A 72,089-nucleotide genomic window follows, 5' to 3' on the forward strand; every position below is an offset into this window, starting at 1 on the left:
CTTTCCTCTGCAACTTATAATTTTGCTTTCATGTTTTGTTATTTTTATGAGTGTATTAATGAGTTTTAAAAATATATTGTCAATTGTAAATCAATAGAGCCAAATGGTGGTTTTTATTGTGTGAATATAATTCAGAAAACTATCAATATATCTATTAAAATTAATATTATAAAAATGTCATATATGTTAACCTCAAGTTTACCAAGTACTTTCTAGGATATTAAAAAAATCACACTGCTTTATTATGTAATATATGAGATTCAGTTTCCTAAAACTACATTTACTCATAATTTTAAAAATTTCCCATGACTCCCCATTAACTACGGAATGAAGAAAAGAAAACTCCTTAGACTAAGATTAAAGGTCATTTGTAATCTGTAAATTTGTTTCATCTCCACCTGCTCCTCAATATCAATTGTTTTCCACCCACATCTGTGTATAATAATTCTCGCTTTCAAGATTTCTTCCATACTTTCTCTTGGGTATGTAGCCCTATCCTCTCCTTTACACTTTCCTATAGTTTTGCCTTAAGAATCTTGTCAAATCTTAAGTCTGAATAAAAGCTTTTTTTCTTACATTTACTGAATTTGAAGTGTTAATTTGTCTTCTGATTTGCTCTAGTATTCATATGTATTTACTATTAATTTGCGAAGTTTTAGTTGTAAATATGCATATTAATTTTGCAATTAGATTGTCATCTTGAGAAGAGATAGCATGACTGCTATATTTTATTGTATACCATGCCATTTTGTATCATATTTTACAGTCATATATTTTTATTTAGCCATAGAGCTTAAAAAATGCTAAGAATATAGAAGAATCTAAATGAAAATTTTATTGACTGATTGCCTGTCATATGAGTTAAGCACTTAAACATTTTGCAAATATAAAACTCATTGCTCAACTTTCTTGCTGTGTTCATAATGGAAAATTTTGGTGAAGAAGATAGTCAATGGTGTTAAAGAATATGAAGGGTCTGAAATTATACTATGTTTGTAAGCTAGCTAGTTAACCGGGCACAATTTCATGAATGCTGGCAGAAAACACAAGCCTTTAATACAGAACAACCAGAAGAAGCTTCATGATTGCATTCGTTCACCTTGTCCCAAATTGCACAAGAACATACAAAGGAGGCCAAGTGATACCTGTACATACAAAGAGTTGTGTTACAGGAAAAGAATCTTGAGTTCAGGATACCTATATCTTTTATAATGGGCAATAATCTTGCCTGTCCCAAACCCAGCAACAGACACAATTTTTGTCTTCCAAGGGCACAAGCAACCCTGCAATTTGCCATATAAACATACTTAAAAATAGAGACTTAAAAAGAAGAAATCATTGTCCCTACTTGCATGATGTGCAGAAATATGAGAGTCTCCTAAATAGGATTGGCCCAGAAGAGAAAAGGAGCCAGAATTCATTATAGGTTGCTATAGGTCATGCCAGCTAAAAAGTCACACAAGGTTATGGCTTCTTTCACCTTTCTTATTGTAAAAATGGAATAACCAGATTCCATCTTTGCATGAGTAGATACCCTACCATGTCTCCCCACTACCACGACCACCACCACCATCTCCTTTTTCCCCTCTCAAAGCTGTCAGAGTTAGTGATAAATTGACCAATTATTTGTTCTTGTAATTCTTTTCCACTATCACCCTTCCATTTTACTAAAGAACTAGGGACTATGTACCTGTATAACTTGAAAAACAGCTCTTTCACTCACTCATTACTCTTTCTTTTCTCATGCAGCTGGGCTTAGATATACTGTCATATGCCTCAAGCCAAATAAAGCTAGTTCTAGACTTGAGTCATTCAGGACAATAGTCACTAGTTATATGTAGCTATCTACAATTGAAATGTGTCTATTCATACGTGCTGTTGAACCACACATCACATTTTAAAGACTTAACATGGAAAAAATGCAAAATATTCCATGAACAAAATTAATTTTTTACTGAAATTATATTATTTGGGATATATTGGGTTGGATAAAATATATGCTTCTTTTTACTTTTTAATGTGTCTACTACAAAATTTAAAATTAAAAACATGGCTCACATGTGTGGCTCATTTTATAATTTATTTGTATAGCACTGTTCTAGAGATAGTGCACTGAAGATGTCTGGTCTAACATACTGTCTCTCTAAATACATAGTTGTTGGCATCAGGCTTCATTGGGCCTTTATGCTCAATTCTTTCAGAAAAAAATGGGTGATCTATACAGGATATCAAATTTATCTCCTCTGCCTTCCCCTCCATGCTAAAAATTAAACAGAGCTTAGCTTAAATTTTCATACACCTTTTGCATGCCTCTGTTATGCATCATTTGGTAAGAGGAGACTATTTGCAATGAGTATTCATTGGTTCCTCAGTGATTATTACAACATAATGTTGATGTTAGGGGCAGTAGAATAGACAGCGCTGTAGAGCTTTAGCATTTATGCACTTTAAAAGGACCCTTAGTTATTAACAAAGGGCTTAGTTGATTCTGAATTCTAAGTGAATTAATTAGCAGAAATGTTAGTCTAGTCTATAAGGGAGGTAATTAGTTACACACATTCAGAGTTCATTTTATTTTTTCCCTTCTGAATTCTTCGAAATTGTGTCTTTTTATTTTTGACAGGTAAAATGAGAGTTTAATTGTAGTTGTGGGAGTTTTTGTGCTTTATTTTACTTTGATTTTTATGTTTTTGGATTATTTGGATTGAAATGGAAGAGTTCACACAGGAATTGAGATATACATATATCTCTTAATAATAGGGAAAAGAAATATAATATCTTCTCAGTTCTCTTTTTAGCTAAATAAAAATGATTTAAATAAACTTCTTAAATAATAAAAGAGGGTATGTGGATTTAGATGATTCTTAGGATTTTGCTCTAAAACACAAAGCTTATCTAATATTTCATTATTCAGAATTAAGTCGTACAATTACGTCTGTAGTGATTTGATTTCAGTCTAATTCTGTCAAGCGTCTCTTAAAATGTGTTTATCTTATAAATTTTCTGTCGCTATATCTTAAACTTAAAATGTGAAGAAGACATGAAGATACCACCCCTAAAAATGGGAAGATTAAGACTCTTGACAGAAGTCTCATTTTCATCATGTATTTTCACTGAGATCCAGATGCTCTCCTAGGGTCTAAGAGCAGAGACATTGGCCTTTCTGCCCAGGTAATGCTACTGCTACTTCACTTCATATAATTTTTGTGGATCCCTTATCTATATTAAAGGAACTATGTACCATTTTCTATTGTCTACAGAAGAAGTTGACCCTAAACTGGGTGAGAAATAGATGTTAATGAAAAGGGTGGTAATTAGTTGTGGCCATCTAAAAAATGAACTTCATGTCTTATTTATCATGTAGTTTTGTTGATTATATTTCTTCTTGCAATATTATAGGAGTGATATTATACTTGTACTAAAATACTGTGTTTCTCAATTGTTTGACCATAGGAGAATACTTATATAAATCATTAGTAAAACAAAAAATGGGGAAGAGGAACATCTAACAGTAATAAAATTGAGAAGTAAAGAAATCTTGATACACCAAAGCTTATATTAAACATATATACTATCAAATTCCAGTTTATGCGAATAAAATGAATGTTCTCTAATCAGACTTTATGGATTGAGAATAAGCTTTATTTACTTTTAAATGTTTTTCTAATCAATGATTATCTTGATGTGATAAAAATTATAGGCAGAATTGAACTAACCTTTTCAGCAGGTGAATTTTCTCAAACATAAATTATGAAAGTAAATATTAGTAAGGATCAAATAATCAATTTCATATTAAAGTCAACACATTATTAGGAACCAGAATATTCTACTCTCATCACAGAAATGTGTATTTTTTTTTATTACAAAGATGTATTTTTATAGTGGAAAATCTAGAATAACCTTTCATTTGTTTACATCATCAAGTGAGAATTGGGCTTTTGAAGTATGACCACACCAGCTGGTTTATGAAAGACAGTTCCAGTTTATGCTATTGCCCTCTAGTGACTATCCATAATATCTTCTTTCATTCTCAAGAGATTTGAAATTATCAAAATCAAGTGGATTGAAATTATCTGGTTCTGCTGGTTTTGGGGGGATCAAATCTGTGTTATTTAAATAAAGTAATCTACTAAGAAGATTGAAAATCAAACCTTCATGGATTAGTCACAGGAGTATTATGACTCATTAAGAATTCAAGACATGTTTGGGGGAAAATCTATTTTACTTAAGCCAGTGAGCAAATGAATTTTAAAAATGGGACAGAGAGGGTAAGCAGGAGGTGGCAGAGAAAAATTCCAGAGGCATAGGGCAGACATCTTCCATGGTTTTAATTGAATTCTCAATGCAAATTTACATGGGCAAGCCAGGCTCATTTAAAGAATAAATAGAAAGAAGTAGCTCTTCTGGTCTTTGCTGTTCTTCTTCTCAACAAGTTACTTGACTTAAAAAACCAAAACTAAACTAATTTGGCAGCAGCTGAACAACATCTGGGGAATTTCATTTTGGCCACAATTTAAAGTAAACCAAAGGAAATATGTAAACATTATAAAAGCTATGCAGCATGATGCTCATATTGTCAGAAGAAATAATTTAATTGATCTCAAAAAAGTTTTAAACCCTGAAAACATATTTAAATTCTAAGCATGACAGTTTTAGAGGCACACTGACAAACCGACTGTGTTTTTTTGGGATTTCTAAATACAATGACAACGGCATTTTAAACCATAAATTTTAACAAAATGTATGCATTAAAATCATGTCATATTATTATGAATGAAATGTTTGTGTCTCCCTTAAATTTATATGTTCAAGTCCTAACCTCTAATGTGAAGCATTTGGAGATGGGACTTTTGGGAGGTAATTAGGGTTAGATGAGGTTATATGGGTGGTGCCCTAACCATGGGATTAGTGCCCTTATAAGAAGAGGAAAAACATGTGAACACACAACCAGAAGGGGGTGGTTTACAAGTCAGGGAGAGGACTCTCAACAGAAACCACTGCTTTCATCCTGATCTTTGACTTGTAGACTCTAGAACTGCAGTAAATAAATGTTCATTGTATAAGCCATACATCTTCTTATATATAATGACCTGCTGTCACGAACAAGTGTACCATGTGGTTACAGACAGCCAAATTTTAGGATAATTATGTGGTCATTTCATAATACCAGACTTCATTTCTTTAAAAACAAGATTTTTATCAGTGAAATCTACTGATAGTGGATTTCAACAGTTTATGAAACAACCACTTACTCATAAATTGAATATTTTAAATTAATATAGGAAGGCAATGTTATAGATGGAAATTCTAGGTAGAATGGAAGATTGATTAGACTAACGAATCATAGAATAGCATTCAATTAAATATGTTGCATGAGACTTTTCTTGGTTTTGTTTACATAAAATATTGCATTTCCATTTTAAGTGTGTTTATATCGATATCAAATTTACTCTTGAACTCTGCGTCATGTATATGCTTGAAGTCTGTATGCATATTCCATAAGATTATAACCATAGAATATTGGTCATTGGTATTAATATACAGTTATGGGGTATATATATATATATATATCCTTTGATTGGAACTTTGTAATATAGCACTGATTTATAATAAATAACATTCTTAGCTAACACAATAGGGTGATTCTTATATTATACTCCCTGCTTATAAGTATCAATACTTTCCACAATGTGAATGGAGGTTCACAGTCTGTGTATTGTGTATTCTAACATATATTACCAACTTCTTGTTGGATGATAACAATCTTCTTAAAGGCATCTGAATTCATAATTTTTAGTCTTTTTAATCATTTTTGTTTATAGTACTCCAACTGGGTTAAGAGCATGGGCCCTCTAAGTCATATACCTCTGTGGGTCTCTGCAATTCTGTTCTGTATTTGCACCAATAAAACCTTAATTCTGTATCTCTCATGAACCTTAAAATCAAGATGAATTATCACCGTTCCCTCTCACTTTGACTCTTCTCAATCATACTGATCTCAGGGGGCCTCCACCTGCAGAGGCTTCAAGCAGGGTTTCAGTTCCTGGCCAGTGACTGAGTTTGGGTCTCTATGGTGAGAACACTGAATCCTAGCCACTAGACCAGTGGTCAGTGACAAGGCCCTGGCCCTATGGCTTTGCAGAGAAAGAATTCACACAAAAATGGAAAGTAATGAAACAATAAAGTATTTATTAAGAGAAGAAAAGAGTATGTGTGGATAAACGCACGGGAGGGCTCAGAGACAGATCCACGCCCTCATGGCAGTTTTAGTCACTTTTATGGGGCATTTCTTCCAGGTTTCCTTTAGGCAATCATTTTGATTTGCCTCATTCAAAGTCCGTATTTGGTATAGCTCAGGATTTTCCCATGTATACGCACACATCTCTTAGCCAAGATGGATTCCAGAGAAGAGGCCTATGGGTAAGTGAGCATCAGTTGGCATCAGTTACCATCACTCCCCTTTTGACCTCCAAGGAGCCCTTCTGCGCATGTGTAGTCAGGGAGGTTTCCTGACTTCGAAAATGAAGAATATGTGGTCTCTTTTCTTCTATCTGGGCAGGGCCCAGCCTCCTCTCTCAATTGTCCTGTTATTCCTGTCTCGGAATATCAGTTCACAAGGAACGAACTCAAACCATTTACCCTGGGGGCCCATCTGTCTCCTGCCTCAATACCATTTCTTCACAAATATCTTTCCCAATTTTTTTTGGTAGAATAGAGGGACATCAGAAAATTGTATGGCTAGTGAATTATATATTTATACATTACATCTGAAGCCTTTGTGCCTCTGTTTTGGAGAAGGGAAGAAACTGACTTTTCTTTATGAACACTGCTCTTGCCAAATTTGATTATTCCTCTTCCTTCTCTAATTTCCCTCTAATGTCACCTGGGATGAGGGGGATGGGTGGGTGGTAGTGAAGACTATGCTGAAATTGTTTCTCTCAGCCAAACTGGAGATATTTGATGGTGTGATTCCTAGTGACTGAGGTTCTTAGCTGTTGATCTGACTTGACATTTTCATCACTAAATTCATACTGACATACAGTTACAATAACTTTCAAGTACTAATTTTATAAATCTGAATTTTTGATATTATAATAACTATAATTTTACTTAAATAACAATATTTTTCATAATAAATACATGGGATTATTGCATTTAACATAAGATTCTTTTTGATTTTGTGGTTTATACTTGTATAACTTAGGGTCCCAATGGGTAAGATATGTCACATTCAATTTAGGTAAATGAGGAGAGTCTAATAAAAGGATTATTTACAAACTTGTGGGCAGGATTTAGGAAAACAACAACAATAACAACAACAAAAGGATAGTGCATTACCCCAAGACTAGAAGCAGCAAGGAGCTATTACTAACACTAGGCCTAAAGGGATAAGGAAAGGGAGAAAACAATGAAGATAGCTTTTATAAGGAGAAATTTTGTGGTCTTTGTTAGGTATAGCAACAACACATGAAAGTTATCAGGGAAATTCAGGCAAATAAATAACCCTTCCTCACTCCCTTCCCACTTCCATATTTCCTGCCAGTGCCTCCCACTGGTCAATACACAATAACAAGACAGAGAAGTCAACTGTTGATGTGGTCCATACAGATCTTGAGAGATCTGAGAGGATCTTTCTGTATCCTCTCAGAAAATACAGGGAACAAAAAGAAAATATTCAGCATGATGAAGATATTTTTTTCCATTTGATTTTTTCTGTTTGCTTGAAATTCTTGAAAAAAAAATCCATGCCTTGAAAGGTACATCGATATGTGTACTTAGGATCATGATGGTGAGTGTGGCTTCTGAATGGCTAAATTTAATGTTGGATTTCATTCAAAAGAACAAATTCATTTATTTACATTGAAATTCTCTTTGCTTGTGGACCTTATTATACATCCCCAAATGGGAGATTTTCAAATGAGAATACTGTGGATATTTGACTTTGGACTTTAGTATCAATGACCAAAAATATTCCTTTATTGTTCGTTCTTTCATAATAGTTTACCAGATTGATCCTCAACTTAAATTCCTACAGTTCTGTTTGGTTATATCTGTTTAGTTAGTTCTTACCAATTTGCCAAGACCTAAGTAGGTTAGCCATATCTATCTTTTCTTCCTCATACTTTATCTCTCACTCTGTTTCCTTCAAGCATGTTCTTAACTACTTCCCAGATGCCTGGTGTCCTCATTCACCTTCTGACTACCTAGAATTGCTGACTGGTTGATTCTGCCACCACAGGCTCACTCATCCTAGTTAGTCCTATATACTTGCAAAATACTATTTCCAGAAGATAATAAACGTTCACTATGGTATCAGTATAAAAATGATTAACTAGACTTTAAATGGAAACCTTTTAAAACTATACTAATCCATAGAAATATTTCTTCATATATCAGCTTCTAATAAGAACATCACAACCTACTGTTTTTATTGAGAGAAAAGAGCCTAGTGTCAGTAATTTGTGCTTGGTATTTTACTATTATCCTTGCCTGTTTTCTTGATGGCATCCTCAACCTTCATGGACTTTAAATCTTTCTAATGTTTCGTTAAATGCAGCTAGATTTATAGAAAAATTTTGCTGAGTCTAAAGTTGCATTTTGATATAAGAAAATGCCTTTAGGTCATGTGTTTTGGGTATCAAATGCAAATGCTAGACAACAGCAGAATTTTTCTTCAAGATATTTTTTTTTTACATTTTATTTACTCTCTCATAATATTCCTATGTGTTTTCTTCAGAGAGCTCTGAGCATAGATGTATCATTTGTAACTAAGAAAAAAACTATATAAGCATCAACTGAAAAGTTAAGGTCTCAGTCAAGAGTAGGTCATATATTCTATGCAGACATCTCTTTGAAGTATTTCAAGTACAGGATAAATAAACTTAGCAATCCCAATTGGATCCTTCAGAGATAAGATACCTGTCTTCTTTCCTCTCTTTGATAGTTAGAAAACCTGAAAATTTGATGACAAAGGAAACACATCTAGTCAGGAGTCCTGCAAGGATTGGAGTCAATGTATTTTCTCCTTTAATGTATGAACAGGATCTAAAGCTGAGCATTTCATATTTTCACAGGAGAACACACTAGAATAGTGCACATTAACTTCTCAACTACAGTTTCCCTACTTTTCTTCTGTGTGTTTTGAGCTGTCAAATTAGTGACTTGGTTGTTTTCATCTCTCACTCTGGCCTTCCATTGCCTATCCCTTGATTTCCCCAATTTTTGGAATTTTTCTTCCCAATTTAATTTCCCATTCCCTCTAGAATCTATTACCTACTCCAGAAACAAACAAAAAAAATTGTCTCTCTTAGCGTATAAATCCACGTTAACTTAGTCACAATTATTTATGTCTCTCCAAGGCATTTAAATTTTCATAAAGAACTCCTTGGAGGGTGGCAGATATTTGAAAATCATTTAAAACAACAACTGTTGGGCTTCCCTGGTGGTGCAGTGGTTGAGAATCTGCCTGCTAATGCAGGGGACACAGGTTCGAGCCCTGGTCTGGGAAGATCCCATATGCCACGGAGTGGCTGGGCCCGTGAGCCACAACTACTGAGCCTGCGTGTCTGGAGCCTGTGCCCCGCAACGGGAGGGGCCGCGATAGTGAAAGGCCCGCACACCGCGATTAAGAGCGGTCCCCGCACCGCGATGAAGAGTGGCCCCCGCTTGCCGCAACTGGAGAAAGCCCTCACACGAACCGAAGACCCAACACAGCCAAAAATAAATAAATAAATAAATAAAGTAGCTATAAAACGCAGCTAAAAAAAAAAAACACAACAGCTGTTTTTGAGAAGATTATATTCAACTTTGAGTAACATCTAAAATAAGGTATAACCTAATTTGGCTAAATTATTTGTGGTAGAAAATATTTAGAGTTTTGATGAAAAATGGCCAGTGAAGAAACCACAGAGGTAGGAAAAGAACCATTATTATGAGGGAGGATTTGCTGTGAAATTTTTTAAAAAGCAAAAAGCCACAATAGCAGGAATGCAAACAAACATGTTTATTTGAAAAGATGCTAACTTTGAGTGCAAGACATTTATGTTGTGGAAAATAAGAAATAAGATTGAGAGTTTGGGTTAGAATATGAAAGACTTTAAATGCCAAGATCCAAAATTCTTTCTTGCTTTGCCAGGAAATAAGGAGTCATTGCAGGCTGTTTGTGGAGCAAATGTGATAATGAAAGTTGAGATTGTATTAAAGGTAGAGACAACTGGGGTCATAGATATTATTAAAGAAAATGTCAGTAGCTGTAGAACTCACATAAGATGTTGAGGAGGATATCCATATGAATGATAAATGTACAAATATTTTATGGGCAAATCAATAAGATTTGTTACTTCTCTAGGCTATAAGATTTGAAAAATAATAGCTATAATTTAACTCTGAAGTTGAAAAATTGGGGAAATTTTGAGAGATACAGAATTTTTCTGGGAGAAAAGGCAAAGAACAACAAATTTATTTTGAATAAGATAGTGACGCATAGTGATTTATACAATTCCTAGCATATTACTGCTGTACAAATATAAAATAAATAAATCTATAAAGGCATTTGCAGGAGAAAGAAATATGATTTTTGATATTATGTGAGAAGGCAGGCCTGGAGAAACATGGATTGGGAAATCATCCACATGAAGTTAATCAGAAGTATTAGTTAAGCCAAAGAATGATAAAACCCAGAAAATGTCTTTGGCATAGTGGACCTCGTGAAATATTTCTAATTAGTAGAAATTTCCAGTGCCACTCAAAAGATGTACAGCGTTTAAGTAATTTCATAATTTCATATTCTTTTTTACAAGTAAAGCTGATCTCAATATTATCTTCATAAAGTGGGTATAAAGATTTTTCTGTATTCTGTTATCTCTCCTTAAACTTTTTTATTTCATAAGGGTTTTAGATTTACTGAAAATTGGAAGGGTAATGCAGAGACTTCCCATAGTAGCATCTTATATTAGTATGGTACATTTGTCACGATTAATGAACCAATAATGATAGAGTGTTATTAACTAATGTCCATCTTTTATTTAGATGTCCTTAGTTTTTTAACCTAATGTCCATTTTCCTTGCCTAGGATCCCATTCAGGATATGATATTACATTTAGTCATCATGTCTCTTTAGACTCCTTTCATTGTGAGTTTCTCATACTTTCCTTGTTTGTGGTGATCTAGAGAGTTTTGAGGAGTTCTGGTCAAATGTTTTGTAGACTGTCCCTTTATTTGGAGTTTTCTAATGTTTCTGTTATGGTTAGACTTGGGTTATATGTTTTTGGGAGAAAGTACACAGAGGTAAATTTCATTTTTATCTCATCATATCAATCTGGCTTTATCATTGTTGTTAAACTTGACCACTTCGCTGTGGTAGTGTTTTGGGGTTTCTTTATTGTAAAGTTATTCTCATTTCCCCCTTCTCTATTTCTTCCTAATTTTCTAATTATTCATAGATATTACTTATCCAATTGTGATTTGGAAGGTAATATACTCAAAAGGATCCACAATTTCTTACCCACTTACCCTCCAAACAAAGGCACAAGGTATATAGATGCTTTAATAAACAAAATTTTAAAACTTACACTATGTGAGGTACAATGCTGGGAATATTGAAAAATGTGGGGATAAAATGATTAAGCACACACACATTTTTCTAAAAATATATTTATCCCTGAATCAGACTTAAGATTTAGGAAATAGTAAGATGTTTCTTAAATTTATCTGCACATTGATTAACCTGATGAGCATTAAAAACCACTGATGGCTGGGATCCACCCCAGGGATTTTTATTTTATTGATCTGAGATTTCTCCTGATCAGCATGGGATGAGGGGAACAAGTAAAAATCTTCCCTGGTTATTCAAATATACAATCAAGTTTGAGGTCCACTAGCCTGCAGCAATTAACTAATTAACCATGATCAATTTGCCTTATCAGCTGTGATAACAGTTAGCTACAGCCAAGAGGTAAGTAATTACAGGGGCAGGGAGGATTGCCTTATTTAGTTATTCTATTAACAACACTTTGGTTCAATCAAGCGTGGATATAGAAGACTCCTTAACATACACTTTAATAATTATGTGAAAGAAAGAAAGAAAGAAAAAGAAGAAAGAAAGAAAGAAAGAAGAAAGAAAGAAAGAAAGAAAGAAAGAAAGAAAGAAAGAAAGAAAGAAAGAAAGAAAGGCTTTAAAACCTTGCTTCTTTTACTAAAAAAGTGGGAAAACCATAAAACCACTGTTTTGAGAGAATTTGCAATACAGAACAATTGATAAAAAGTAACATGCCTCTTATTAAAAACAGAGATTTTGTGTACACATGAGAAAAAAACTGAAAATAATAATTAGAGAGGTAGGTGATGTCTCACTAATACCCATAAATGGTGTGACTTACTACATACATCCAAAAAACTTATGCAAAAATATAAATCATGCCAACTTTTGATACTTTTATTAACACAAGGTAATGTTATATGAATATTGTGTAGGAGAAGCTAATAAAATGTGACTTTATATACATTTTAATTATTTTTAGAGTGATATCAGAGGCTTTACAGTAGTACAATATATACCAAAGAATTCAAACACTCTTGGGAAAAAAATGTTGGCAGATATTGAAGATTTTATATTTTTTTACCAGGAAACTCTCTTCCTGTTCTTAATTGAATGGTAGGATTAGTATTTGAAAGTAGCACCCTATTTGTTGACAACAGTCATCAGTCTGAGCTAATTCAGCTTCATGGAATAGCAAAGCATCCTTAGACAACATGCCAATACAGGTCTTAATTGTAGTAGCAAGTGTTTCTACATCCATTACTTCTGACGGATAAGTGGATATCTTGGCAACCTTTGTTTCCCTATAGTTTTCAGACATTAGAGTTAGGAATGATTATTTTCCAAGCTTGCTCCTCTTTTTTTTTTTTTTTTTTTTTGGCTGCATCTGTCTTAGTTGCTGCTTGTGGGCTTTCTCTAGTTGTGTCGAGCGGGAGCTACTCTTCGCTGCGGTGCACTGGCTTCTCATTGCAGTGGCTTCTCTTGTTGTGGAGCATGGGCTCCAGGTGCATGGGCTTCAGTAGTTGTGGTGTGTGGGCTCAGTAGTTGTGGCACAAGGGCTTGGTGGCTCCGTGGCATGTGGGATCTTCCTGGACCAGGGCTGAAACCTTTCCTATGCATTAGCAGGCGGATTCTTAACTGCTGTGCCACTAGGGAAGTCCCAAGCTTACTCCTCTTATTTGCAAGAGCTATCAATGTAAAAACACACTGGAGATGAAACTAAAAATTGGAATGTATTTGTTTTTTATTATTATTTTCTGATTAAAAATTGAAATTTTAGAGCTAGTTTTACTAAAGCTATACAATTTAAAATATATAATGTTGCTTTCAGTCCAAGATTAGTGACACCACATCTATACACCCACATACCTATTTTCAAATGTATTTCTTAGGTTAATGAGAAAATAAATGATTTATGGATTATTTGGAAATAAACTACATTGAGAGCACTGCATAATAAAAACAGAATATTGGACTAAGAAATAATTTTGAAAATGAGGCATTTTAAAAAATTACTAGAGTACAAGAAAAAGTGAAAATAACAAGTAAGCTTAAGAAGCAAGAAGCGATCATAGCAATAAATATTCAGAAAAAAATTGAAGAAAGTAATTAATAAAGATGAGAATAATCAAAACAGAAATTAATAAAGTCTATGCTGGACTGGATAAAACATATATAAGTCTTCAGAAAAGGTAACATCAATCACTAAAATAACAACTTATAAAAGATAGAGAATTAGACAGGGGCATAACCACAGATGAATAGAAAACATTAAATTATAAATTTGGAAATCTTGATTACTATTTTTATTTGGGAGGAATCTTGGTTAATATTTTTATTTGGCAGGATCACATAGCATAAAGTTACTCAAGAATAGGCACAGAAACTCAGGGGACAATTTCATAAAATCAAAGATACTTTAAAGGCTATCAAAAATCTACCCCCCAAATAAGGAAAATGTATTATAATGCATTCTAACAAACTTTCAAAAATTATGTCCTACGATATATAAACTTTTTGAAATCATAACAAAAGATAACTTTTCAAGTCAGTCTCTGAGTGTAGGATATCACTAATTCCTACAATTGGACAGGATAAACATAAAACTAATCTGTAGCCAATGATACTACAAAGTATCATTTACTTTTAAATTAAAGCCTTAGCATGTAAAGTCTAATTACAATTGATTAAGCATAATGTATCATGAGCAAGTAGAGCTTGTCCTAGGAATGTGATAACCAATAGATCAACTAAATATTCTCATAATTAATTGAATGAACTGAATAACCCTATGAGTTCACAACTCAATTATTAAAAATAATTTTATAAACTATAACATTAATCTGAGATTAGAAAACAAATTAAGTACAAAAGACTATTGAATTCTCTACTCTGTCTTCTCTAACCTCAGTGAAAACTCTCAAATCTTTCCAATGGCTTTTTTGTGTGTGTGTGGTTCTCTTTTTTTTAATTACTGGTGTATAATTGCTTTACAATGTTGTGTTAGTTTCTGCTGTACAGTGAAGTGAATCAGCTATATGTATACATATATTCCCTCCCTCTTGGACCTCCTTCCCCTGCCCCATTCCACCCATCTAGGTCACCACAGAGCACCAAGCTGAGCTTCCTGTGATTTATAGCTGGTTCCCACTAGCTATCTATTTTCCACATGGTAGTGTATATACGTCAATCCCAATCTCCCAATTCATCCCATCCCCCTTCCAACCCCCCATGTCCACACATCCATTCTCTACATCTACATCTCTATTCATGCCCTGCAAATAGGTTCATCTGTACCTAGATTCCAATATGCCTTAATACACGATAGTTGTTTTTCTCTTTTTGACTTACTTCACTCTGTATGACAAACTCTAGGTCCATCCATGTCTCTACAAGTGATCCAGTTTTGATACTTTTTACAGCTGAGTAATATTCCATTGTATATATGTACCACATCTTCTTTATTCATTCATCTGTCCATGGACACTTATGTTGCTTCCACATCCTGGCTATTGTAAATAGTGCTGCAATGAACATTGGGGTGCATGTGTCTTTTTGAATTATGGTTTTCTCAGGGTGTATGAACCATAGTGGGATTCCTGGGTCATATGGTAGTTCTATTTTTAATTTTTTTAAGGAACCTCCATACTGTTCTCTATAGTGGTTGTATCAATTTACATTCCCACAAACAGTGCAAGAGGGTTCCCTTTTCTCCACATCCTCTCTAACATTTATTATTTGTAGATTTTTTGTGGATGGCCATTCTGACTGGTGTGCAGTGATAACTCATTGTAGTTTTGATTTGCATTTCTTTAATAATTAGTGACCTTGAGCATCTTTTCATGTGCTTCTTGATCATCTGTATGTTTTCTTTGGAGAAATGTCTATTTAAGTCTTCTGCCTATTTTTTGATTGGGTTTTTGGTTTTTTTTATATTGAGCTGCATGAGCTGTTTGTATATTTTGGAGATTAATCCCTTGTCAGCTGCTTCATTTGAAATAAAATAAATAAATAAATAAAAATCGTTCTTTAAAAAAAAAGAAAAATCATTCTTTAGTTCCAAAAAAAAAAAAAAAAGGAAAATACCAAACAAAATCAAAAAATCATCTCACAGAGGTAGAGAGACAGATAGAGGCAGAGACAGAGACAGGGAGAAACAGAAAGAGAAACATCCTAATATACTCACTTAAAAACCCATCAGGACCCCATTAGAGACATTCAAAGTCATTATCTCTTTTTTACTTTGAATTAATTTTGTGAATATTCATTATTCTAATGTATATGAGATTAAGTCTCTCCCTTCCCTGTGAATGAATGTAATGCAAATCCCCCCAAATGACTGAGGTGGTGTATCTTGGATTACATTTAATTATTTTTTTAAAAATCTGGGAAAACTTGAGGTATGACAGTACCCAGTTTCTTGCTGATTGCCAACTTGTTTTATTTCTAACTGAGAACATATCTTCACCTATTTAAAAAAAAGGTGGAGTCATATCAAAATTTGCAACATGAAGTGTTTTTATTTTTCCTAATAGGAAATAAATTTTACAATGCTATGGAACAGAGTCCAGGAACTTTAGTAAGCATAAATAGGAACATTGCCTTGTATATGAATTCATATACAATCACTTGTTAAAAAATAACTGCATTTAAGTCTTCTGGAATGATTGGCATTTTATATGAAAAAGATCCATAAATAATACTGCAATAATATATATTATAAATAAAATTTTATGTTACATTTTTGATAAATATATTAGTGACCTGAGATTTTAAAATTAGGCATTATATATAAAGACACAGAAAATTTAAAAATATAGAAAATGACACATTTCAACAATAAAAAGTAAAACAAAAGTACCTTTACATTCAAAATCAATATAATTTTTAATCAAGACATGACCTAGAAGAAAGTACTTGCAGGGACTTCCCTGGTGGTTCAGTGGTTGAGACTTCACCTTCCAATGCAAGGGGGTGCAGGTAAGATCCCTAGTTGGGGAGCTAATATCCCACATGCCTCGTGGCCAAAAAACCAAAACATAAAACAGAAACAATATTGTAACAAATTCAATAAAGACTTTAAAATTGGTCTACATCAAAAAATCTTTAAAAAAAAAGTACTTGCAATTTGTATTTTGAAAATGATAAATATCCATAACATATAGTAAGTTCCTTCACGTAACTTACAAAAGGGCAACTAAATAGAACTATATACATAGAGTATAACTCTGTATTTCAGAGAAGAACAAATGTAAAAGACTACTATGCTCTTGAAAATATGCTTAAACTTTTATAATGTTGAGAAAAATATACATTTTGAAAAAGAACTAGATACCATGTTTTTCACTGAATTTGAAAACATTTAAACCAGCAATAGTATCTTATCTTTAGGGCATGGCATAAGACAGGGTGTGTGGGGAGGAGAGAAGATGGCGGAAGAGTAAGATGCGGAGATCACCTTCCTTCCCACAGATAAAGTAGAAATACATCTACACGTGGAACTGCTCCTACAGAACACCCACTGAACGCTGGCAGAAAACGTCCGACCTCCAAAAAGGCAAGAAACTCCCCCCGTACTTGGGTAGGGCAAAAGATAAAAGAAATAACAGAGACAAAAGAATAGGGACGGGACCTGCACCAGTGGGAGGGAGCCGTGAAGGAGGAAAGATTTCCACACACTAGGAAGCACCTTCGCGGGTGGAGACTGCGGGTGGCAGAGGGGGGAAGCTTTGGAGCCACGGAGGAGAGCACAGCCACAGGGGTGCGGAGGGCAAAGCGGAGAGATTCCCGCACAGAGGCTCGGCTCCGAGCAGCACTCACCAGCCCGAGACGCTTGTCTGCTCACCCGCCAGGGCGGGCGGGGCTGGGAGCTGAGGCTCGGGCTTCAGTAGGATCGCAGGGAGAGGACTGGGGTTGGCGGCGTGAACACAGCCTGAAGGGGTTAGTGCACCACAGCTGGCTGGGAGGGAGACCGGGAAAAAGTCTGCAGCTGCCGAAGAGGCAAGAGACTTTTTCTTTCCTCTTTGTTTCCTGGTGCGCAAGGAGAGGGGATTCAGAGCGCCGCCTAAACGAACTCCAGAGACGGGTGCGAGCCGCGGCGATCAGCGCGGACCCCAGAGACGGGCGTGAAACGCTGGGGCTGCTGCTGCCGCCTCCAAAAAGCCTGTGTGTGAGCACAGGTCACTCTCCACACCACCCCTCCCGGGAGCCTGTGCAGCCCGCCACTGCCAGGGCCCCGTGATCCGGGGACAACTTCCCCAGGAGAACGCACTGCGCACCTCAGGCTGGTGCAACGTCACGCCGGCCTCGGCCGCCGCAGGCTCGCCCCGCCTCCTCTGTACCCCTCCCTCCCCGCGGCCTGAGTGATCCAGAGCCCCCGAAGCAGCTGCTCCTTTAACCCTGTCCTGTCTGGGTGGGGAATAGACGCCCTCAGGCGACCTACACGCAGAGGCGGGTCCAAATCCAAAGCTGAACCCCAGGAGCTGTGCGAAGAGAGAAGAGAAGGGGAAATCTCTCCCAGCAGCCTCAGAAGCAGCGGATTAAAACTCCACAAACAACTTGATGTGCCTGCATCTGTTGAATACCTGAATAGACAACGAATCATCCCAAATTCAGGAGGTGGACTTTGGGAGCAGGATATATTAATTTTTCCCCTTTTCCTTTTTTTTCTGAGTGTATATGTATATGCTTCTGGGTGAGATTTTGTCTGTATAGCTTTGCTTTATAATAACTTTATTTTACTTCACTATATTATAGCCTCTTTCTTTCTTTCTTTCTTTCTATTTTTTCTCCCTTTTAATCTGAGCCGTGTGGACGAAAGACTCTTGGTGCTCCAGCCAGGCATCAGGGCTGTGCCTCTGAGGTGGGAGAGCCAACTTCAGGACACTGGTCCACAAGAGACCTCCCAGCTCCACGTAATACCAAATGGCAAAAATCTCTCAGAGATCTCCATCTCAAAATCAAGACCCAGCTTCACTCAAAGACAAGCAAGCTACAGTGCTGGACACCCTATGCCAAACAACTAGCAAGACAGGAACACAGCTCCATCCATTAGCAGAGAGGCTGCCTAAAATCATAATAAGGCCACAGACACCCCAAAATACACGACCAGACGTGGACGTGCCCACCAGAAAGACAAGATCCAGCCTCATCCACCAGAGCTCTGGCACTAGTTCCCTCCACCAGGAAGCCTACACAACCCACTGAACCAACCTTAGCCACTGGGGACAGATACCAAAAACAACGGGAACTACGAACCTGCAGCCTGTGAAAAGGAGACCCCAAACACAGTAAGATAAGCAAAATGAGAAGACAGAAAAACACACAGCAGATGAAGGAGCAGGGTCAAAACACACCAGACCTAACAAATGAAGAGGAAATAGGTAGTCTACCTGAAAAAGAATTCAGAATAATGATAGTAAGGATGATCCAAAATCTTGGAAATAGAATAGACAAAATGCAAGAAACATTTAACAAGGACGTAGAAGAACTAAAGAGGAACCAAGCAATGATGAAAAACACAATAAATGAAATTAAAAATACTCTAGATGGGATCAATAGCAGAATAACTGAGGCAGAAGAAAGGATAAGTGACCTGGAAGATAAAATGGTGGAAATAACTACTGCAGAGAAGGATAAAGAAAAAAGAATGAAAAGAACTGAGGACAGTCTCAGAGACCTCTGGGACAACATTAAATGCACCAACATTCGAATTATAGGGGTCCCAGAAGAAGAAGAGAAAAAGAAAGGGACTGAGAAAATATTTGAAGAGATTATAGTTGAAAACTTCCCTAATATGGGAAAGGAAATAGTTAATCAAGTCCGGGAAGCACAGAGAGTCCCATACAGGATAAACCCAAGGAGAAACACGCCAAGACACATATTAATCAAACTGTCAAAAATTAAATATAAGGAAAACATATTAAAGGCAGCAAGGGAAAAACAGCAAATAACACACAAGGGAATCCCCATAAGGTTAACATCTGATCTTTCAGCAGAAACTCTGCAAGCCAGAAGGGAGTGGCAGGATATACTTAAAGTGATGAAGGAGAAAAACCTACAACCAAGATTACTCTACCCAGCAAGGATCTCATTCAGATTCGATGGAGAAATTAAAACCTTTACAGACAAGCAAAAGCTGAGAGAGTTCAGCACCACCAAACCAGCTTTACAACAAATGCTAAAGGAACTTCTCTAGGCAAGAAACACAAGAGAAGGAAAACACCTACAATAACAAACCCAAAACATTTAAGAAAATGGGAATAGGAACATACATATCGATAATTACCTTGAATGTAAATGGATTAAATGCTCCCACCAAAAGACACAGGCTGGCTGAATGGATACAAAAACAAGACCCATATATATGCTGTCTACAAGAGACCCACTTCAGACCTAGAGACACATATAGACTGAAAGTGAGGGGATGGAAAAAGATATTCCATGCAAATGGAAATCAAAAGAAAGCTGGAGTAGCAATTCTCATATCAGACAAAATAGACTTTAAAACAAAGACTATTACAAGAGACAAAGAAGGACACTATATAATGATCAAGGGATCGATCCAAGAGGAAGGTATAACAATTGTAAATATTTATGCACCCAACATAGGAGCACCTCAATACATAAGGCAAATACTAACAGCCATAAAAGGGGAAATCGACAGCAACACAATCATAGTAGGGGACTTTAACACCCCACTTTCACCAATGGACAGATCATCCAAAATGAAAATAAATAAGGAAACACAAGCTTTAAATGATACATTAAACAAGATGGACTTAATTGATATTTATAGGACATTCCACCCAAAAACAACAGAATACACATTTTTCTCAAGTGCTCATGGAACATTCTCCAGGATAGATCATATCTTGGGTCACAAATCAAGCCTTGGTAAATTTAAGAAAATTGAAATCGTATCAAGTATCTTTTCCGACCACAACGCTATGAGACTAGATATCAATTACAGGAAAAGATCTGTAAAAAATACAAACACATGGAGGCTACACAATACACTGCTTAATAACGAAGTGATCATTGAAGAAATCAAAGGGGAAATCAAAAAATACCTAGAAACAAATGACAATGGAGATACGACGAACCAAAACCTATGGGACTCAGCAAAAGCAATGCTAAGAGGGAAGTTTATAGCAATACAAGCCTACCTCAAGAAACAGGAAACATCTTGAATAAACAACCTAACCTTGCACCTAAAGCAATTAGAGAAAGAATAACAAAAAAACCCCAAAGCCAGCAGAAGGAAAGAAATTATAAAGATCAGGTCAGAAATAAATGAAAAAGAAATGAAGGAAACAATAGCAAAAATCAATGAAACTAAAAGCTGGTTCTTTGAGAAGATAAACAAAATTGATAAACCATTAGCCAGACTCATCAAGAGAAAAAGGGAGAAGACTCAAATCAATAGAATTAGAAATGAAAAAGGAGAAGTAACCACTGACACTGCAGAAATACAAACGATCATGAGAGATTACTACAAGCAACTCTATGCCAATAAAATGGAGAACCTGGAAGAAATGGACAGATTCTTAGAAATGCACAACCTGCCAAGACTGAACCAGGAAGAAATAGAAAATATAAACCGACCAATCACAAGCACTGAAATTGAAACTGTGATGAAAAGCCTTCCAACAAACAAAAGCCCAGGACCAGATGGCTTCACAGGTGAATTCTATCAAACATTTAGAGAAGAGCTAACACCTATCCTTCTCAAACTCTTCCAAAATATTGCAGAGGGAGGAACACTCCCAAACTCATTCTATGAGGCCACCATCACCCTGATACCAAAACCAGACAAAGATTGTCACAAAGAAAGAAAACTACAGGCCAATAGCACTGATGAACATAGATGCAAAAATCCTCAACAAAATACTAGCAAACAGAATCCAACAGCACATTAAAAGTATCATACACCATGATCAAGTGGGGTTTATCCCAGGAATGCAAGGATTCTTCAATATACGCAAATCAATCAATGATATACACGATATTAACAAATTGAAGGAGAAAAACCATATGATCATCTCAATAGATGCAGAGAAAGCTTTCGACAAAATTCAACACCCATTTATGATAAAAGCCCTGCAGAAAGTAGGCATAGAGGGAACTTTCCTCAACATAATAAAGGCCATATATGACAAACCCACAGCCAACATTGTCCTCAATGGTCAAAAACTGAAACCATTTCCACTAAGATCAGGAACAAGACAAGGCTGCCCACTCTCACCACTATTATTCAACATAGTTTTGGAAGTGTTAGCCACAGCAATCAGAGAAGACAAAGAAATAAAAGGAATCCAATTCGGAAAAGAAGAAGTAAAGCTGTCACTATTTGCAGATGACATGATACTATACATAGAGAATCCTAAAGATGCTACCAGAAAACTCCTAGAGCTAATCAATGAATTTGGTAAAGTAGCAGGATACAAAATTAATGCACGGAAATTGCTTGCATTTCTATACACTAACGACGAAAAATCTGAAAGTGAAATTAAGAAAACACTCCCGTTTACCATTGCAACAAAAAGAACAAAATATCTAGGAATAAACCTACCTAAGGAGACAAAAGACCTGTATGCAGAAAATTATAAGACACTGATGAAAGAAATTAAAGATGATACAAATAGATGGAGAGATATACCATGTTCTTGGATTGGAAGAATCAACATTGTGAAAATGACTCTAGTACCCAAAGCAATCTACAGATTCAATGCAATCCCTATCAAACTACCACTGGCATTTTTCACAGAACCAGAACAAAAAATTTCACAATTTGTATGAAAACACAAAAGACCCCGAATAGCCAAAGCAAACTTGAGAACGAAAAATGGAGCTGGGGGAATCAGGCTCCCTGACTTCAGACTATACTACAAAGCTACAGTAATCAAGACAGTTTGGTACTGGCACAAAAACAGAAATATAGATCAATGGAACAGGATAGAAAGCCCAGAGATAAACCCACACACATATGATCACCTTATCTTTGATAAAGGAGGCAAGCATATACAGTGGTGGAAAGACAGCCTCTTCAATAAGTGGTGCTGGGAAAATTGGACAGATACATGTAAAAGTATGAAATTAGAACACTCCCTGACACCATGCACAAAAATAAACTCAAAATGAATTAAAGACCTAAGTGTAAGGCCAAACACTATCAAACTCTTAGAGGAAAACATAGGCAGAACACTCTATGACATACATCACAGCAAGATTCTTTTTGACCCAGCTCCCAGAGAAATGGAAATAAGAACACAAATAAACAAATGGGACCTAATGAAACTTAAAAGCTTTTGCACAGCAAAGGAAACCATAAACAAGACCAAAAGACAACCATCAGAATGGGAGAAAATATTTGCAAATGAAGCAACTGACAAAGGATTTATCTCCAAGATTTACAAGCAGCTCATGCAGCTCAATAACAAAAAAACGATCAACCCAATCCAAAAATGGGCAGAAGACCTAAATAGACATTTCTCCAAAGAAGATATACAGATTGCCAACAGACACATGAAAGAATGCTCAACATCATTAATCATTAGAGAAATGCAAATCAAAACTACAATGAGATATCATCTCACACTGATTAGAATGGCCATCATCAAAAAATCTAGAAACAATAAATGCTGGAGAGGGTGTGGAGGAAAGGGAACACTCTTGCACTTTTGGTGGGAATGGAAATTGATACAGCCACTATGGAGAACAGTATGGAGGTTCCTTAAAAAGCTACAAATAGAACTACCATACGACCCAGCAATCCCACTACTGGGCATATACCCTGAGAAAACCATAGTTCAAAAAGAGTCATGTACCAAAATGTTCATTGCAGCTCTATTTACAATAGCCAGGACATGGAAGCAACCTAAATGTCCATCGACAGATGAATGGATAAAGAAGATGTGGCACATATATACAATGGAATATTACTCAGCCATAAAAAGAAATGAAATGGAGGTATTTGTAATGAGGTGGATGGAGTTAGAGTCTGTCATACAGAGTGAAGTAAGTCAAAAAGAGAAAAACAAATACAGTATGCTAACACATATATACCGAATCTAAGGGAAAAAAAAAAAAAAGGCCATGAGGAACCTAGTGGCAAGACGGGAATAAAGACACAGACCTACTAGAGAATGGAGTTGAGGATATGGGGAGGGGGTGGGGTGAGATGTGACCGGGTAAGAGAGTGTCATGGACATATATACACTACCAAATGTAAAATAGCTAGTGGGAAGCAGCCACATAGCACAGGAAGATCATCTCGGTGCTTCGTGACCACCTAGAGGGGTGGGATGGGGAGGGTGGGAAGGAGGGAGATGCAAGAGGGAAGAGATATGGGAACATATTGTTTGTGTATAACTGATTCACTTTGTTATAAAGCAGAAGCTAACACACCATTGTAAGGCAATTATACTTCAATAAAGATGTTTAAAAAAAATAAATAAATAAAGACTTGTGAAGTTAAAAATAAAAAAAAGACAGGGTGTGTGTGTGTGTGTGTGTGTGTGTGTGTATTTAGGTAAGAGTTTACATGTAATTCATTTTCTAAAAAAAGATCTAAAATATTATAAATCAATTTGATAACAATTATCTATGAGTTCTATGAGTCAGGGGGGATTTTGAGGATAAAAGTTGTTTATTTCCTTTATTTGTTCAGTGCAATTTTTAAAAGCATGTAAGCATGCAATATATTTTAATTAAATATTTAAAGTAAATATATCAGAAAACAACTTCTTGATTTGTCGAAGTGTAGTTTTCAAAATATAAGAACCTGATTCTCATAAGAATATGTAACAAACGTGTCAAAGATTTTATTCAACTCACTAATCAAAGAGTGAACAAGTAAAATTGTAATGCTGATTCCAAGAGCATTTTAGAAACAAAAGTTTATCAGCCCATCAGTAAATGCAATAGAAAAAAAGAGTATTAGAAAAAGATTGCTGTTAGATATAATTGGTTAATGTCTTCCATTACAATAAAACCAAAACCCTTGCGGTTATCATTCCTATCAGACATAAATCTACAATTTAACAGGATTCTTGATAGTATCTGATCTCTACTAAAATAGTAAATATCAAAGACAAACATTATTCTCCAACAATTAAATAATTCTTTAGCAAGTTTATAAGTAATGTCCCAGTATGAAGTCAAAAGAACTTGATACACACTCTGATTTATTTCCAAGTTTGTAACTATATTCTTCTTAACCACATTTAGAAGCATTTGTAGTGGAATTAATATCAATTGATTCTCTAGACTATTTTATGCCTGATAAGATTCATCCTTATACAGTTAGAGATCCCAAATGAAGCTTTTATGTTCTCTGTGAAGTTGTGATGTTGGAATCAGAGAGGCATATTATATCAGAGAAGGACAGATTTTAAGATCTCTATTAGCTTAAAGTTGTTAAGTCTTTGACCAAGTTTTCCATAGCAGAATCATTGATGTAGCAATAGGAATTACTTCTACTTCCATCAAGAATCCATAGAGGAAATGAAAAGAAAAAAAACTGCTGAAATAGCTATGAACATGCTCCCAATGGGAGGAGTCAAAAGCTGCAAAGTATCTATTCACTGATTAGAACATAAAGACATTTTATAAAAATGGAAAAATTGTTTATTTTCTTTCTTACTAGCATTGATATTAACTTTAATTAATATAGCTCTATTTTTTATTTTACTAAAAATCAAAATCAAATATAAGAAAATACGCTTTAAAATATTAAATCTAAATTTAATGAGAAATGATAATAATATTGATTTAACATAACTTGTTTAGAGTCCTTTTTCTTTGATTTGATCATCTCTGAATCATCCTGGAATTATTTATTAAATATATTTGCAATATAAAATGTAGAGTGGTTTTTTTCAAGTGTTAAAATTTATATTAGTAAAGATACATTTATTTTAGGGAAAAATCCTTATTTGTAACTGCTTTGCACTGTATAATTTTTAATACGGCTTTTCTAAAATTATGAAGTGAGTTCATTCTTTCCCTTCCCCCTACAGTTCACCTTATTACCTAGGGAAAAATAACTGAACAAAACAAAACCTCTAATACCTGGACAAAGGAAACTTGCAGCAATTATGAACCACTTTTCACTTCCTTTTTCTCCGTGACAAATTTTATAAGATGGCAACTATCACAATATTTTATCTTTTCCAGCCCCAGGTATGCAAGCTATAAATAGTATTATAGGCCATGATTAGTCTCAGAAAGAACTTGATGGTTTGTTCCCTAGGTTACTTATTCTTTAGCATTTTACTTTTGTCTTACCAGAAATATTTTCATTTTTTGAGTATTCTAGAAAAAAATTAACAGTATTAAAGAAGGCTTTCCGGGCTTCCCTGGTGGTGCAGTGGTTGAGAATCTGCCTGCCAATGCAGGGGACACGGGTTCGAGCCCTCGTCTGGGAAGATCCCACATGCCGCGGAGCAACTGGGCCCGGAAGCCACAACTACTGAGCCTGCGCGTCTGGAGCCTGTGCCCTGCAACAAGAGAGGCCGCGACAGTGAAAGGCCCGCGCACCGCAATGAAGAGTGGCCCCCGCTCGCCACAACTAGAGAAAGCCCTCGCACAGAAACGAAGACCCAACACAGCCAAAAATAAATAAATAAATAAAAATAAAATTTATTAAAAAAAATAAATAAATAAAGAAGGCTTTCCATTATTCTCCAATTAATAAAAATGGTCAGATGAAAAGACTAATAGAGTGGTAAAATCTTTGGTGAGGACATAAACAGAGACAGTGACAATTACACAATAAAGCCATTAAATAAGTTCTGTTAGACTTGATGAAAATGGCACTAGATTGAATGAGTCAAAGCTCAGACCATAAATTCATTATATTTATAGTATAAATGCAATAAAAATGTACAAAAGTATATATACCAAAATTATAACATTCACTTTTTGGGTGGTGGTAATATAAATATTTAGAGTTAGGGAGAGAAATAGTTTCTATAATTTCCTGCGAGAAAATGTCTTTTTTTTTGTAATTGAAAGATATTATTCTAAATCTTTTGTTATTAGGGAATTGCAAATTAAAAGAGTGCAATACCAGTACCAACCTATTCCAATGACTAAAATTCTCTCTTTTAAAAACTACCAAATGCTGTTGAGGATGCAGAGCAAAAGAGACTCTCAATCATCATTGATGGATATAAAAATATTGCAGCCACTTTAAAGACAGCTTGAGAATTTCTTACAAAGCTAAATGTAGTGTTTACCTTAGGACCCAGTAATCACATAATAGGTACTTACTCAATTGATTTGAAAGTTATGTTAACATAAACTTTGCATGTGAATGTTTATAACAGCTTTTATCACAATTGCCAAAAATTGGAAGCAACCAAGATGCCCTTCAATACGTGAATGGTTAAACTGTGGTACATCCATATAATGAAATTTATTCAATAAGAGTACATGAAAAATAAAAAGAGGAAATGAGCTATCAAGCTGTAAAAATGCATCAGTAAAACTTAAGTGCATATACCCAAATATGCACTTCTTTCCAAAAGAAGACAGTCTATTATGGTTACATACTGTGTAATTCTAATTATATGCCATTCTGAAAAGGAAAATCCCTAGAGACTGAAAAGATCAGTGGTCACCTTGGGCTCATGTGGAGGGAGGGGGTTAAATAGGTGAAGCACAGATGATTTTGAGTGGTAAAAATATTCTATATGATACTAACAGTAAATACAAGAAATTATGCATTTGTCAAAAGCCATAAACTTTACAGCAAAAAGAGTGGAACTAATGTATACAAATTAAAATTAAATCATTTAGCAGATGGGAATTCCTAAGAAGGAATGCAGACTGTTAAAAAGAATCTAACTGAATTACAAATGGATGAAACTACCTCGGTAAAGAGGATGGGGAAAAGGTACTGAGGTAAGTAAATTTGTATGTGAGGGGATTCTACAAGACTGAGGACAAAAGGAACTACGCATAAGTAGTGTACTCTAGTTAATAAAGTTGTTTCCCTTTGGATACAGGAACAATTCTACTACTGATAGTGATTCATAAATGAATAGCAGATGGTGGGAGTGAGAATTTTTGCAGATAAGCAAGGAGAGGAGACTAGAATAATCTAGGTGGTAATAGATTAGAGTTGGAGACATCAGTATGAACTCATGTTTAACTTAATATTGATATAGATGGTTACAAATAGAATTTTTATATATATGTGTGTATGTACATGGGTTAGTCCACACATATATCTTTTCTTGCTCTTTTCTCTGAGCAGGGCAACAATAAACAACATACCATTTGTTGAACAAATCTAATATCCAGATCTTGGTTTCTTATCCCATTCTCCAATAGAAGGCACTTGAGTTTCTTGGAGAAATGGTTGAATATAGGACTGGGGAAGAAAATAATACTAGGTGAGCCTGGAACATCTTGCAGTACTAAACAGTTAGAAAACACTAAAAAAAAAAACAAATGATGAAGTTATGTAAAAGTGACACAAGAGGTGACTGAAGGAATTCCAAATGGGCAAACCTGGAACAATTTGAGCATCAAAATAAATAATATTGTATTGCATTATAAACTTTAGGATAAATAAATATTCAGGAGTCATACTGATATAAATAAATGGTTGAATAAGTCAGTAAATTGAGGAAAAGGGACAAATCTTTTACTCAGAAAAATTCCAAATAATTTTTCCAGGGACAAATTTCCAGGGACAAATCATGTTGATAGTATGTACCCAAGATATGATGTGATGAAATTATACTTTATCTCTTCAGTCTTTCTCTCCAAAACATAAAACCCAAGGTAATGATAAAGAAAAGAATATAAGACTAATTCCAATAGGAGGACATCCTATAAAAGATTTCAACAATACTCATCAAAAATGTCAAATTCAAAAAAAAAACAAAGAAAATTTGGAGTAACGGTCAGGCCAAGAGGATCCTAAGAAGTCATTACAGATATGATCCTGGAACAGAAAAAAATATATTAGGTAAAATCTAAGGAAATCTGAATAAAATGAACTTTATTTAATAATAACATATCAATATTGGTTCATTAATTGTGACAAAGATATCATACTACTATATGATATTAATAATAGGGAAAACTAGTGAAGGAGTGTATGGGAACTCTCTACAATCTTCTCAATTTTTTCTGTCATTATAAAGCTCTTCTAAAAATATAACATTTTAAAAAATCAATAGGACATATTTCTCTATATCCACAAACAGAAAAATCTGAAAAAGTATTAGCCAAGTTTAATGATGAATACATGAATTTTGAAAGAAATTTTAATCATTCTAATGTTTAGAATTATTTTCTTAAACTAAATATGGATTTCTTTTATTAAATAAAGCAACAGAAATTTAAAAACCTTTTATTTTTCAATAATCAATTGAAGAGTAAACCCATGGCACCCTCATTGTATGGATTTCATTACTGTCCACTTACATTATGAATAGGATTTCAATAACAAGATCTCAAATGCAATGAAGATGCCTCCAGTGCTTTCTTCTGAGGATGATGGGTAGGGTGGATACTCAAGCAGCTCTCAGGGGTACAAAAAATGATCTCAGGAACAAACTTCAAATTCTGGCAAATAAGTGGATTTAATTTGGTGGAAAGCGTCTATGATGTTGCTTAGAACAATAATTTCAAGTAATGTGGTCTTTACTGGGTAATGCTGGTAAATTGAATAAATAAAATACCAACCACAAAGTCCTCACTAAATAAACCATGGATTCAGTGAAGCTTAGGGAGCTGTGAACTGAGCATTCCTAATTATCTCAGCTGGAGTTTGCCCCTTGGGAAAATGAATAATTTCTTCGCAAACACAGGGTTGGCTATTGAGGAGCTTAGAGGTACCTCTTAGCATTTTTATCTTGTGAAATGGATCAGAGGAATTAAAAATTCAGTTACTAAATAATTGATTCTTTAAATTCTATGATAAGAAATAGGTTCAATTACATAAAAAGTGAAGTAAACTTAAAATATCACCTTAATAAAACTTTTACATATGTAGACTTATTTAAGTATCACCTTTGACACAGCCCACTAAAATGCTGTTTGGTAAAAGTTATTATTGATATCATATATTGAAGGAAAATAAGGTTCAGAGAGGTTAAATACATTACCACAGTTCATGTTGCTTGCAGTGACAAGATCTGGACTTGACTTAGGCATTATGAATCTATGACTAGGTATTTTTGTTTTCAGAAAATATTGTCCTCTCCCAAACCCTGAATTAGGTATACTCTTAGCAGAAGAACACACAGCCATTGATTGAATTCATCCTAAAACATATTTTATATCATATATTGGGTGATTAAGCAAGTATAATATTAAGTTGCTTAGAGGATCCTGGTAGAATTTGAACACTCAAATTAATTTATTAACTTTAATAAACTATACACTTAATATTTTATCCTCAACAACATCCAAATCATTGTTCTAACTATGATTAACTTTGATTTTAGGGTAAAGCCCAAAGGTTATTCACTACTTTCAAAACCAAGTTATAGGCCTCATAAGAACACAATGTTAAATATATAAAAGCCTAATACTTTTCTGCCATATGTCCTAAGCAACAAACTATAAAGACTGAGCATATGTGTATAGAATTTATTGTTGGAATAAAACAAATCCTTTAGCAATAGTAAAATGATACATATTCAGTGATGACAAACATCAAATTGTATGTTTGGACAGAATTTTGGAGCATATGTGAATAAAGTACCTAGCTGCTTGTATTTAAATTTCATCTGTGATATTCCTGCCAAACTATGTCAACACTTTGTCCAGCATATTTTATCTGTGTATTTTTTGTGTGTGTGCTTTTTCAAAAAAAATGCCAATGATAATTCTTCCACTATACACTATATTTCAAAACTCTAAAATGCTTTATTGAACAGCTTTGTTAGAAGATGTCTATTCATAGTTATCTGCCAACTCTTTTTTATAACTTGTACATATTAGAAGTTTTAATCCTGGCATCAGAGAAGCCATCTTTCACTGCATGGTGAACAAATAGTTGCTGAGAATTTGCTAAGAACCAACAGCTTCCATAGTCAAACCCTGGGGTCACCACTATGTATGAAATATAGTATCTGCTATCAGGATATTTGATCTCAATGAGGAAATCCCTACAGAGCTTTGAGAAAGCAAGTTATGATACAAAAATTCTATAACCTGTCCAATTTATGTTGTCATATGAAGGCAACAGGAAAAAAATCTCAAACATATCAAAAATAAGCAAGCCAAATGACATTAATGGCTAACATAGATGGGCTATTAACACTTCCATATGTTTCTGAAATGACACGTTGCCCAACTGTGTTATTTTAAATATTTCTACAATGTATTTTTGATAAAATACAATTTTATAGACGTTAATTTTTTTGCAGTCACACTAAAAACACACAAATTATCATAAATAAGATTAATATTACTAATGAAATATTACAACATTGGTAGGAAAGGTAAGGAGATAGCTTACCAATATTGGATGGTACTAGATAAGCATTCAGAAGTCAGTGACATTGTTATTTACTAGTAATAATTAATTAGTAATCATTAACCTAAAACCATAATGAAAAAGAGATTATATTCACAATCATCAAAAAACTAAATACTTTATAAAAAATTGTCCACTAATTAAAACAAAGTCTTCTTGAACCCAGAAATTTCTCCACAGAAGTAGCAGAAAAAAAAAAAAAAATCCTTATTATTGAAGAATGTGATACAGTCATAGCTGATACTACCCACTGCAAACACATTCTCAAAATAAACAATAACTGGTCCTCTAGTAAGAGGACCTGACAGCCTCACATAGATTATCCTAACTCTACCTGGTAATTGGGATGCCTATCTGTGTTAGCTAATTGGACTTACCTAGAGAAAAAAAACAAACTTCTCATATCTGTATGGCAAGAGGTAGTTTTACAAATTACAGTAAGGAACCCACTGAAGTTGGAATCCTTCAGTCCCACAGAAACAGGGAGATAGGGGTGCCATCTCCCTTGATGTTTACATTTCGAAGAGATGGCTCCCAGGTCCTTGGGAAAGATAGTCCTAGGTTAAAAAGCTGACAAAATGCCTATCTAGCCTTCAAAAGGATTTATATGCATTTCAAAGAAAGGAAAAAGGACTTATAATTACAAGTTTTCTAAGTGCTCTGAGCAAAAAGGAGAGGGAGAAATTCCTTCCCTTATTTTAACAGGGAGAATTAAGCCTCTTGCTTTTAATTTATATTTGTCCTTACTTTCCTCAGACTTCAACTATGAAAGCAATGGAAAGAATAAAAAGAAATTATAGACAAAGAAAAAAAAGTATTTAGCACTAAGAACAACTAAATTAAGATGAACTAGGAAATGGCATAATAAGGAAAAACTGTCAATATATATAAGAAATTTACAATTTATTATATATAAAATACTGTACAATCTTATAAAAACAATCAATTTTTAAATGTGTATTATTCAATGCAATAAGAAATCCAAAAACTTTTTAAAACTGAAAGGCTATTCAACCTTTCCTTTACTAAATGAAGTTAGTCAACATTAAATAAAGTAGTATCTTTTTTCAATTTTTATTTTATTTTATTTTTATTGGTTTATAACATTATATGTTTTACATGTATAATATTATATTTTGACATCTGTGTACACTACAGTGTGCTCACCATCAAAGACTTAGTTTCCATCCATCACATACAGTTGATCCTCTTTACACATTTTTGCCTCCCCTCCACCCCTCTACCCACCCTGGTAACCACTACTCTGTTCTCTGTATCAATGTGTTTGTTTTTGTTTGGCTTGGTTTGTTCATTTATTTGGTTTTGGGTTTGTTTTTTGGTTTGGGGGTTTTTTGTTTGTTTTTATATTCCACATATGAGTGAAATCATATGGCATTTGTTTGTCTCTTTCTAACTTGTTTCACTTAGCATAATACCTTCAGGGTCCAACAATGCTGCAAATGGCAAAATTTCATCTTTTTTTATGGCTCAGTTGTATTACAGTGTATATATACTACATCTTCTTTATCCATTTATCCATTAATAGGCATTTAGAACTACCATATGCTCCAACTATTCCATTTTTTGGTATTTATCCAAAGAATACAGACACATTAATTCAAAAAGTAGTACATTTTATTTTATTATTTTTCTTTATTGGAGTAAAATTGCTTTACAATGTTGTGTTAGTTTCTGCTGTACAATGAAGTGAATCGGCTATATGTATACCTATATCCCCTAGGTATACCTATATGTATACCTATATCCCCTCCCTCCCACCCCCCAGCCTACCCATCTAGGTCGTCACAGAGCACCAAGCTGCTCTCCCTGTGCTACACAGCAGGTTCCCACTAGCTAGCTATTTTACATATGGGAGTGTATTTATGTCAAACCTAATCTCCCAATTCGTCCCACCCTTCCCTTCCCTCCCTGTATCCACATATCCGTTCTCTACATTTACGTCTCTATTCCTGCTCTACAAATAGGTTCATCTGTATCATTTTTCTAGATTCTGCATATATGCGTTAATATACGGTGTTTGTTTTTCTCTTTCTGGCTTACTTCACTCTGTATGACAGACTCTAGGTCCATCCACATCTCTACAAATGACCCAATTTCATTCCTTTTTATGGCTGAGTAATATTCCATTGTATACATGTGCCACATCTTCTTTATCCATTCATCTCTCATTGGACATTTAGGTTGTTTCCATGTCCTGGCTATTGTAAATAGTGCTGCAATGAACATTGGGGTGCATGTTTCTTTTTGAATTATGGTTTTCTCAGGGTATATGCCCAGTAGTGGGAACCCTTTTGCACTGTTGTGAATGTAAATTGATATGGCCACTATGGAGTATGGCGTTTCCTTAAAAATCTAAAAATAGAAATACCATATGACCCAGCAAAGAGTAGTACATTTTAGCTAAGAGAAACCACTTGGGGAGGGGCAGGAAATCCATTCCCATCCAAGGCATCCAAAGCAATAGGCACCGTCCCTATTGGTGTCCACCACTGCTGTTCACCTGGAAATTCTTTCACTGAAGCAGAGCATTAAAAATATTTTTAAATCAGTAAATAAAATTAATAAGCTAAGTTCTGACTTAACCATTATGTCACACTTTTTATTTTAATCTTAAAATTTTGTTTCAGGTCAATCTAACGTTTAAAAATCAAGAGGCTAGGTCTGATAGCAGTTCATACTTAAGGTTTTATTATTGGAATGATTTTTATTTAATTCACAGGACAAGTTCAAATAGTTAATTTATACTTCACAGACTTTAATGAATCAAACAATAATGGTATGTTATAGACAGCTCAAAGGAAAAACCAAAGAACAGCCACAGTTTTTGAGCAGGAATATTGCTCGATATATATATATATATATATATATATATTTTCTTAGTGGAGGGGAAGGGGTAGACAGTGTTTTCCCTCTACAAGACAAAATTCACATACAGGTCCACAACTTACAGTGTTTCCCATAGCTCCCATAGAATCAGAATCAGACAATGTGGAAGAGTGTGCTCTAGACAATGAACTTTCTATCTCATTGAAGAACAAATATGTCCGTACAGTTTCCACTACATCAATGTAATTGAATACCAGATCCACTTTGATAAAAATAAAACATTTTTTCTTATTTTAAATATGCTCAGCATCCACCGTTATCTTTATACATTTTCTCTAATGAAGGAGTTGTAAACTACAGCCAGCTCACAAGCCAAATCCAGTCTGTAGCCTATTATTGTAGTGTCTTAAAACTAAGGTTTTTGTGTGTGTGTACATTTTGAAAAGGTAAAAAAGAACACAAAACATACTAGGCGATAGAACCCATACATGACCCACAAAGTCTGTTTGCTATCTGGCCATTGACAGAAAAAATGTGTCCATTCCTACTTTTAGTGAACTGGCTGTTGAGACGAGTTTACTTTTTCAAAGCTAAACTAACACATTGCTCACTCTAAAATTTCTTTGTTTTTCAATTCAAAAAACAGTTCCTTTTCCTCTAAATTTCTGCCTTCCTAACTTTCTGATTACTTTTTTTAAAATTAACTGCATACAGATATACTTTATTTCCTCTTACATACATGTATGTATATACACATGTGTATTAATATGCCTTCCCTATGGTAGGACTCATTAAATATGTGATGTTGATTTTTGTAGATATAAGAGAAAACATGTTAACTAAAAACGTCTTTCCATGTGGTAGCAAAACATTTAGTTTTAAAAAGCCAAGTGAGAAGTGTCCTAAAGGAATCACTTATAGAACCTATGGGTACCTAGAATGTAAAGATTGGTATGCCACTCTCCTGTGAGACATGTCCATTTAAGCAGCAGGTGTGTTGATCAGATTTGCAACTATCGGTGCTGAGTAAAGAAAAATAGCAAAGTCATGTTAGTCAAGCATCCTGCCTTCTAGCCAGTTGGCAGAACTATGCTGAATTCTTTCTAGTGAGTCAGTTGGACTCTATGGAGAATAGTTGTCCTAAATCGCTTACTAGAATTGAACATAAGAGGTGCTGCTGGAACAAATTCTCTCCTTCAGGGAACTGTGCACTTTGGAGAACTCCCAAAGGAAATCCAAATATCATGCACATATCCCCATAAAACAGTCTGTATTTAGAAACCAGTCACATAAAATTATCATTGGCATTTATCAGAAAGCCAACATGAAGCAACAGAAAGAGAATTCATGAGTCAACGAAATAGAGATCTTTTCCCCTCTTCCTCCTCCCAAACATAAGACGGCTACAGAACTATTGCATTGAAGAGGGGATTGGGAAGAAGGTAATCATGCTCCCACTTAATCCAAAGGAGAAACAAAAGCTACCCAACTGAGATACTCTATTTGGGGCAGTGATTACAAAGGGAAGGGGGGCGAACTTTAATTTTTAAATGAACATTGACTTTTAACTGGGCAGACTTTAAAAAAGAAAGTGGCTTGAAAATTATAATAGCTGAACAAAATATCCTTCAGAAATCTGACACTAGGTAGGAGAGATTGGCACAGTATGTTTGAAAGCAAAGATTGGACATGCAGTTGGATACGGTTGATACACAAATGAATTAAAACTATACAATATACAGGCTATCTTTATAATTAGGCTTGTTCATTCCATTGGAATATCCCTTCTTTAAACTTTAATTACTTAAAAATATATTATTTATATGCATGCAATCATTGGTTGATAATAAAACCTATCATATATCATTTCTTTAAGTTTGTATTATTCCACTATTTAAGTACACTCATACTGAATATTTTGTTTTTATTTGTATTTTTCTATTATTTTTTCTATTCAGATGCATTCTTACCTGAATTCATTTTTTTAAAAGGTCTTTCAGAAATTAGGTTTAATTTAGGGTATATCTTCTTTGGGGAGAATTAAATTTGTTGAACATAATTTGTGTATCTCATATTTGGAGAATAAAGGACTATGCCACCAAATTGAAAAATAATACATTTACTCCCTCATCAGACAGAGAGACAGATACTTGAGCATAATTATCAGACACTAATTTTCCATGACATAAAACTTGATTTTCTCACAATTGTAATGACTTCTGTATTCATTTGATTAACAACGAATGTCTTGTACCTTGTCTTGATTAAAACAGATTTCTCCTGACATTTGCAATAATTCAATCCCATAGAGAAAAAGGAGAAATAATGTCACCAGATAACTTTACGCTCATTGAACAACGAACTGAGCTTAAAGAAGTTCGTGCTTTTGTTTGGAGTTAATGGAAACTCAGGAGTTCCTCCCCACACTCAACAGTACAGAGTTCATCCTATTACACATCTCTCAAGGTCATTAAGATGTTCTCTTACTTCTGTAAGGCTCCTCATTCTTCCTCAAGTGAGTAAGGTGACAGATAACTGTTCTATGAATTTCACAGACAAAATGAACCTTGCCTAGGAAGAGCTAGACATCTAAGTCAGAATAAACTATGTCTGTGGGACTATGGAAATCCAAGTTATCTAATCGTGAGCCATAGAGCACAGTGAATTATGAGTTGTGGGAAGTGATGGGAATTGCTTTGAATGTTTTATATTAACACCTCCAAGTCTAATATATAATTAAGACACATTTTTGTTTCATCAGTATAAAGTTCAGAATCATGGATTCGGTATAGGGGAGAACTGTGTGCGTGTGTGTGTGTGTGTGTGAGTGTGTATGTGTGTGTAAGGGGGACAATGGCCACTAAGAGAAAAAAAAGGCTAATCAGCATGTCAGTAGGCTGCCTTTTTCCTCAAATATACAATTTTTGCTGCAAAACCATCCACTTAGTAGATTTCCTCTCTTTGTGTTATGGGGATATGTTTATTCCTTTTCATATTTGCTATTAACTAGATGGACATAATAATTGTGAGGGTGATGTGGAGCACTTCCCACAGTGGATGCTCATAAAGATTGTCACAAGTTACTGATAATTAATTGAAAATTTAGCTGTGATATTTAATCCTGGGTATATTTTTTTAACATCTTTATTGGAGTAAAATTGCTTTACAGTGGTGTGTTAGTTTCTGCTTTATAACAAAGTGAATCAGCTATACATATACATGTATCCCCATATCTCCTCTCTCTTGCATCTCCCTCCCACCCTCCCTATCTCAGCCCTCTAGGTGGTCACAAAGCAGGGAGCTGATCTCCCTGTGCTATGCAGCTGCTTCCCACTAGCTATCTATTTTACATTTGGTAGTATATATAAGTCCATGCCACTCTCTCAATTCGTCCCTTTGAGACACTTACCTTTCTCCCTCCCCGTGTCCTCAAGTCCATTCTCTACATCTGCTTCTTTAATCCTGTCCTGCCCCTAGGTTCTTCAGAACCATTTTTTTCTTTTTTTTAAGATTCCATATATATGTGTTAGCATACGGTATGTTTTTCTCTTTCTGACTTACTTCACTCTGTATGACAGTCTCTACGTCATCCACCTCACTACAAAAAACTCAATTTCGTTTCTTTTTATAGCTGAGTAATATTCCATTGTATATACGGGCCACATCTTCTTTATCCATTCATCTGTCAATGGACACTTTGTTGCTTCCATGTCCTGGGTATTGTAAATAGAGTTGCAGTGGACATTGTGGTACATGACTCGTTTTGAATTATTGTTTTCTCAGGGTATATGCCAGTAGTGGGATTGCTGGGTCTTATGGTAGTTCTATTTTTCATTTTTTAAGGAAACACCATACTATTCTCCATAGTGGCTGTATCAATTTACATTCCCACCAACAGTGCAAGAGGGTTCCCTCTTCTCCACACCCTCTCCAGCATTTATTGTTTGTAGATTTTTTGATGAAGGGCATTCTGACCAGTGTGAGGTGATACCTCATTGTAATTTTGATTTGTATTTCTCTAATGATTAGTGATTTTGAACATCCTTTCATGTGTTTGTTGTCACTCTGTATATCTTCTTTGGAGAAATGTCTATTGAGGTATTCTGCCCATTTTTGGATTGGGTTGTTTGTTTTTTTGATATTGAGCTGCTTGTAAATTTTGGAGATTAATCCTTTGTCAGTTGCTTCATTTGCAAATATTTTCTCCCATTCTGAGGGTTGTCTTTTCATCTTGTTTATGTTTTCCTTTGCTGTGCAAAAGCTTTTAAGTTTCATTAAGTCCCATTTGTTTATTTTTGTTTTTATTTCCATTACTCTAGGAGGTGGGTCAAAAAGTATCTTGCTGTGATATATGTCATAGAGTGTTCTGCCTATGTTTTCCTTTAAGAGTTTTACAATGTCTGGCCTTACATTTAGGTCTTTAATCTATTTTGAGTTTATTTTTGTGTATGGTGTTAGGGAGTGTTCTAATTTCATTCTTTTACATGTAGCTGTCCAGTTTTCCCAGCACCACTTATTGAAGAGGCTGTCTTTTCTCCATTGTATATTCTTGCCTCCTTTATCAAAGATAAGGTGACCATATGTGTGTGGGTTTATCTCTGGGCTTTCTATCCAGTTCCACTGATCTAAATTTCTGTTTTTGTGCCAGTACCATACTGTCTTGATTACTGTAGCTTTGTAGTATAGTCTGAAGTCAGGAAGCCTGAATCCTCCTGCTCCATTTTTCTTTCTCAAGATTGCTTTAATCCTGGGTATATTTAAATTTGTATATACCTGTGAGATTAACTCAGGAAATGTCAGAAATCATTCACATTCATTTTTTGGAATAACTTCGCTGGCCCTGGAGTCTCTTCAGTTTTGGACTCTTAGTGATGAGGCTGTCCATCAGGAAGCAGGGTCAGAGTAAATTTGACTGATATTCCCCAAACTCAGGCACAGATTGATCTGTAACAGAAAACAAATTGGAAACCTATGGGCTGCCAAGCTGACAGAGAAGTGGTCTGTGCTTTATTTTTCCTTGTAGAGAAGTTAAGCTGAGAAGCCAAATTCAGTCTAGAGCTTTTATTTTTTTTATTTTTTGAGAAATTTTATTACAGCATTTTTATTTTTTTATTTTTTTAACATCTTTATTGAAGTATAATTGCTAGATCTCTTTTTATGGAGAAGTAAGGAACAACACAGGGAAGAGCACAGCCTCTGGGTCTTTTCAATTCATGCGGGCACTATTTTCTTTAACAGTTTTGGAAGCCCATAGCCTTTATTTATTCTTATTCATTGCTAATTTTTTTAGATAATTCAAATGCCTACTTTTCAATAATTTTTATTTCAGCAGTATATCTTGAGGAATAATTTTTCTGTTTCTTTCACTGATGATAGCAGCTAACATTATAACATGATTGTTAACCACTAACCTACCCAGTAGCCTCAATACTCAGGTCAAATTTGATTTTCTCTCGGAAGCCTTCTCCATCCCACATCAATAGGGCTAGTGACCTCTGGTCTTTGATCATATAGCACCTTATTTATATTTTTATCAAATTATGCTGTTCAGCAATTACTGTATTAGGTTTCTTGCTTTCTCCTCTACTTAACAATAAAATTCTTTAGGATAGAAACTTTACATCCCATACAAATTTGCATATGTAGGTATTCTCTCATGACTTGGCACATAGTAGGTGCTAGATGTAAACTGTATTAAATGTACACACTTCAGCTTCTTATTATCTTCAGTCTCATACTATATGCTCCCACCTCCAGCAGATGGATTTACAAATCCTTGTCAAGTTGACATACTGGTTGCTGAAGATTAAGAATGTAGGTGATAGGTTTAGGAAGACCCTGCTAGAAATAATATTAACAAATCCTTTGAAATTTTGAAATATAAATATGGCAAAAATGTATTTCTGGCCAATAATTATATCTGTACAGACTGGGAGACTTATTTTCAAATTATAATTATCTCAGATGCTAATTTATCCTTCTCTTTTTATCCTTCAGAATCAATTTCAGACATTCACTAAAGGAGATAGAAATATTTTAGAGACTGCCAGCTCTCAGAATCACTGCTGAGACAAATCACTACTTAACAAATAAAACAGAGAAGGAAAATATGTGTGTGTGTATTTGGTATGTGCTCTGTGTGTGTATATCACATATTATACATTTGTTTGTTATACACATCTGCAAAACATATATATATATATATATATATATATATATATATATATATATATTCAAGTGACTTGACTTTTCCTATTGCTATTAATATTTTTGGTGATTGAAGAAAGAAAAGTAAAGTTTGGCATTAAGCCTTCTCCCCTTCTGCCTTCATCTTTATTTCACTCTCTTTGCTTTCTTGTTCACATTTCCTATTGTTTATTCTGCTTTGTCTCTTACATTTAGTCTGTTCCTCATTGGTGCAGAATAAGGAGGATGGACTTTGGGACCAGAGAGATTTGAGTTTGGTATTCCAGATCTTTTATTTAGTCTCTGAGAGGACTTAGCATGTTACTTAAACCCTCTGAAAGTCAAGGGTAAAGTGGAGACAGAGGGTGTCCTTCTAGAGCTAGTACATGGCAGGCACTACTAAATAACAAATAATAAAATTAAAACAGTAGCTTGAAGTCATGTCTTCCTGCCTTATACATGTAAGGTATTGATCATTTGCATCATCCATTTGCCAATTATCTGTTTATACCTTTTACTGCTAGTTCTTTTGTCAAGATCTGCACTCACAAGTAACATAGGTTTATTTCCTTCCACTTGCATCCTCTGCATTTCCACAGTTTCTATTCAAGTTCAGTCTCTCAAGATTTTAAGCACACTAATTAAAAAATATTTTAAACACGTTAATTAAACATCATCCCATCTACCCTCAGTTTCTCCTTGCAGAATCGTAGTATAGTCAATTTCACTCTCCTAAAAATTCTCTATCTCCTAAAAAATCTCTATTGATGTTCTTAGGGACATTTATTGAGCCTCTTCATTAGCATGTAAACTTGTACTTCCTGTACTGTTGCTTCTTGAGGAATAGGGCCACACTTCTAGTAGAAACCTCAAAATTAACATCTTATAAGCTCAGGCCATTTATCCATGCCATAAACAAAGGGTCCCCAGCCCTCGGGCTGTGGACCAACACTGGTCCGCGGCCTGTTAGGAACCAGGCCGCACAGCAGGAGGTGAGTGGCGGCGAGTGAGCGAAGTTTCATTTGCTGCTCCCCATCGCTCCCTATTGCTTGCATTACCACCTGAACCATCACCCATGCCTCCCCATGGAAAAATTGCCTTCCATGAAACCGGTCTCTCATGTCAAAAAGTTGGGTACCGCTACCATAAACTGCTCTTGCTGTCATTTCCCCAAACTTAGTTAGTGCTAGCAACTCTCCAGGCATACAAAAGCAGAAATCTGAACTTTTTTCTCAACTCCTACTTTTTCATTCGCAGAACTAATTAAGCCACCAAGTAATGTATATGATGAGATAAAATTTCTATTTTAAGGCAAGGCAAGAAAAACTACGTACAAGATTCTCTCTCTGTGTTTGTTTGAGCCTCCTCCCTCCTTCCCTACTGAGCAGTGTGCGTCTGCATTACATGTTAACCAAAACTCCTCAAAGATGGGAGTGCCTGTAAGATCAATATTTTTTCTTTCTTCTGATGTTAACAATGCAACTTCTTAAAATAATAGTGTTCCTTCCCAACTCTGTAGGGGGTCATGGTGACTTGTTGGTCACTTTGTAAGTGCTTGCCTGGACTAAGTATCCTTAGTGAACTTTATGTAAAATATCAGTATAACATTTTGATGTAATATCTTTTGTATCAAAAATGTACATGATTGTGCCTTTGACTTCTAACAGATGGAACAGTTCTCAGAGCTGTCTGAGAGTCTGTTTCCAGGTTACAAAACTCAGTTTGGCTCGATTAAAATTCCCCTTTTCCTTCTTGATTGCTAATTGAATTTTTGTTGACATATATTTGAGTTTCTAAATACCTCTCAACACAATCTCATCTCCACTTTCTTGTATTATTTCAGGATCTTACTATTCAGACCTTTTGAAGTCATGTTTTCACAGTTAAGAATTTATCCTGACAACTTCAGTCCATACCATCTTATAAAAATGGAACTCACATCTCTTAAAATAAACCCATTGGAAAGGCCCAGATGTGGCATGGAATGCCTTTCAAAATCAGGAGTCTTTTCTGCATCAGCTACTGCCATACTTCTCTTGTGCCAGAAATCTTCTCTCCCTGAAAAAGTAAACTTCTTTCAGTTCCTCAAATGACCATGGAATCTCACAATTCTACTTTCATTTGGTCTGAAATATATTTTCTCACCTTGATCCTATAGAAAATGTCTGCACAACTACTAACACAAGGCATAGTCACTTGGCCTTTTGGAACTAGACAACCCATTTAGTTCACTCATGTGGCTTCAATCCCCACCATATAACTCTTTTACAGCTCTCATCATTCTGAACTGCAGTTGTCTTGTGCATATTCTGAATTACTGAGGCTGACTCATTCTTACAAATGGTTGATGCAGTAAATGTTCCTCGTGCAAGTTAGATGAGAATACACTCTGCTCTCCATTATGGCTATTGTCTCCATACTGCCATTAACATGTGATGCTTACTTATTACACTTACCTCTTCTTCTGAGTTTTAATTTATATCTTTTTTTCCTTCTTCAACAGGTCCTCTTTTTCATTTTACAATATTTTTTTGGTAAACATTACTTCTATGAATTCTCATAACATCATTGTGATTTAAACATTTTATCTGCTTTAATGGTAAAATTAAATGAGACTTAGAATTAATGCCTGCCAGGCTCCGAGCCAATCTCCCTGTGCTATGTTGCTGCTTCCCACCAGCCAACTATTTTACATTCGGTAGTGTATATATGTCGCTGCTACTCTATGGCTGATACGCTTTGTGGTGCAACAGAAACTAACACGGTATTGTGAAGAAATTATAGTCCAATAAAGATCTATTAAAAAAATAGTAAAAAAAAAAAAAAAAATTAAAAAAAAAAAAAAGAATTAATGACTGCCAAAAAGTCTAACACTCAAAAACTAGCAGAACCAGGAAAGGAAAAAAGAACTGATACTAAAACTAATAGTATTCTTACTATATAATGTTATAACCCCATCTAAACTTTACATCTGAAAAATATCGCAATCACTCCCTTTGTTACTTTGCCTAATTAATCTAGGCTTAAAAGATCTGCTTCTCTTGTAGTTACCTATGTCAATTACTTTCTGAATCACAGATAACTGGATCATATGCTATTTTTTATAATCCTCTATTGATTTATGTTATCACATTCAGACTCCTAGTCTGAGATCCAAATTCTTCATTTGTAAAATGGAGATATTAATATAAATCTCATAAGATTAAAACAAATGTTAAATGTGTATAGCATTTAAGAAATGTAGCTCAAGGTCAGTACATATTAAGACCTCATCATATATTAATTGTTATTATTTATTTAAGGTAACCTAAAGGTTTGTAATATCAACAATTGTCTCTTTGCCACTGTATATTACACACCTCATTACATAGTATAATCACATACTAACTAATTGATAATGTAAGCTTTATGCTTTTCCTACTTATAATGATTTTTTAAGGTGTAGTATGAGGGTTTAAGCATCTTCATATATTATATAAAATATTTTCCTTATTGATTCATTAGGATGGAAAAATCTTTATCCTGGTTTTAGAAGTACAAATAAATTCATTGCAACAAGAAAAAGTAATCAAAGCATAAAAATTGGATAGCAAAAGGACTAAAGGAAATTACTGTTTTTGCAAAACATGATTAACCTCCCAAAGCTATTTGAAGAGCTAATTAGAGTGTTGAGATATTTGCTTACAAGTAAGAGAAATATTGAAAGCAAGATTTTGTATAAAAATGGTATGTAAATTATTATGTCATCTCCATTTAAAGGAATAAATTACCTGCATATATGCCCCAGAGATATAGCAGTATTTCTCAATTTATGTATAAGAATATAGAAATTAATAGATTTGAATTAAGGTGAACAAGTACAATAATCTACGAAGTACAATTTTTCTTTAGTTGTTAAGATGCAAATCTCGAGGATCACCCCCTACTTCTCTGTATTGTAGTCTCACAAGCAATACTTCAGCAAATGCTGTTTGCTGAAAATATCTCCAGAATTTTGCCATATTTTGCCACCTCCACTTTCACTCTTTCCAGATCACAAATATCTGTCATCTGGATGATTCTAATAGCCTCTTTCCTGGTCTACTTGCTTCCATTTTGTCCCCTAATTATACAATCCACATAGTTGCTATTTACTGTGCTCGTTTGAGGCATAAGTCAGAGTAGGTTCCTCTACTCTGTAGAATAATCAGATGGCCTCCACTTCTTACAGAGCAAAATCCAAATTCTTTTAAATGTCCTGCATAACCTGGCTCCACACTACTTTTCTGGTTTCTCCCTCCTAGCAGTCTCTTCCTCCTGTTCTTGACTCTGGCCAGATTATGGTCTTGCTGTTACTGAAACTAGCCAAACATACTTCAGATGCAAGGCTTTTGAACTTGCTTTTCCCTATTCATTGATCACTCTTTGTGATCCATAATGCAAATGACTTATTTCCTCACTGCCTTCAAGCATCTCTTCAAATGTTGCCTAATTAGACTATAGTCTCTTCCTTGACCTCTCTAGATAATATAGAAATTTTAGCCTTCCCCAAGACTCTTGTCCTTTCACTGTTTTTTGTCTTTCTATAGAGTTTCATAAAATCTATCTTACCTATTAAGAAATATAGGCTCCACGATGGCAAAGGAGCCATTTTATTCACTATGTTGTTCCCACATGTGGAACGTGACTTTCCATCTACAACACCCTCAGTCAATATCGAATAAATGCTGTGAAAAATGATTAGGAAGATTTGATTTGATTTGATTTGATTAGATTTCCCTAATCAGCTGCTACTTTAACCCCATCTTGTCCAGGCAGGAACAGACGCCCTCAGGCAACCTACACGCAGAGGTAGGGTCAATCCAAAGCTAACCCCAGCAGCTGGACAAACATAGACGAGAAAGAGAAATTTCTCCCAGCAGCCTCAGGGGCAGTGTATTAAATCTCCACAATCAACTTAGTGTACCCTGCATCTGTGGAATACCTGAATAGACAATGAATCATCCCAAAATTGAGGTGGTGGACTTTGGGATCAACTGTAGACTTGGGGTTTGCTGTATGTGACTGACTGTTTTCTGGTTTTATGTTTATCTGAGTTTAGTATTTAGAGTTTATTATCATTGGTAGATTTGTTTATTGATTTTCTTGCTCTCTTCCTTTTATTTATATATATATATATTTTTTTTTCCTTTTTCTACTTTTGTGAATGTGTATGTATATGCTTCTTTGTGTGATTTTGTCTCTATAGCATTGCTTTTACCATTTGTCTGATGGTTCTCTCTGTCCATTTTTGTTTTTTGTGGTTTTTTTCTTTTTTTAGTATAGTTTTTAGCGTTTGTTATCATTGGTGGATTTGTTATTTGGTTTCGTTCCCTCTTCCTTCTTTCTTTGTTTTATTACTATTTTATTTAATAACTTTATTTTATTTTATTTTATTTTATTTTGTTTATTCTTTCTTTCTTCTTTCTTTCTTTCTTCCTTTTTTTTTCTTTCTTTCTTTCTTTTCTTTCTTTCTTTCTTTCTTTCTTTCTTTTCATCCCTTTTCTTCTCAGCCATGTGGCTGACAGGGTCTTGGTATTCCAACCAAAGTGACAGGCCTGAGCCTCTGAGCTGGGAGAGCTGAGGTCAGAACATTGGTCCACTAGAGACCTCCCAGTCTCATGTAATATCAAATGGTAAAGGCTCTCCCAGAGATCTCCATCTCAACACTAAAAGCCAGCTCCACTCAATGACCAGCAAGTTACAGTGCTGGATACCCTATGCCAAACCACTAGCAAGAAAGGAACACAACCCCACCTATTAGCAGAGAGCCTGCGTAAATTCATACTAAGTTCACAGACACCCCAAAACACAACAGGATGTGGTACTGCCCAGCAGAAAGACAAGATCCAGCCTCATCCACAAGAACACAGCCACCAGTCACCTCCACCAGGAAGCCTACACACCCAATGAACCAACCTTACCCACTGGGGACAGACACCAAAAACAATGGGAACTACGAACCTGCAGCCTGTGAAAAGGAGACCTCAAAAACAGTAAGTTAAGTAAAATGAGAACACAGAGAAATACGCAGCAGATGAAGGAGCAAGGTAAAAACCAACCAGACCAAACAAATAAAGAGGAAATACGCAGTCTACCTGAAAAAGAATTCAGAATAATGATGGTAAAGATATCCAAAATCTGGAAATAGAAAGGAGAAAATACACAAAACGTTTAACAAAGACCTGGAGAACTAAAGAACAAAGAAACAATGGTTAACAGCACAATAAATGAAATTAAAAATTCTCTAGACAGAATCAGTAGCAGAATAACTGGGACAGAAGAACACATAAGTGACCTGGAAGATAAAGGGTGAAAAAAATACTGAAGAGCAAAATAAAGAAAAAAGAATGAAAAGAATTGAAGACAGTCTCAGAGACTTCTGGGACAACATTAAACACACCAACATTCGAATTATAGGGGTCCCAGAAGAAGAGAAAAAGAAAGGGACTGAGAAAATATTTGAAGAGATTATAGTTGAAAACTTCCCTAATAATAATCATGTCCAGGAAGCACAGAGAGTCACATACAGGACAAATCCAAGGAGAAACACGACAAGACACATTAATCAAACTATCAAAAATTAAACACAAAGAAAAAATATTAAAAGCAGTAAGGGAAAAACAGCAAATGATATACAAGGGAATCCCCACAAGGTTAACAGCTGATCTGTCAGCAGATACTCTGCAAGCCAGAAGGGAGTGGCAGGACATATTTAAAGTGATGAAAGGGAAAAATCTACAAACATGATTACTCTACATAGAAAGGATCTCATTCAGATTCCACAGAGAAATTAAAAGCTTTAAAGCCAAGCAAAAGCTAAGAGAATTCAGCACCACCCAACCAGCTTTACAACAAATGCTAAAGGAACTTCTCTAGGCAGAAAACACAAGAGAAGGAAAAAACCTACAATAACAAACCCAGAACAATTAAGAAAATTGTAATAGGAACATACTTATGGATAACTACCTTAAATGTAAATGGATTAAATGCTGCAACCAAAAGACATAGACTGGCTGAATGGATACAAAAACAAGACCCATATATGTGCTGCCTACAACAGACCCACTTCAGATCTAGGGACACATACAGACCAAAAGTGAGGGAATGGAAAAAGATATTCCATGCAAATCGAAATCAAAAGAAAGCTAGAGCAGCAATTCTCATATCAAACAAAATAAACTTTAAAATACAGATTATTACAAGAGACAAAGAAGGACACTACATAATGATCAAGGGATCAATCCAAGAAGAAGATATAACAATTGTAAATATTTATGCACCCAATATAGGAGCACCTCATTACATAAGGCAAACAATAACAGACATAAAGGGGGAAATCGAGAGTAACACAATCATAGTAGGGGACTTAACACCCCACTTTCACCAATAGAAATCATCCAAAATGAAAATAAATAAGGAAACACAGCTTTAAATGATACATTAAACAAGATGGACTTAATTGATATTTATAAGACATTACGTCCAAAAACAAAAGAATACACATTCTTCTCAAGTGCTCATGGAACATTCTCCAGGATAGACCATATCTTGGGTCACAGATCAAGCCTTGGTAAATTTAAGAAAATAGAAATCATATCAAGTAACTTTTCCAACCGCAACACTATGAGACTAGATATCAATTACAAGAAACCACCTGTAAAAAATAAAAACACCTGGGGGCTAAACAAAACACTACTTAATAACCAAGTGATCACTGAAGAAATCAAAGAGGAAATCAAAAAACACCTAGAAACAAATGACAATGGAGACACGATGACCCAAAACCTATGGGATGCAGCAAAAGCAGTTCTAAGAGGGAAGTTTATAGCAATACAATCCTACCTTAAGAAACAAGAAACATCTCAAATAAACAACCTAACCTTGCACCTAAAGCAATTAGAGAAAGAAGAACAAAAAAACCCAAAGTTAGCAGAAGGAAAGAAATCATAAAGGTCTGATCAGAAATAAATGAAAAAGAAATGAAAGAAATGATAGCAAAAATCAATAAAACTAAAAGCTGATTCTTTGATAAGATAAACAAAATTGATAAACTATTAGCCAGAGTCATCAAGAAAAAATGGGAGAAGACTCAAATCAATAGAATTAGAAATGAAAAAGTTGAAGTAACAACTGATATTACAGAAATACAAAGGATCATGAGAGATTACTACAAGCAACTCTATGCCAATAAAATGGACAACCTGGAAGAAATGGACAAATTCTTAGAAAAGCACAACCTGCCGAGACTGAACCAGGAAGAAATAGAAAATATGAACAGACCAATCACAAGCACTGAAATTGAATTTGTGAATAAATATCTTCCAACAAATAAAAGCCCAGGACCAGATGGCTTCACAGGCGAATTCTGTCAAACATTTAGAGAAGAGCTAACACCTATCCTTCTCAAACTCTTCCAAAATATTGCAGAGGGAGGAACACTCCCCAACTCATTCTACGAGGCCACCATCACCCTGATACCAAAACTAGACAAAGATGTCACAAAGAAAGAAAACTACAGGCCAATATCACTGATGAACATAGATGCAAAAATCTTCAACAAAATACTCGCAAACAGAATCCAACAGCACATTAAAAGGATCATACACCATGATCAAGTGGGGTTTATTCCAGTAATGCAAGGATTATTCAATATACACAAATCAATCAATGTGATACACAACAATAACAAATTGAAGAAGAAAAATCATATGATCATCTCAATCGATGCAGAGAAAGCTTTCGACAAAATTCAACACCCATTTATGATAAAAACCCTGCAGAAAGTAGGCATAGAGGGAACTTTCCTCAACATAATAAAGGCCATATATGAAAAGCCCACAGCCAACATCATCCTCAGTGATGAAAAACTGAAACCATTTCCACTAAGATCAGGAACAAGACAAGGTTGCCCACTCTCACCACTTTTATTCAACATAGTTTTGGAAGTTTTAGCCACAGCAATCAGAGAAGAAAAAGAAATAAAAGGAATCCAACTTGGAAAGGAAGAAGTAAAACTGTCACTGTTTGCAGATCACATGATACTATACATAGAGAATCCTAAAGGTGCTACCAGAAAACTACTGGAGCTAATCAATGAATTTGGTAAAGTAGCAGGATACAAAGTTAATGCACAGAAATCTCTGGCATTCCTATACACTAATGATGAAAAATCTGAAAGTGAAATTAAGAAAACGCTCCCGTTTACCATTGCAACAAAAAGAATAAAATATCTAGGAATAAACCTACCTAAGGAGACAAAAGACCTGTATGCAGAAAATTATAAGACACTGATGAAAGAAATTAAAGATGAGACAAATAAATGGAGAGATATACCATGTTCTTGGATTGGAAGAATGAACATTGTGAAAATGACTCTACTACACAAAGCAATCTACAGATTCAATGCAATCCCTATCAAACTACCACTGGCATTTTTCACAGAACTAGAACAAAAAGTTTCAGAATTTGTATGGAAACACAAAAGACACCGAATAGCCAAAGCAATCTTGAGAACGAAAAATGGAGCTGGAGAAATCAGGCTCCTTGACTTCAGACTATACTAGAAAGCTACAGTAATCAAGACAGTATAGTACTGGCACAAAAACAGAAATTTAGATCAATGGAACAGGATAGAAAGCCCAGAGATAAACGCACATATGGTCACCTTATCTTTGATAAAGGAGGCAAGCATATACAGTGGATAAAAGACAGCCTCTTCGATAAGTGGTGCTGGAAAAACTGGACAGGTACACCTAAAAGTATGAAATTAGAACACTCTCTAACCCCATACACAAAAATAAACTCAAAATGGATGAAAGACCTTAATGTAAGGCCAGACACTATCAAACTCATAGGCAGAACACTCTATGACATAAATCACAGCAAGATCATTTTTGACCCACCCCCTAGAGAAATGGAAATCAAAACAAAAATAAACCAATGGGACCTAATGAAACTTAAACATTTTGCACAGCAAAGGAAAACATAAACAAGACCAAAAGACAACCCTCAGTATGGGAGAAAATATTTGCAAATGAAGCAACTGACAAAGGATTAATCTCCAAAATTTACCAGCAGCTCATGCAGCTCAATATCAACAAAACAAAAAACCCAATCCAAAAATGAGCAGAAGACCTAAATAGACATTTATCCAAAGAAGATATACAGATTGCCAACAAACACATGAAAGAATGCTCAACATCATTAATCATTAGAGAAATGCAAATCAAAACTACAATGAGATATCATCTCACACTGGTTAGAATGGCCATCATCAAAAAATCTAGAAGCAGTAAATGCTGGAGAGGGTGTGGAGAAAAGGGAACCCTCTTGCACTGTTGGTGGGAATGTAAATTGATACAGCCACTATGGAGAACAGTATGGAGTTTCCTTAAAAAACTAAAAATAGAACTACCATATTACCCAGCAATCCCACTACTGGGCATATACCCTGAGAAAACCATAATTCAAAAAGAGTCATCTACCACAATGTTCATTGCAGCACTATTTACTATAGCCAGGACATGGAAGCAACCTAGGTGTCCATCAACAGATGAATGGATAAAGAAAATGTGGCACATATATACAATGGAATATTACTCAGCCATAAAAAGAAACGAAATTGAGTTATTTGTAGTGAGGTGGATGGACCTAGAGTCTGTCATACAGAGTGAAGTAAGTCAGAGAGAGAAAAATAAATACTGTATGCTAACACATATATATGGAATCAAAAAATTAAAAAAAGAAAGAAAGAAAATGGTCAGAAGAACTTAGGGGCAAGACAGAAATAAAGATGCAGACCTACTAGAGAATGGACTTGAGGATACGGGGAGGGGGAAGAGTATGCTGGGACAAAGTGAGAGAGTGGCATGGACATATATACACTACCAAACGTAAAATAGATAGCTAGTGGGAAGCAGCCGCATAGCACAGGGAGATTAGCTCGGCGCTTTGTGACCACCTAGAGGAGTGGGGGAGGAAGGGAGATGCCAGAGGGAAGAGATACGGGGACATATGTATATGTATAACTGATTCACTTTCTTATAAAGCAGAAACTGACACACCATTGTAAAGCAATTATACTCTAATAAAGATGTTAAAAAAAAGTTACATTAAAAAAAGTAGAAAAAATTAGTAATAAAATAAAATACAAGTGTTCTTTCAAAGATCATTCTTAAACAGTTTATATTTTTAATCTGTGCAAATAAATACTTTTCACAGATGTCCTAACAGGTTGGTCACGTATATATATTTGTTTTTAGTTTTTGTTTTAATTAAATTGTTCATTCAGTATTGGTTACCAAATCAAATTTATCAAACTCTATCAAGGGTAACACTTTAACAAACAAAAACATTGACATTGATCATTTTTTATAATTTCTTTGATTAAACTATTGTATGTTTTATTCAGGAATTCATATAATAAAGGCAGCAAAATATTATGATTTTATTTCATTACTAATGCTGTTTATAGTTTTTCACTCATCTGTCATCCTCAGAACAAGAACACTTCTTACTCAGGAACAGGCTTTATTTTTTCATTGAACTGAATTTTTAAATTTCTCTATAATACATAATTAATATAAATATCACTTACTAATACATTATTATGTTATTATTGGTTGATTATTTTATGTCATTAAGATATGCAATTTTGTTTATTAAATATTTGAATGCTGCTGATACAGTGGAAACTTTGTGTTATTAAATTCGGGATTGGCCACAGTTCTGAAATATTTTATTTTTAATAGATTTCATGTAATTTTTCTCATTCTTTCAGCCATAAAATCGTATAACCAACTGATACATACAACTTTGTGTCTTTTCCACTATACATTATTTATATTATTTCTGTCTATTTTTTTCCAAAATAAATTAGATAGGCAATATGAACAACTAAGAAGATGAGTAGACCATTTATTTTTTTCTTCCATTGACCCTGATGAATAGTCATGGGCAATGGATTTCTGTTCTGTATGTGCAGCAGGGAAGGAGAGAGGGGTAACATGATTATGCTTACAATTGTCAAGTGACCTTAACTTCAAGGGTGTGAAGATCTGGATTATTCATATATAGGAATTCTGGAGTAGGATCAAGAAGACCAAACAAACTGCAATCTATGTTAAAAATAGTGAGTTATTACAATACAAGATATGTCAGCACAGCTTTGAAAAAAGGACTTCATACTCCAGAAAGTTAGGCTTGACAAAATATTGAGTTATAAGTACTGACTTGAATTAAAAGTGGTAATGAATTCTGAGTTTGTGATGGCATAGGAAAGAAAATTTCAATGTTTTGTTTTTGCTGAAAAAAATGTGTTGCATTTAAACCAAAAGTTGAAGAAAACACCTGAGAAGGATTATATTGATACTTTGGGTAGCTCTCAACAACGTTCTTACTAAAACTAAACAAGCTAGATTAGGCAATGCTCTATTTTAGGAATAACTTTCAAAAGTCTGAATACTATTCATTTAAAATAAAATAAAGGAATAAGAGAATGTTGGGATTATACACTACAATTTTATGATAGAATTTTCATCAAAATGATGTAAGAAATTTTATAGAAGTTGTGAAAGGCAGATAAATACTTTAGGTTTTTTTAAAAAAGAAGCTTGAGAAAAGAGTCAATATGTATGCAGAAGTTGCATTTTATATATTATATAATATCATATAAAATATATTATACAAATGAAAAATAGTTTTCTTTATCATAGAGTTGAAATTCATTTTTGCTTACATACAGACTCCTCACTCTCCACAATACCACTGGACTTTCCACCCTTGATTTAATCTGCATTTGTATGTGTGTTTGCTTAGAAAATATATAGTCAGGTGGTATTTCTTCCATTAATATGATAAAGATTCTTCAGCTATATAAGAGAGAAAGGAAAGACATATACTCTAATTAATTACCATTTTATTAAAGAAAGAGTTTTGTGAAAAGTCCCTAGAGAATTGACTATTATATAAGAAATAGCATGGATTTGAAGAATCCTGATACATTATTAGCTGTGTGAGCTTAGGCAAGTTATTCAATTTCTCTTTGCCTGTTTGTGGAATAAAGATAATTATAATGCCTATCTCAAAATATTGTTATGATTAATTTAGATAACGTATTAAGCCATTAGAACACCAAGAAGCAAATAGTAAGTCCTCAGTATATTATTGGTTAGTTGTAATTAATCTGAATTACCTGCTGTGAGATAATAGAAAACATATATATTGGTCTCTACTGTCAGTTCCTGGCACAGGGCTCCTAAAATCCTTATAAATTTCTAATGATAAGAGCACTAGGAGAATATTTGTTTTAATGAGTTGATTTTGGGTGGGTTCCTGGATGGCTCTTGTATGGAGGCTGGTCACCAGAAAGACCAACCCAGAATTAGAAGCTTGGATTTTTTTTTTTTTTTTTTAATTCCTATTCTCCAGAGAAGGGAGAGGGGCTGGAATTGGAGGTAATAATTGGTTGTGCCTACAGGAGAAGGCCTCCATAAAATCCTAATAGTGTAAGTTTCAGAGAGCTTCCAGGCTGGCAAAAACAACACCTAGAAGGTGACACAGCCCAGCTACACAGGGACAGAAGCTCCTGTGCTGGAGACCCTCCCAGACCTTGCCTTATATATTATTTTTTCTGGCTATTCACCTCTATCATTTATCATATCTTTTAATAAACCGATAAACACAAATGTTTCCCTGAGTCCTTTGAAATGTTCTAACAAACTAACTGAACCCAAGGAGAGGGTCACTGGAACCTCCCATTTACAATTGGTTGATGAGAAGTGCAGGTAATAACCTGGGATTGTGACTGGCCTCTGAATTGCTGGGAGGTGCAGGGGGAAGCCTTGTGGGACTGAGCCCTTAGCCCGTGGGGGTCTGATGCTTTCTCAGGGTAGATAGTGTCAGAATTTAGTTAAATTTTAGGACACCCAGCTGGTATCACAGAAAATTGTTTGGTGTGGGGAAAAACCTCCACACATTTGGTGACCAGAAGTGTCAGAAGTGAAGTGTTTTGTGCGAGTAGTAAAGGAGACTCACAGTAGAGAAACACACAATAGGAGGAATTGGGTTTTTCTCTACATAGAAAGAAAAAAAACGTTTAGGTTTTCCCTTTACACTTGCCATTCCTAGTCTCTTAAGTGATGCATCTCTTATGCATCATCATTCTCTGGGAAACTTTTCCCAAGGTCCCAAACTGGGTTATATTTTCCTCTTTCAGTTTCAACAAACACACTCTTTTGCCTCTATGGTGTTCTTGTATTATATATTGATTTATCTGTCTCCCTCAGTAGTTCATGAGTTTCTTGGGAGCCAAACTATGTCCCATTCTTCTTTATATCATTTTAGACTTCCATCTCTGCCTCACACAAAGAAGCAATGCTTAAACTAGAAATTGGGTACAAAGATAATGTATTACATTTCAAAATAGAGTTTATTTTGTTTAAATCCTTCATATCTTCTTTCTACTGATATATAGAAATTTTCTCTTTGTCCTTAAGGTAAGATTTCCTTTCACTCTGCCACAATCAGATGGCATGTAGTGTGCTGCTTTCCCATTTAACTAGGAGGCAAGGTTGCCATGTCAGGCATATATGAAAACAATCAACCATCCAGAGGATTGCTAGTTCACTGGTGGCAACTTAAGGCTTCACAGTGTGAGTGGGGTTTACAGTTTATCAGAGAGGTCTGAATACTTCCCAGAATTGCTTTCCATTTTTTATGTAATGTTTTTCTATGTAGTACAGCCCAAGGACTCCTATTAATTGCAGGCCAAAGGTTGTTTCATTGAAGTTTTGTATAATCCTTACTCACCACTTTCTTCTCTTTTTAATTTCAAATGAAGATAAGGCTTCTGCCTTCAACTTCTTCTGCTTTAAGTGATAAACTTTGACTTCGAGCAGGCATAATTTAATCAACATATTTATGATGATATCTGCAGTTGCTGATAAGTATTGCATCACTCCTAACTAGATAATTGCTCAAACCTATACAGAAATGAGTCAGATGTAACATGTAAGAGAGAGGTGCAATTGGTCATCACCTAATTTTTAGATGAAGATAAAGTTCAGGAGAAGTAAGTTAACTGTGTCAGTGAGAGATGTAAGACTGAATTTCAGATCCCTTACTTAACATTGGCATTTGCTAATTGACACTTGAGGCAACAATAATAAATAAGGTCAGATTACTGTCTTGTGGAACCTATGATGTAAGAAGAAGTTAGAAGGATTACCAGGATCATGGGAACAGAAAATGAACTAATACTTATCCACAGTGAGTAAGATCTGGAAAGGTCTCATAGAAAAGGTGGAATTTCAGTTGTTCCTGGAAGGATGAGGAGTGGTTACTAGATGGTTAAAAAGAGGAATTCATTCTAGGTGGAGAGTAATATATTTGTCAACTCAAGATAGATCAACATTTATATTGAAATGTGAGGATTAGGTCTTGAGTTGCCTTAAAAAATGATGTCACCTTCTAAAAAAATATTGTGCTTTATTAAGTATGATGCTTTGGAAAATTTCTTGACATTCCCCCGCCTGAAGTTGAAGCTCACACACATTAAAGATTTCTCAAAATACTTTGCTGGAGAGTAGGCTTCTGAACTGTTCTTTGCCTAGATACTTTGAACATAGGGGGTTTCTCATTTTTTCTAGGGAACTGACATTCAGGAAATATGTTTTTTATTACCTGGTTGCTATCTGTATCTTTATCCTTATTTTATTCCTTTCAACTCTTATATTTTACATTTGACCCATGTTTCCACACACATTTATCTTATTTTTGAAATAATTTTCTTCATTCCATATTGACCAGCCTAAAACTCCACTTGCCCTTCTTCCACACTTAAAAACACACTCCTATCCTCATATCACTGGGCACAGAAGCAAGGTAGGGTTTAGGTCTTCTTTCCCCTTCCAAGTTCTAAATTAGAACTCTTCATTTCTTAATTATTTTATTAAGTTCAAGGTATATTGTATATAGATAAACTAGTCTTTAGTCTTTATTACCATTTTATTCATTATTCAAGGGCTTCCTCTATATATACTGAGGACTATTTCATCTAACCCAATGTTCCTCTTTTATTCTTTATTTTGTCATAATTCTGGGAGATGCACTAACCTTGCAGGTAACTCATCAAATAATCTACTCATCTATTTCCTAGATTTTTTAAGTTCAAATAATGTTCACATACCTTTCCTTTGATCAGGTGTTTTGAAAGGATTCTAGCCAGGAGGACCTAAATTGTTAGAAGTGCTTCTTCATTTCTTGGGATGGTGATGAGAAGGCTCAAGGATTGTTAATTATATCACAGAAAGCAGAGTTCCAGGCCATGTCATACATCCTGCTGATAGAGACATGGTCCTACCTTTGTGAAGTAGGACCTTGGAGGATGTGGAGTTCTTGGGATCTATATTAACTCTTACTGAATAGAATGTGGATGCCAGAGAAGAGGCGTTCTGATTTGGACAAGGAAAGTTCTGGTGTCTTTTTTTTGTCTTCAAATGGAAGTGAGAAGTGTACATAAGGCTGGTTTTAACTGAAAGGTGTAGAGTACTTGGTTTTTATTTTAATTCCTACAAATGGAGATTTATGGGAAATGAATGTAATCACGATTAATCAAGAAATAATTTTGGGCTATGAGAAAAAGTGCCACACATTAGAAATGACGGAGCAGAGATCTGGAAGAGCCTAGACTTTGTACAGTTTATAGAGCTATCATGCTAGTCTTCCCTAGACTGTCTGAACTAAAAGCTCCAAAATTATTTATGAGATAAACTTATAGTGTTTTAAAGACACTGTTATTTTGATATTTCCTGTTTTGGGCAACCAAATGTAACCTTAAATATTATATTCAACATTAATCTGTCATAATTTTCTATTTGTCCGCCTAACTCTTGTCATTCATTCTCAATATTCTTTATGGTTTTCCATTCTTTAGCCAACTTCTTAAAAGTTGGTTGTCTTAGGATCTCTTCTTAGCTCTCTGCACTCTTCAATCTGTACAATTTTGCAGAACACACCTGTTTTTAATTACAAAGGTTTTAATCTCACTTTCATAAACTAATTGTTTTAGACCAGATATAAATATGTTACATACAACTGCTAGTGAAACATCTTTATTTCAATATTCTACCATAATTAACTCTCAAAATTGAACTCAACAGCATTCCTTAATTTATTCCCTAAATTTGTTCTTCTCTGTATATTCTTTATTTCAACAAATGGCATCACCATGCACACAGTAATACAAGACTAAAATGTGTAAGTTATTCTAAATACATCTTTCTTTTAATGTCTTCATGTCCATTTAATCACAAACTCCTGTCAATTACATCTTTTTTCTTTACCCTCATGGTTCATCAGAGTCCTCTCTTTGTTACTTTAAGAATTATATTTTAACATAAAGTAGAACAATACATTTTCTTGGATACCTGCCCTCTCCATTCTTAACTAATATAATATTTGCAAACCTACAGCATCTGAGAGGTGGAAATATCATCTTGTATACCAGATGCAGCCACCAAAACATGATTTATTAGAAAAGAGTTGGACAACTAACTCAAGGAAGTTATCTATATGCCCATCAATGGCTTAAGGCTCAGAATTTAAGAAGTGGTAAATTTGTTCAACCCAATCCCTGTTTCAGGATTAAGTTTCAGAAGTTGAGAGATTGCTAGATAACATGAGAAATGGAACTGAAAGTTTTGTAGATTTAACAGTTGAACAATTCATGATGATTGTAGGCAAATATAAGTCATAAGAAAGCTAAACAGAATAATACAATTAAATGAAGCTTATGTATCAAATGAGGCAATGGTAAATACAATATAACTCAAGAAAAATAAAATGTGAATTATCAATCAGTGGCCCTACATATATCAGTAAGAAAATATGTTTTTAAAATCTGTAAAAGTAAAAATATGGGTAAAAATCAGAGGAAAAACATTATTTAATAAGATTTTGTTGTTGTTGTTGTAGTGGTGGTGATTAGTGGGGGGTTCCAAGCCTAGTACATTACACTATCCTTTTACTTTCGATATCTTAATTAAACCAACAATATCATGGACTTCATGCTACAGGTCTAAGGAGCTAGAAACAGATATTCCTATGGGTGATATACATAACTGGGTTACAGTTGCATAATATAAAACTGAAGAGGTATGGATGATAAATGGGAGAGACAGTGGAGTCCATTAGAAGACCCCTGCAGTTCTATATGATCACCCATAAGGTTGATTATAAAAGGATCACAAAGAAAAAGTCACTTATTTTATTTTTCTTTAATTTGTCAGGAAATTGGTTGTTTTTATTAATCAATTGGCTGTTAAATGGAAAGTTACCATATATCTCAAACACGGACAGAAACTTAACATTCTTTTGATGATATTTCAGGGGCTGTAGAATCTAGGGCAGGCATATGCTTGCTACTCAGAACAAGAATTATCACTGTAATACACTTAACAGGGAGGAAATGCTAATCAATACAGTTCCATTCGGTAAAGTCCTGAGTAACCGGCTTTCACTATTTTGCAGATGGCAAGACTGGGAAGCCTGGATCTTATGAAAAGAACAGACAATCATAGGTATAATGGGATTTTATATTTTAAAAGAAATACAGTCCTCTTTTTTCCCCCACTTCAACTAAAACAGCATGTTTTCATGTGCCTATTTTGTCAGATACTTGGGACCAGTAGTGGAAGACGAAAAGGGCTTAGAAAACAAGCATATCTCTTCCCCTCCAGTTGCTTATAAACTAGTTGGGTTGATAAAGCATCTACAATACCATTCTGGAACATTTTATGCAAACGATGAAAGTTCTTGTTGTTTTTTGTAGAGCATTGCCTCTGCTTTGCAAAGATAGGATAGAGTAAATAACTTTCTTCTTTATAAAAATAGGTCCTTTTGCATGCTTAAATCTAATACTAACTCTAGTTTTTTACTTTGTTGCTGAAATTCTATATCAAGTGAAACGCAAAAAAAAATGTACATCAGCCATCTTTTAAAGCACCCAAGTTATTTTTCTAAGCAAAGAAGCTTCAACCTGAGACATCTTCTGGAAGTATTCTACTAGATTTTATTCTTCGGTCCTACTCAGCATTCTTATCAATATTACACATTAGGGCATTTATATCAATCATAAAAATAAACTTTTAGAGTGACTCTAAGCTGAGAGACAGCTAATGGAAGGTACGTACAACAACTGTTAAGATATTGTTAACCGGATATAAATGTGAGATTTACATATTTAAGACTAAGTTAACACACATATTTAATGCTAAGTTAATACTAAAATGAAATGAAGTAAGTTTTGTAGATTTGAGAAAACTATTATTTTTCCTATTTTTCTTTTGACAGTTTACTTAATTTTGGAAAACCTTAAATGCCCAGATATCTATGTATTTATCCTTAGTTATAGGATTTATGTGTTTGCGGGAAACCAAGAGTCTACTTGTGCATATGAGGAAGACAAATTTTCAAAAATGAGATGCCAGCCTTGATAGCAGAAATTTATAATGTTCAGAAATTGTCCTGGAGTGCTACGTGTTATAGGCATCAAATAGAGCATGTGATCCAGAAAAGAGGGACATCTATTATTTCTCTTCCACAGGTAATCAAGAGAGAAGGGTTTCTATGATTTATATAGAATTGGGTCAATATGTATACTTTTGAGGTTGACTTACAATGGCACTTTTTTTTTCTTATGGAGTCACTGAACTTCAAAAGTAAGTTAAGATTTCACAAGTTACATGAACTGACTTTTTTTTTTAATTTTTTAATATCTTCCCAGGTCTCCATGAATATAAACCTGGTAAGGAAGAAGAGTCTGAATTCTAATATGTCCAGTTAGGATACAATCAGATCTGACAAGTCCAAGGCAGGAGATTCATTGAAACTGTTCCATATTGAAAATAGCCTTTGCTCAGGAGAGAACCTTTAAGGATATGTGGAACTTAGGGACATTTTTGGAATTAAACAGATGAGAATTGTAAGCCCTAATGTGAGTCCAAAACAAAATTGTGCATTCTATAGGCAATTATGAGAGGAAATGCATACTCAGTTTCTCTGAAGGAAAATATTTCTCATCATGAAAAAGAAAATATCTGCTTTGTGGATTACTGTAGCCTAGGAATATGCTATGGCACACATTAACACTATCTGTGAACAGGAAAGAGAGGGAGTTTTCTCACTCCAAAAACAGATGTCAAACGTTTCTGGGACTGTATAATACGCCATTTCTCAGCAGCTACCTGTAACATTGTAGAAATATAGCAGGTAACTCTGTAACATTAACCAACCTCAAAATACGGCTACAATCTTCGCTAGCTGGGAAAATCTTGTTGACAACTCCACCCAGAAGTTTTCCTCTTTATCTGTGCTGATGTCCCTCCATACTGTGTTGCCTTTTTGTTTCAGCAGTGCCTTGTGGATTTCTACAGAAATCCGATGTGCTGGAGGATCTAGGGGAACTGGGACAAGGAAGTCAGCAGGGTTTGTAGTGAATTTCCTCACATGTGTCATATGGAGGGCGGACAGTGTTTGCAAATGGAGACAGAATGTTAATCTGATTTCAAAGGGATGAGGATCATTTGCTGGTCCCTGGAAAGAGGTCTGTAAGAATAGATGATTATCTTGTGATGTCTTTAAAAGGTGGATCAGGGCTTCCTTGGTGACGCAGTGGTTGAGAATCTGCCTGCCAATGCAGGGGACACGGGTTCGACCCCTGGTCTGGGAGGATCCCACATGCCGTGGAGCAACTAGGCCCGTGAGCCACAACTACTGAGCCTGCATGTCTGGAGCCTGTGCTCCGCAACAAGAGAGGCTGCGACAGTGAGAGGCCCGCGCACTGCGATGAAGAGTGGCCCCCACTTGCCGCAACTAGAGAAAGACCTCGCACAGAAACGAAGACCCAACACAGCCATAAATAAATAAATAAATAAAAATTAAAAAACAAAAAAGAAGGAATGCTATCTTAAAAAAAAAAAAAAAAAAGGTGGATCAGGCAATAAGCCCTACAGAGAGATAGAGGTATATAGTAAAACTGGTACTCAATTTGAGGATCTTAAGAGTGGTTTTGAGATTACAACTGTGGATCAATTACCCTGTCCAAATACTGAAATATATAACAGGATAAAATAATCGAGAAAATAAGTTACAAGAAAAAATTTTAAAACACAACACAGAAATTACATCTCAGCTTTGGATAAATTAGTACTGGTGACAACTTGCAAGATGTGTCTGAGAATAGTGATCACTTGACAGTGCTTGAGGAAGGGATGAATGGGGCTATACATATTGGTTTTTAAGAATTTTAAAAATAAATTAAAAAATACTTATGGAATGTATGAAACAGTTGAAAATAGCTGGGCAGGAAAATTTGACTCATCTGATGATACTCCAGTCATTTTTGGTTAGAGCAACTGCTTAGAGGAAAGTAAAGGATTATGAATGTGAGATAATTAGTAAGATGTATGGAAGCTCTTCTTTTCTGTGGAAGATATATAACTTGGCTTCTGTTTGAGGACTTTGAAATAGGAGTGAGGCTATCCCTGAAGATGAACCCCTGCCCCCATATGCACTTGTACTGAAGACTGATGATATACTATGGGAGTCTGTGGCAGAACCAGAACAGTTTAGCCAATTAGCCCACTTTAAAGGGCTGACTTCCAAGCTCCCTCACTCTAATCACTCAAAGAACAGGGATGACCTGAAACAACATCCACAGGGAAATTTTTCCACCTTCACAGTCATGATATCTGATGATCTCAGTGCTGCTCTGCTAGCTCTCCATGTGACTAGTTCCTTCACACACTTCGTGTATCTGCTTAAATGTCACCCCTCCCCCCTGAAAACATCAACTCCATTAACCACTCTTTCTCATTTCCAGTTCCCTTCCCAAGCCCTGAGTCTGGGTAACAAAGATACTTAAACCATTTTATTTTTTCGTGATCAGATATTATTTCAGTGTTTAGTCTTTGATTCTCTCTTTAGAAAAAGGTGCAATGGGAGGAGAGGTATTGCTTATTTAGCTTATTGCTATACTCCATTGCCTAAAAAAATCCATGATATAAGAAGTATCTGATGAATGAATGAATCAGTTCCCCTGAAGAGATTGTGAATTCAAGGAAGTATTGTAGAGGCCAGAGCAAAACACTTACTTTTGATAGATAGAAAATTATCTCTGAATATGATTAAAGAAATTTGAAAATATTTTTTTTTAAATGACATTGTATTTCTTACTAAAAGCAAATGCTCCCCTCTAAACACTGGAAAAAAACAAACATTTTTGATAGGTAAGCTCACCATTGAAATTTATGCACATTGCAATTAAATCAGTCCTTTATAGCATACAAATACGAAAATAAACTTGGGACAATCACATCTATTCCAAACTGAAATCAGAATTATACAAACCATACTCAGGAAAATAAACTTTTATATGACAAAATTTTTCTGGACGTGCTTGGAACCAGGATTTCACAAATCATCTACATTATTCTACCATATTTCAATGTTCTAAGTCAGATTTGATGTAAAGATAAACTAGATCTCAAGCATAGCAAATACATAACAATTGGATCCCTGTTATGGCAAAGACAATTCAATAGTGTCATGTGTAATAAATAATCAAATATATATATTATCAGATGAAGTAAATCAAATTATCTTATCCAACCTACAAGAACATCATCTTTAAATAGAATATTGACAAAGAAAAACGGTAACACAGCTCAAAAATATGTTACATGCAGAATACTGGAAGTACAGTAAGTCTGAGTCTGGTGAGAAAAGGACCAAAAATTTATGCACTGTAGGGTGAAAGAGAAAAATATTCATCTCATGTCACGTCGATAATAGAACTGGGAGCAACAAAAGTTCCTTCTCTGAAGATTCTAAAGTAAAGAAGTAAATCCCCAAAGAGCTCTTATAGAATGTATTATTGGTGATGATGATCTTTCTTAACCTTTTTTAAAATTTTTACACTGTCTTTGCAGTTGTTCAAGCAAAGACTAGAAGTGCCTATGTTGCACAAAGAATTAACACTAGTTTATGCCAAATTACATATGCCTTCTGCATATCTCCTTCCGCTAAGTGGGACCAATTAGCAATTGCATGATGATTCAGACATTTTCCAAACTGCCAACAATCTTTACCTTTGGGCACCAACAGTAGCTCTGAAAATTCTGAATACTGGACTTTCCATATTTTTTGTACTAAAATGCTATGTACAGAATGTGCCTAGATATTCTTCATCATGAATGTTATTATATTCACAGTCTTCTCTCAAGTGTAAGTCATTAGATGGTCATGTATGTACCTCTTGTTCCCACCACTCTCCCACTACCTTCCCTAAACCACAAAGAAACCAAGATTGGCCACTTAAACCCAAGAAAGAAAATAGTCTGACCAGTGATCTATCTCAAAAAAAATGAGCCAATCTAAATACATTCTCTCCACAGAATTTTGCTCCTGTGAGCAGCAGCTCATAACAGAAATTATTTCATTAATTCAACAAATACTTGTTGAGTGTATTCAGTGTTCCAGAACTATATTGGTAAACAAAATTTAGTCTTTGAGCTCAAGGAATTTTTAATGTTAAGTATTTGAAAATTTAGAGGAAAGGTTTGTAATTTTTAGACAGGATAGGGAAATATATGAGTAAAACAACTGAAACTGTAGTGAAAGCCGCCTCTTTGATTTCACCCTATGTTGCATTGTTTATCCTATCATAGTCTATTGTCCTGTTAAGTTATTAGAAAGGGACTTTGTCTTTTACTTCTTTTTCATTATATTCATTGACCTCAGAGCATTACTGGGAAGATGACAGATGATCAAGCAAAGTGTTGACTGAAAGAAAATGCACAACCTAGAAGTTGTGAGTTAAGTTTTATTGGGGGTCCTTACTGAGGCTATAGTCTGGGAGACAGCCTCTCAGATACTTCTGAGGAACTGCTCCAAAGAGGTAAGGAAGGAGCCAAGATATGAATGAGTTTTTTTTGCTAGGAAAAAATTTAAAAAATAATAAATAAATAAATAAACCACATGTAGTTGAACATCAAAAGATTACTGCTAATCACAAAGAACAGGCATCTCAAGTTAATAATTGCAGTGCTTTTCTAAGTATCGGAAGATGCAAGAATATGGGTTTGTTAAAATTATTCCTTAGATATGCATTTTAACTATCTAGGGACACTATCCACAACACAGAATTCTTCCTGTTTTTCTCCATCTTAAAATCCCCTCAGGGTGTGTTGTCCATGGGTGACTACATGGATAATGGCCAGATCCTTGTAGAACTGGAGTGGTGGGCAATATTCTTTGCTTAAGAAAGCATCAAACAAGCCTTCCCTCTCCTCCTTTGCATTTCTCCATGCCATGGTGTGCACTCATTCACCTTAGTCTGATCATCATATTAAGTTAGTTAGAGTTTTTAATGCTAAATAAAAATGAGATGAGAAAAACAAAGTAATGGAAGTTATCATCATGATAATCACAGAAGTTTTCCCAAGTGCTTTTGCATAGTAAGTAACAATACAAATAGCAAAACAAAATGCCTAGGGCTCTCTGTGGTGCCCTGATAGGTCTTGGAGGAACAACCTGGAGCCCGGAAATTGAATTTTACTTTGTTATACAATGTGTTTTTTTATTTGATATTCTACAGAATGAGTAAAGGTGTTGTCAAGAATTTCTATTAAGTGTATATCCTTCCTGTGGTTTCAGATTACACTCTGATATACCCCCAAGGATTAAATAGAGGCATAAAGGATAAGCGATTAGGATCCAGGACAAGAGAAAGGGGTGTGCAAGAGACTTCTGCAATTGATTTTATTTTTTGACTGCTTTGAATATCTTTAACTCCTGCTGAGAGGTCAGATATTTTCCCATCTGTTTCATTTTGCTTATTAGTGTGTGTTTCTTCAGTCCTGACTATGATTTGGGTCTAAAACTAAACTGTGATAAAGCCATTCTTGATATTTCATGGTCAAACCTTGCGTTCTAAAATAGGCAAATGAGAGGAGATTTGAATACAAAGGCCTCCAACAAGAGCAAAGGCAGTGCACTTGCCTAGAATATTCCTTGTATTGTCCCTACCTATTATTGTAAAACTAATTTCTAGCTGCTCTTCTTGTTCACAGAATTCCTCGAATTCTTCAAGCTCATTTCTGCACAAAAGGTTTTGTACTTGACTTGCTCTCATTTCTGTTTGGTTCCCTTCCTCTTGTTGTCCCTCACCCAACCTAACCATCCATTATTATGTAATAATTCCCCCAACCCTCCTGACTCTATCATTTCATACCTGAGATTATCTTGCTTATTTAGTAAATTCTTTGATTCTTTGCTGCTGAATTGTCTATTTTCTCTGGTTTGATTGTACGCTTCATAAAATGAGAAACTTTTCTAAATGTTCATTATGGTATCCGCAGAATTTAGAATACTACATGCCTGAGACTTAATAGTGATACAATGAAATAAATATGTTTGAAGAATTAATTAATTAGCTAATTAATTAATTTGAACATAAAATGTAAAACGTGTTTTCTTCACATCTAATAGTTTGAAAGAGTGAAAGTATACATTCAGAAAAATGAAAATAACGGATAGAAACATTGAGGCCAAGTTCAAGAAACTTGTGAAGATATATGTGTATAATCATACAAGGATTGCTCTTAATAACTTATTTTTTTAATTTCACTTACTCATTTGTTTTCCATGTTAGTGCATTTGAAGAAATCATGCATTATAGATAGCACTCAGATTTAAGATTACTTGTAAGGAAATAACCGCAAAAGAAAAGAAATTAGGATGGCAGTTAAACTATGAGTATCATTAGTTTATCAGTCCTACAGAATATAAAATGTGCACCAGGCATCGTTTCCTTCTAAGGTGGCTTCAGTTATTTTAATTAAATGCAGAGTTGAAGTAAATCATAAACCATTGGGGTAAAAATGCAGTCTCCCCTACATAATTAGAAATATTATAGAATTGTGAAGATGTAAACTTTATACATGAATTTCAGAAGAGTCAATATTCTGCTTTCTGAAGGTGAAAGCAGCACACTTTTTATTCCCAAACATTAGAAATAAAAATATTGGTACTGCGTTTACTATGTCTTTGTGTTTCTGTAAAATTAGACTTACTGTATACGTAGGTATTGTGCATCAAAACTCTCTCTACCTCTCAATCTCTCTCTCTCCCTCTCTACACACACTCGTGTATTATAAAAATAACATATTCTTTGTAATTCAAAAATTATAATAATTACAATATCCCAAGGAATACTGTTGTCTATTATTTGTGTTGAAGTCTTAGTGATAAAGGGCTTAGACATTGTTTGATCATGAGTTCTCTGGAAAGTAGAGCCTGAGGCATGGATTAACTGCTAACATTTTTTTTTTTTTTTTGGTGAAAGAGGTTAAAAGTCCCAGAACCTGAAGGTAAAAGGAAATCTAAGCAAAGATATAATTGGAATTGGAATTGATGCAATGCCTTACTATGCTGGCAAACAGCTTCACAAAGCGATGTGAGACAGAGCATGTTGCTCAGGTCTGTATACTTTGTTCATTCTACTTCTCCAAGAACATTACAAAGACAAAATTTGACATATCACAGGAGAGCAGGCAAAGAGAATGTTTCTGCTTGGCTCTCTCCTATTTCTTGCTGGTAAAATTTCAGCCCATGAGGAGAAACATTCCCATATTTCTGGTTTGCAGAATCAGCTCCTTTGAGACCACTGAGGAAGCCAGAACCTACATATGAATGTATGCAGACTTCTTTATGCATGGAATTGGAGGGGTGATGTAATATGGTACACCTTCCCAAGAGAAAGAAAGCAGGAGGAAGTCAAGAGAACCTGAGAAAGCACACAAAAAGTATGTTCCAACAAAGCAACTGAAGTCAGATAAGTATGGGTTCAAATATCTATCCACTATTTTCTAACATTTTAACCAGGTGGAATTTAACCTCTCTACACTATAGGGGCTTTTGTTGTTGTTGTTGTTGCGTTAATGTACAATCCTGTCTATATCTTAAAGTTGGTTTTAAAAATATTTTGTGCACAGAATGAATATTAATGCATGCAGATTTAAAACAATCATTTAAGGTGTCAAAAGAATTCCATTGTAGAAGGCAGATGGCGACAAAACAATCTAACCATATTACACGTGTTACAGACACTCTGGAAGAACAGGGTGCCAAATCTGCTGACTTAACTTTCAAAATGATTGGAACCTATAAGATTGAAGACAAAAGAAACTTTGCATACTTGTAGTCTTGTTGATAATATTGTATCCCACAGGGGAACAGGTTAACAATTCTAATATTGCTATACATGTATATTGGAATTGAACAATTAATAAAATGACTAGAGGATGGTAGAAGCCAGGTTTCTCACTGTCGGAGTAATAAATGAGAGATAAAAAGGGGAGGAGGCCAGAATGATTCATGTGGTGTTGTATTAGAGTTAAGGACATCAGTATGAACTCATGTTTAGCTTAATATAAATGAAAGGCAATTAATATAGAGACATTTATAGATATGTATATGTGCACAGGTTAATATATATATATATTATATGTATATATACACCTTTCATCTGTTGATAGGGCCTGGAAGCAATGCTATCACAGTGGTAATAAGTACAACTAGCACTATATTTTGGTTTATAATAACATTCACCAATAAAAAAGGAAACCAGAACTACTTGGAGAAATGGGTGATTATAGAACTGGTCCAAGAAATATACAAAATGGGCCTGGAACATCTTGCAGTGCTAGAGGAAAGTGCTAAAAGCAACAAAAAAAAAAACCCAAACACTGTGATGGAATACATCAAAAGGACACAGAAGCCAACTGAAAAATCTCCCAAAGGCCAAAGCTTTATTTATATATCTTAAGCAATAATGTAAATAAAGTATCATTGGATTATAACTTATAATATAAATACCCTTAAGTCCATAATGATATAAATTAAATAAATGATATAAAAAATAAATGAGAAAAAGAGATCAATCTCACATGTAGAAAATTCCCAAATAACATGTGTAGATTCTTCATTCTCATGGAGGGGGAACATAATTCCCCACTCCTTAAATGTAGGCTGGGACTTCTTTGTGACTTCTTTCCAAAGAGTACAATATGGAATAACGGGTGAAAAGGGGTGTACATTTTCAATAGAGAAACCTCAACTAGTTGATTAAGATCAACAACAATAGAGATAAGTCATGTTGATATATGTACCCTTGATATGATATGTGATGAAAGTAGTATCAATCTCTGTGATCTTTCTTTAAGAACCCATAAGCCCAGTTGAATCATGAGAAAAACATATGGCAAATTCCAATTAAGGAGCATTCTGCAAAATACCTGAGCAATACTCCTCTAAAGTGTCAAGGTCATCAAAAACAAGGAAAGTCTGAGTAACTGCTTAGCCAAGAGGAGCCTAAGATGATGTGACAACTAGATGTAATGGAATATCATAAATGGAACCCTGGAACAGCAAGTAAGACATTAGATTAAAAACTAAGGAAAGGTAAATTAAGTATGGACTTTAGTTAATGATAATGTTTCAGTGTTGGTCCATGGATTGTGACAAATGTACTATACTACTAAAAGATATAAATAAGAGTGTATGCTAAGTGTGCAATAAATGGGGACTCCCTATACTAATATTGCAATTTTTCTATAAATCCAAAAGTGGCCTAAAAAGTTTATTAAAATATGATTTTACAAATTGTATAGAAACCCTCTTAGAAAAGAATCTGCCTCATAGAAATTACTCAGTACATATTAACTGCAGTGTATCCTTTTTTCTGTTATATTAATAATTTTCTCCTTTTTTCTCTATTATTTAAAAACCCTCCCATCTCTTTCACACACACACACACACACACACACACACACACACACATATGCACACACACACAAACCTTTGTGCTCCTTGCATCCTAAATATTCAATGAAACAATAGATAGAATTTTTTTGTTTGACAGCACCTGAAATGCTAATTTTTCTTTCCAATAAATACTTTTCTATGTCATAGTTACCTACGTTATATTCTGTTAGATATTATCACACATAAGGAAGCGACAAACTTCCAAGGTCTATCATGTTGTACCAAATTATACCAGGTCCTTTAGAAAATTATGTAGCTTAAACCAGCTCTGTCCCCTCAGGAAGAAGTAAAAACCTAGTTCTGAGATTAACTCTTACCACTCTCTCCTTGCCTTTTCCAATCTTGTGTCCCTTGCTTAAATTATACCTGGTTCTCTGATGTCTTTTCTCTTCATTCATGCCCACCTCCAATCCTGCTTCTTTCACTCTGTGGTCAAGTAAATCAGGATTGGACCCGACACACTTTTTGAAAGATGATTTGCCCTTTTGTTCTGGATTTCTAACTGATATTTTAAAATGTACCCCTTCTATTTTATTTATCTTTCTGGAGCCACACCAGTGCAAACAGTCCTAGCTGACCTCCATAACAGTGAAGTTTAATTAGATAGAATGATCAATCTAAGGATTGGGAAAGGTCATAATGGTCATATAATCCAACCTTCCTCTAGTTACTGCTTCCCTTTAAAACATGTTCCTGATATTATCACTCAGTATTGTTTAAATCATCCACCTTAGAGGTAGCAAATATATCACATTATTGAAAGGGGTAGAACAGGATTTAAGTAGGACTGGTATTTGGTCTCCTTTGAATGTTTGGTAGATTTCACCAGTGAAGATATGTTGTTGGCAGTTTTTTCATTACCAATTCAATCTCCTTATTTGGTATTAGTTTATTTTGGTTCTTCATTTCTTCTTGATTCAGTTTCTGTAGGTTGTATGTTTCTAAGAATTTATCCATTTTCAAAAAAAATAGAAGAGGGAACACATCTAGACTCAAATTTATGTGGCCAGCATCACTCTGATACCAAAACCAGATAAACACACCACACGAAAAGAAAACTGCAGACCAATCTTCCTGATGAACATAGATGAAAAAATCCTCAATAAAATACTAGAAAACCAAATTAAACAGCATATTAAAAGGATTATAGAACAGGATCAATTGAGATTCATCCCTGCGTTACAAGTATAGTTCAACACAAGTAAATAAATCAGTGTGATAAACCACATTAACAAAATAGAAGGGAAAAAAAAGCACATAATGATCTCAATAGTTTCAGAAAAAGCACTAGACAAAATTCTATACTCATTTACTTTTAACATCTATAATGAAAAGACAACAACTAACATCATAATCAATGCAAAATAATTAAAATATTCCTGCTAAGATCCAGTACAAAGCAAGGATACTTACTTTCATCATTTCTATTCAACATAGTACTGGAAGTCATAAGACGAGCAATCAGACAAGAAAAATAAATTTAAAATATCAAAGTTGGAAAGAATGAAAATTATCTCTATTTGTAGAAGATATGATCATATACGTAGTAAACACTAAAGACTCAACAAAAATCTGTTAAAAATAATGAATACATCAATAAAGTTATAAGGACACAAAATTAATGTACAAAATTAGTCACATTTTTATACATAAACAACAAACTATCCAAAAGGGAAATTAAGAAAACATTCTGATTCACAATAGCAACAAAAACAATAAAATAATCAGGAATAAATTTAAAGCAGTGAAAGACTTATAGATTATACTTGAAGATTATAAAACATTGATAAAAGAAATTAAAGAAGACATAGATAAATGAAAAAACATCTGTGTTCATGGACTGGAAGAATTAATATAATTAAAATGTCCATACTACACAAAGTGATCTAATTGTTCAACGCAATCCCTATCAAAATTTCAATGAAATTCTTTACACACACACACACACACACACACACACACACAAATTCTAAAATTCATATGGAACCATAAAATATCCAAAATAGACAAAGTAATCTTAAGCAAGACAAACAAAGGTAGAGGCATCACACTTCCTGATTTCAAACTATATTACAAAGCTACAATAATCAAAACATCATAGTATTGGCATAAACAATACATATAGATAAATGGAACAGAATAGAGAGCCCAGAAATATGTCCATGTATCTGTCGTCATCTGGTCTTCAATTTCAGTGCCAAAAACACACATGGAGAAAGAATAGCCTCTCGAATAACTGGTGCTAGGCAACTGGATATATACATGCAGAAGAGAGTAATTGGACATTTATCTCACACCATATACAAAAATCTGATCACAATGGATAAAAGACTTAAATTTAAGACCCCAAACCATAAAACTACTAGAAGAAAACGTAGGACAACAACTTTTAATATTGGTCTGGGCAATGATTTTTTTGTGTATGACACCAAAAGAACAGGCAAAAAAGGCACAAATATACAAATGGGATTGCATCAGACAAAAATGCTTCTGCTCAGCAAACTATCAAAAAATGAAAAGGCAACCTATGAATAGGAGAAAATATTTATAAATCATATCTGTTAAGAGGTCAATATCTGAAATATATAAAGAACTCAAAACAAATCAATGGCAAAAAACTAAATAACTTGATTTCTTAAATGGCCTAAGCACCTGAATAGACATTTTTTTTTAAAGACAAACCCATGAACAGCAGAAATATGAAAATTTCTCAACATCACTAATCATCAGGGAAATGCAAATTAAAACCACTAGATAACATCTCACACCTTTTAGAATGACTATTATCAAAAAAGGAAAAGATAACATGTGTTGACAAGGAAGTGGAGAAAAGGGAATTCTTGTACATTGTTGGTAGTAGCTATTATGGAAAACAATATGGAGATTCCTCAAAAAATTAAAAATAGAACTACCATATGATCCAGCAGTCCCACTTCTGCGTATAAATCCAAAAGTATTGAAATCAGGATCCCAGAGATATCTGCACTCCCAGGTACCTTGCAGGATCCCTCACAATTGCCAAGATATGGAAACTACATACATGACTGGACTGTCAACAGATGAGTGGTTAAAGATAATGTGGCATATATATATTATTCAATATTATTC

General features: G+C 34.7%; 1 long non-coding RNA gene across 1 annotated transcript; it reads left to right on the forward strand.

Annotated features, from left to right (window-relative positions):
- Positions 1-24,038: 24,038 nt before the first annotated feature.
- LOC309611512 lies at positions 24,039-27,998 on the forward strand. Its single transcript, XR_014234571.1, has 2 exons — positions 24,039-25,881; positions 26,209-27,998. It is a non-coding gene; the product is annotated as an uncharacterized lncRNA (long non-coding RNA).
- The last annotated feature ends 44,091 nt before the right edge of the window (positions 27,999-72,089 follow it).

This window comes from Balaenoptera borealis (assembly GCF_965194805.1).
Source record: "Balaenoptera borealis genome assembly, chromosome: 15".
In the NCBI taxonomy this organism is placed as follows: domain Eukaryota; kingdom Metazoa; phylum Chordata; class Mammalia; order Artiodactyla; family Balaenopteridae; genus Balaenoptera; species Balaenoptera borealis.